The sequence below is a fragment of the Ricinus communis genome, chromosome 5 (assembly GCF_019578655.1).
Source record: "Ricinus communis isolate WT05 ecotype wild-type chromosome 5, ASM1957865v1, whole genome shotgun sequence".
Lineage (NCBI taxonomy): Eukaryota > Viridiplantae > Streptophyta > Magnoliopsida > Malpighiales > Euphorbiaceae > Ricinus > Ricinus communis.
The window spans coordinates 11,286,264-11,343,509 of NC_063260.1; the positions used below are offsets into that span (position 1 = coordinate 11,286,264).

The 57,246-nt window shown below is 31.4% G+C and overlaps 5 protein-coding genes and 1 long non-coding RNA gene across 10 annotated transcripts; 2 read left to right on the plus strand and 4 right to left on the minus strand.

Annotated features, from left to right (window-relative positions):
• Positions 1-1,914: 1,914 nt before the first annotated feature.
• Positions 1,915-6,087, minus strand: LOC8272299 (receptor protein kinase TMK1). Its single transcript, XM_002527492.4, has 2 exons — positions 3,432-6,087; positions 1,915-2,904 (listed from the first exon to the last, which is right to left on the minus strand). The coding sequence occupies exons 1-2, from the start codon at positions 5,713-5,715 to the stop codon at positions 2,381-2,383; spliced, it is 2,808 nt and encodes a 935-aa protein (XP_002527538.1). The 5' UTR covers positions 5,716-6,087; the 3' UTR covers positions 1,915-2,380.
• Positions 6,088-8,398: 2,311 nt separating this feature from the next.
• Positions 8,399-11,014, minus strand: LOC8272300 (EG45-like domain containing protein). Of its 2 annotated transcripts, none has more exons than XM_048374790.1 (3): positions 10,370-11,014; positions 9,734-10,013; positions 8,399-8,840 (listed from the first exon to the last, which is right to left on the minus strand). In XM_048374790.1, the coding sequence occupies exons 1-3, from the start codon at positions 10,494-10,496 to the stop codon at positions 8,696-8,698; spliced, it is 552 nt and encodes a 183-aa protein (XP_048230747.1). In that variant the 5' UTR covers positions 10,497-11,014; the 3' UTR covers positions 8,399-8,695. The 2 variants fall into 2 exon arrangements, with proteins under 2 accessions (XP_048230747.1, XP_002527539.2); XM_002527493.3 differs by lacking the exon at positions 8,399-8,840 and adding an exon at positions 8,862-9,578 and having other exon boundaries at positions 10,370-10,938.
• A 3,677-nt stretch (positions 11,015-14,691) lies between these two features.
• Positions 14,692-22,301, minus strand: LOC8272302 (histidine kinase 4). 2 transcript variants are annotated; one of them, XM_015724406.3, is made up of 11 exons: positions 20,903-22,301; positions 20,305-20,538; positions 20,024-20,193; positions 19,238-19,456; positions 18,958-19,144; positions 18,825-18,876; positions 18,507-18,736; positions 18,197-18,295; positions 17,288-18,000; positions 16,178-16,681; positions 14,692-15,770 (listed from the first exon to the last, which is right to left on the minus strand). In XM_015724406.3, the coding sequence occupies exons 1-11, from the start codon at positions 21,266-21,268 to the stop codon at positions 15,506-15,508; spliced, it is 3,039 nt and encodes a 1,012-aa protein (XP_015579892.1). In that variant the 5' UTR covers positions 21,269-22,301; the 3' UTR covers positions 14,692-15,505. The 2 variants fall into 2 exon arrangements, with proteins under 2 accessions (XP_015579892.1, XP_002527541.1); XM_002527495.4 differs by having other exon boundaries at positions 16,178-16,678; positions 20,903-22,296.
• Positions 22,302-33,908: 11,607 nt separating this feature from the next.
• Positions 33,909-37,530, minus strand: LOC112536202. The gene is made up of 2 exons (XR_003080254.2): positions 36,832-37,530; positions 33,909-34,344 (listed from the first exon to the last, which is right to left on the minus strand). It is a non-coding gene; the product is annotated as an uncharacterized LOC112536202 (long non-coding RNA).
• A 2,668-nt stretch (positions 37,531-40,198) lies between these two features.
• On the plus strand, positions 40,199-44,068 carry LOC8272303 (zinc finger protein 4). Of its 2 annotated transcripts, none has more exons than XM_048374735.1 (2): positions 40,199-40,474; positions 43,088-44,068. In XM_048374735.1, exon 2 carries the CDS (start codon positions 43,179-43,181, stop codon positions 43,926-43,928), a length of 750 nt encoding a protein of 249 aa, XP_048230692.1. In that variant the 5' UTR covers positions 40,199-40,474; positions 43,088-43,178; the 3' UTR covers positions 43,929-44,068. The 2 variants fall into 2 exon arrangements, with proteins under 2 accessions (XP_048230692.1, XP_002527542.1); XM_002527496.4 differs by lacking the exon at positions 40,199-40,474 and adding an exon at positions 40,481-40,819.
• Positions 44,069-45,400: 1,332 nt separating this feature from the next.
• Positions 45,401-47,654, plus strand: LOC8272304 (54S ribosomal protein L24, mitochondrial). Of its 2 annotated transcripts, none has more exons than XM_048374789.1 (3): positions 45,401-45,572; positions 45,657-45,954; positions 46,878-47,654. In XM_048374789.1, exons 2-3 carry the CDS (start codon positions 45,758-45,760, stop codon positions 47,314-47,316), a joined length of 636 nt encoding a protein of 211 aa, XP_048230746.1. In that variant the 5' UTR covers positions 45,401-45,572; positions 45,657-45,757; the 3' UTR covers positions 47,317-47,654. The 2 variants fall into 2 exon arrangements, with proteins under 2 accessions (XP_048230746.1, XP_002527543.1); XM_002527497.3 differs by having other exon boundaries at positions 45,403-45,572; positions 45,678-45,954.
• Positions 47,655-57,246: the final 9,592 nt, after the last annotated feature.

A 57,246-nucleotide genomic window follows, 5' to 3' on the forward strand; every position in this document is an offset into this window, starting at 1 on the left:
TAAATTGTTCACAGATAATGACTTCAAGGCTTCAGGATATCATGCCATCTATATTCTTCATAGGCCTTACTTTAAGCTCTCAAAAGACACTTATGCCACCCAAAACATCTGTCATTATTGGAGAACAATTGAAATGCCCTTACATCTTGCTCCTCCACCAATAACAAGAGATTTAAAGCTCACTCTATGACTAAGAAATGATTTAGAAAGGACCGATGTTTCTACACCACTTGTCTGCACTTACAATGGACATCTATGGACTGAACACTCCATTAAAGATGTCATTATGCAAGATTCTCAACCTATGGATAATGATAGTGGTTTATGAGCTGGCGATGACAGTGGTTTGTGAGCTGGCCATAAAGACTATCTTTCTCCTCAATAATTCACAATGTAATAAAAAGATGAGATTTCAATTTCATCTTTTTCGTCTTATTAGGTGTATTATTTTTACTTTTTTGCATGTGATATGTATTATTAGAAAATAGGTCTTATCCTTTTGTCAGTGGGAAATCTCATCTTTTCTTCTCAGGAAGACATGTGTAAAAGATAAGATTCCCACCTTATCTTTTGTGTCTTGTTGTATTTAGACTTCTCTATATAAAGAGAAGTCGAGAGTAATGGAGGGAGGCAAGTTTTCCTTTCATCTATCAATAAAATATTCTTCTTACTTCTTATGGCTTTCTAAATTCTTTATCTCTTCTTCTCGATCCATTCCACATGAAATTTATTCATTTCACAGCACGATCGCTCTTCTATGATTCAAAAGGACTAACTTATAAGAATCCAAAGAGCACAAAGACCTCTCATGGCAAAGGTGCCTCTATACGGTCTTAGCTTAAGGATTTATCCTGCCTTTGAGTTCTATGTGAGTAATCATTAGAATGGCATTCTACTCCACTTTTATATATATATATATATATATATATATATATATATATATATATAAAAGTTACAGTTACAGAGCATATGTAACTTTGGCTAATGGGCACCCCACATTAATTCCCTTAGTGTTTTCTTTTTTCCAATATAAATAAATAAAATATATCAACATCGAATGGTGGCCGTGACTTATTTAAACGAGGGACGAAAAAGAAAAATGAAAGATGCGTCTGAGCATTTCCAATTGTAGGTAATCTGTTAGAATGATTATTGTAAAAACTTGATTGGCTAACCCACACATTTGTTTATGAAATAATTTCCAAAAGGATACCAGAGATTGAGCCGGAAAATCCGGCTTAAAAGGGCAATTAACAGAGAATACTAATTGACTTAAATGAGTCAACAAATATTACTTAATTAAGGAAAGGTGTAAACTAATGAAACCACTAAGAATAAGACATGAAAGGTGTACCCACGTAGTCCCTGCCTGTCTGAAAGTGGATAATATTCAATGTGGTAGGCAACAAAAGACTAGCAGCTGGCAACCATATAATATAAAAGAATAGCCACTCCCTGTCCTACATGTGGCATCTCAATGTGTCATTCTGGAAACAAAGAAAAATTAAAAAAAGAAGGGGACATCCCTTGTCATCCATTCGTGGGGTAAGGATGAGTTGTTTTATATTTGTCATTTAAGTCTCAATCTGTTTACATCAGCCGCTCCGCCTAAACCACTGTTAAAAGATATTTCTTTAATATGAGAATTGATGATACCATTCTGATGGAGCATGGACCAGAGAGTGGTTGACTTGCTTAATCCACATCATTAATGTGGGACCCTGATATTATCTGCTAAGACCAGTCATAATGCAAGTAATCATGAAATGGCAAATAAGTTGGACTTCACATGCATAGGCCGAGCCACCTGCACTTTCATCATTAGGCATTATTAGCAATACAGGCACATGCAAGTAAAGCAAACCATACAAAAAAAAAAAAAAAAATCAGATCAACGTATAATGATCTCTGGGATTAAGGGATAATGAGAGAACTTGATTAAATTAAATAGAGTATAGAATAAATGTTCATATGTCATACATAGGTTTTTAGAATGAAATAAAATTCTGACCAACCATTGGTTCCAATGCCAAAGCTTTATGCTAGGTATCTTGTAGAGCAATAGGGAAGCTGAACTAAAATGCAAATCAGATATCAAGGAGACATGTAAAGAAAAAGGAAAAAAGAAGATGAAAATGGAAAAGAGGACATATAAAGATAATCTCATTCTTAAAGAGTATCTACCTATTTGCAACTTCTAGCCACTTGACGACAGAAGAAAAATAAAAGAACTTTTTTCACCTACAAGGGAGGAAGAGAGCAAGGGCAAAACATCCATAGAGAGCCCAAACCTTACAAGAACAACCAGCAGCAGAAGGAATAAACAAAACAAACCGATTGGAAGCATGATCATCATATCTCCAACTTTTCTTGTCTTCGTTTATCGTCCATCTGCTGATGTGAATGAGTCTGCAAAGCCCGATGGCCGAGTAGGTATACTGGTCTGGGTATTATCTGTACTAGTAGCAAATGACGAAGACCCATCAACATTGCCTCCCTCAAATGCTTGCCACTTCTTGAGTGCCTGAGGCAAGGTCATTTCAAGGTCGATCCCATATATGTCATCAGAATCAGGTTCTGCCGGTCTCCAAAGCTCAACAAGAGATGAAAGAACATTGACCACGTGACCCATGTCAGGCCTCTGGTAGGGTTCTCTTGCTGTACAATGGCCGGCTAGCTCAGCAACTGTGCTAATGCTGGCAAGAGTTTCCTCGTCAAGATCAATTGTTGGGTCAATACTCTTACGGAATGTATCCTTGTTGATGTGCATCCTTCGAAACCAAGTAACGAGGTGCATGCTATCCTCAGGCTGGCTATCATCAAGCGCTCTTCTGCCGGTGATCATCTCCATTAGTATAACACCAAAGCTAAACACATCAACTTTAGTAGTAACTCGTCCAGTTACTGCAAATAAATAAGAATGTTCCAGTTAAGCACGTTAAAGCTCATCTTAAGCTGGGAGACAAAAAAAATTTCACGGTTACCAGTGTTTTGTACTCAAAATAACAATAAGTTATAGAACATATTGAATAAAGAATGCAGGGGAGAAAACTGAAATATGCATGTGGACTATGACTCATGAGCACTGCCAATGTTGGGTTTTCATAATTCGCTTTCTCAATGATAATTTCTAATACATTCCTAAATCTAGAAATTTTCAGGCTTAAAAAAGTGAACAGTTATCTCCTAATAAAGAGACAACTTGTTTTTTGATACTGCTAGTAGAATCAGTTATGCCATGCATTAACAGTAAAAAACCTGCATGAAAAAAGAACACTATCATTTCAAGTTTCAATAAGTAGTTGTGTCCTTTCCCTCTCCTTTTTGTATTACTACGCAAAACGTGAAGTTTGTCTATTGATATGGGTTATGTCACAAACCTTACTCAGTTTCTCTTCTCTTTTAAACATTCTGTATACAATGATGTTTACCTGCATATTCTGGTGCGAGATATCCAAAGGTTCCAGCTAATCTTGTTTCAATTGATGCTTTCCCTTCTGGAGCAAGACGAACCAGTCCAAAATCTGCAACTTTAGCCCGCAAATCATCTCCAAGAAGAATGTTGGATGGCTTCAGATCTCTGTGAATAAAACTTTGATGGGCCAGTCCATGTAGATATTCAACACCTCTTGCAACATCCAAGGCAATGGTCAATCTTCTAGTCCAATCAAGTGGTTTCACCCCCTCTTCCTTCCAGTTGAAGAGAAATTTGCTCAGAGTCCCCTGAGGCATATACTCATAAACTAGAAGCCTCTCATTTCCATCCAAGCAATATCCAAGAAGTGCAACCAAGTGGCGATGTCGGACCTTATTGAGCACTGCAATCTCAGACGTGAACTCTGCTAGACCCTTTTCACTCAATACTCCTGATTCCATTCTCTTCACTGCAATCTTTGTCCCATCATGCAATTCTCCCTTGTAAACAGTTCCAAAACCCCCTCTTCCTAGTATATTGTCCTCGCTGAAATCATTAGTCACATTTCTCAAAACTTGGATTGAGATCACCATATTTCCAGCCTCAACCACGTGAATGTCACTAGGTCCACTACTATCAGTGCAGCTCTCAGCCCTACCAACGGTACTTGATTCAGCAACTGTGATCTTCACTGCATCCTGATTCCCAGAGTGGCGAGGATGAATAACCATCATATTTGGACTCTGCACTTTACTATATCGTTTTTGTTTCCTACTATAGAAAAACACACCCAACCCGACCACACATAAACCACAAACAGCACCAACTACAGAGCCAATAATCTTTCCTGTACTAGAATTCTTATTGCCAGTTGCATCTGAATTACTACCACCTCCAGGTTTACCAGAAGGGGTGCTCCCAGGAGTTGAACCAGGGGGAATAGAGCTACTAGTATCCTTTCCAATATCAGGGTTTCCATCAGTAATCACTTGCACTTGTTTGAAACTAGGTAACTTACCGTAAAGCTGATTATTCGCAACATTTAACAAAGAAAGACTAGGCATGGTTGTAAGCTCAGATGGTATTGTACCATTAAGAGAATTATTTGCCAAAATCAATTTTTGCAATGAAGGAATCAAAGAAAAATTTGGAGAAATTGTACCAGTAAGGCCCATACCCTGAAAGTTGATAACTGTAATATTTCCACCGGGTGAACATGTAATCCCCTTCCATTGTGCACAAGGGTCATTTCCTTCCCAATTGTCAGCTAAATTAGCAGGGTAACCAAAATCTTTCACAATGGATAAAAGAACCTCAACACGATGATCACAAGCAACACCTGGATTAGGTGTGCAAAATCTATTTGATTCAGAAGTCATATCCACTCTAACTGAATCAGGAAACTCTGGTGTTGGTCCCTGAAGCAGATTGTTGGTCAAATTGACAACAGAAAGAGTTGGTAGCTTTACTAGTGATTCTGGAACGATACCAGTGAATCTATTATCTCTCAAACTCAATTTCTGCAATCCATTAAAATCATTAAACTCCGGTAAAGGACCAGTGAACTGATTCATATGTAACCAAATCTCAGTCAAACCAGTCATGTTTTGCAACACAGAAATAGTACCATTGAGTCTTTGCCCATTGAGCCAAAGTGAAGTAATCGTAGGAGACCTTGAAAAACTCCCTGGTAATTCCCCCTCTAAAGAATTCATAGCCAAATGCAAACTTTCCAATCCAGGAAACACATCATTATTAAAAAAGTCAGGAATTTTGCCAGTTATACTAGCCTTATTAGCAGAAAACTCCTTCAAAGTCGAAGCATTTGTAAGACTAACAGGGATTTCCCAAGGTGTAAAAGGATTATAATCAAGACTCACAGTAGTAATAGAATTTAACCCATTGAAGAAATCAGAAGGAAATGAAGAAAACTCATTATTATGCAAAAGAACAACTTGCAATGAACTTAACCCAGAAAGACTGGGCACAGGACCAGATAAATTATTAAACATCACCTCGAGTCTTTTTAAAGCTGTAAGCTTTGAAAGCTCCGGAGGTAAAGTACCCACTAAATTTTGCCTTCCGATTTGGATATCGGTAACCCGGTTACTGGAATCACATGTAACATGATCCCATTTATCATTACACGGATCCGAACCAGACCAAAATGATGGGTTGCCTAGACTTTCTTTGAGTTTTAACATCACTGAAGCGTCACCATTTTGTTGAGAATTTGCAAGAGAGAGAAAACCCATAAAGAAAAAGGGAATTAAAGAAACACCCGGATGGCGTTTCTTCATTTTGTGAAAACTCTCTCAGGAAAACGAGAGACAGTGAGGTAAAGTTTGAAACTTTTGGAGTAGAGAGTAAAGTTTGGAACTTCTAAGTAGAGGGGAGAGAGAAGAAAACAAGTCGTCCTGTTTTTTCTTTTCCCTTCTCTTTCCTAAGGTTTTGCGCGAGGAAGAAGCGAGCGTAATAACAGAGACAAAATCAGTGGAAGATTTGTAGAAGGAGCGGCGGATATAGAGGTAGAGAGACAGAAAAGTGTGTAATAAGGTGGCTTTATCAAAATCGCCGTGGATTGGAGAGAGAGAGAGAGAGAGAGAGGATTAGTGTTTTTATTTTATTTTTTTAATCGGAAATTTTATTTTTGTGTTTTATAATGTCTTTTGAAATTTATTTGGTCCGTGTAATGAAGAAAGAGGGAAACTTGGTAATAAAAAAGAAAAAGAAAAAAAAGAGGGAAACAGTTGGCACTTACGTGTGGGGTCCTCCAGCGTGGCAGGCGGGTCCAGTTTAAGAAAATGAAATAAATATATAAATAAGTTGGCTAGCTTTGCTTTGGTGTTGGAAATGGAAACTACTATTATTTCTCTATCTGCTCCTCCTGGCTTGGCCATTACGATAACTGTACTGCCATTGACGTCCCTAAGCCATGGATTTTGAGTTTTCTATTTCTCTTTTAATTAATAAATTCAGGGGGAAAATCCACTTAAAATGGAAATATTTTAATTTCTTTATTTTAAATATTTAAAAATTATTATATAGTTTACATTTTGTAACAATTAAAAAATATCAATTAAGAATAAGAGTTATATACCCACAATGAAGAAAATTTCATTCAAAATATATGATAAAAGTAAGAATTGTGGCGTATGGAAATTCATGCATTAGTTTCGTGCCACTGTAAGTCATTTGAAAAGATATGCATGTACTTAAAATTTAGTCCACATGCAAATACCAAATATAAACAAATACTATATAAAGTACAAATTTGGTTGTTAAGTTGATGTATTTGAATGGACTGTAATTAATTATCAAATTTCAAATCCTAATTAAAGTCTAAATTGCTTGATAAATCAAGCGCTATGTTGTCCAAAAAAAAAAATATTGATTCTAGGATTATTGCATTCCTCAATCTATTCTTATGACTGCAATCACGTTCTTCTATGTTTTGTAGGTTTCACATGAACAAATCAAATAAAGAGCTGCTAATAATAATTCATTAGATTGTAATGCATAATACAACTTGTTTTATAGTTATACTTTATATAAGAATAGTTTCTATATAATTATAAAAGGGGTTTTAATCTTAATTTAAATAAAAACAAATTTCACTTTTATTAAGTTATAATCTTCTAATCATAATAAAGTGAAAACTATAAAATTTGATATTGTTATTTAATTTGTTGGCATATTTTTTTTATAATATTTTAGTATTTCAAGAATTATATTATTAGTAATTTATATTTAAATTCATTAATACTGTTAATAAATTTATATTTAAACCAAATAATTGAGGTTAGAGTAAATAATAAAATTTTATTTTAAAAAATAAACTAAATTAATGAGATACACCTAAAACTAAGTCCAATAATAACCGCCTGTTTCAAATAAAATAAAATGTCAATTTGGATCCCTTTTTCTGATTGGGTTTGATTAGGACTGCAAATTGGAAAAATATTTTGTTTCCATAAAAGGACAGGTTTTTATTTATTTTTTATTAAAATAGAAGAGAGGAGAGAATGAGTTAAGTTAAGGGATGTTTTACATTAATATCTATAAGGTAATTTTGGCATAATTGTTCAGAAAATATCTGACACTATTAATTGGGGACTGAACCATCTGATATTCACAGCTTTATTTTTGGTCTCTCTGTAACCCTTTTATTATTTGTTAATCATTTCTAACTCTTATTTCTATGTCCATCCGCTAGAATTTTTGGAAATACTATGGGTCATGGAGTACAGGAATATCTGTCCTATGAGATTTATCTTTTTTATTATTTTAATATTTTTATGATTGGCTTTTTTATATTATTTTTCTATGATTGGTAATGAAAATGAAAAATACTAATACTTTTTCAAAATTTTCATATTGCATTAGTTATTTTTTTTTTCTTTTAAATATATTGCCCTTTTTAACTAATAATATACTAGTTTCTCATTTGTTAGTCTCCTATATGAGTGTTTATAGTTCAATATGGTCAATTCATAAAAAGAATTCTAATCAAACTAATTTGCTCAATTTATGAATAATTTAAATTAAATACAAACTAAATTATTAAAAACTTATTTAAACAATATCTATTTAACTTCAAATTGAATAATTAGTTTGATCTGTTTTTATTAATTAATTATATATGTATTTTTATATCTCATAAAAACTAAATTATTTATAATTACATGTGAAAAGAATCCATAAAAATTTAGATTTATTAAATTAAAAATTACGTTTTATTATGTAAAAAATATTATAGTAAACTAAAAACTCTAAAAAATAATAGAAAGTAGGTTTCATCTTATGTATTGAATTTTATACTTCATAGTAATTTATCGAAGTAATATTTTTTATATTAATTCTATATACTATAATAAAAATAATAAAAATTAAGTTTTTAATATTCAGTTCAATTTAATTTTTTATAATTTTTTATACTTTCAAATCATAACCAAAACCAAATAGTGAAACTAGAATTTTTGATTTGGATTGAATTATATCGAATTAGTTGGTCTATTGATTAAAATATAGACTGGAGTCATCTTATGTTTAGGATACAAGGTCACAAGTTTAATTTTCAGATCCTAATTTAACAAAAATAATTAAATAAATAAAACTTATAGAACACTTGGAAAGCATGCCTCTTTCGACTGCAAGCACCTACCATGTCTCCACAATTTCCTTCTTCATACACATTGTGACACGTGCAATCCCAGCTTGTCGACCATCATCATCATCTGGCAGTTCCCCAACATCTATCATCACCTGCCATTGCTTATACTACAGAGATCTTGGATCCTGAAGGGCTTTAATTAGGAGACAGATTGCATCCAAAAGGGCTTTTTGTTGAATGGTTTGGAGACTAAAGTCAGATTCAAAGCCCATGACCAAACCCAATTGACTGTCCCAAATAGGTTTCTCCTCCCTAATACGAAGAAATATATATAATTTGATTGTATTGGCAGATATTAATTAAGTTTGGTACATAATTGTGTCTCAAACCCAATAATCATGCTCCTGCGTTGAAAGTAGTATTATACATAACTAAGCATTTGGAGACAATATATGATACATATCTACCTCTCAATTACCTAAGAATTAGTAACCCTCGAAATGATAATCTAAGTGAAGAAATACAATTACTAATGAGAAAAATGAAAGAAAAAAAATACTATTGATGCTCCACTTGGGTGGAACCTTGTCGATTTATTAACAGTGTTTCTTTTCTTTTTTTCCTTTTCTATATTCCACTTGGGTAAAATATTGATCCAGATAGTGTTTATTATATGATAGTGTTTCTTTCTTTTTCTTTTTTCTCCTTTCTATGTTCCCACTTGGATAAAATATTGATTGAGATATTATATGATGATGTTTGTTTGTTTATTTTTTTCTTTTCCTTTTTCAGAGTTGTATATTATATATATATGATGGTTACTTGCCTTGTAACACTCTTATCCAAGCAAAGGCAAAAGAAGAAATCAAGTGAGGTTTTTTTTCATAAAGAGGAGCAAATGATTAAGAGTTACCCATCTTTATTCATAATATTTAAATATGAAAACATCTTATTCAATTTATACTTCATTTGCACCAAGTTGGCAAATTACAACATCAACAAGTTTTATTTCCACCCAATGTTAGATCCTTCTGCATGTCACTTCACACACTTCATAAAAACAACACAAATTTGAGCTTAATTAGAGACTACAATAAATATTAATATAGTTATATTAAATTGGCGACATCTCAGAATACAAAAAAATTCATAGATAGATATGTAAATATAACTTATCATGAAGCTATAGAGAAAATGTTGCTTACAGTTTGTAGGCTATTTTAATTTTTCCAGCATCAGGATTGGCGATGGATGCAAAAGCTTCTTGAGATAAATCAATAGTACCCTGACAACCTGGTGAGGGGCAATAGTCCACAATTTTTACAGCAACAGAGTTACCATTGCAGGGATGAGGATCACCGTTGTTGGTTGCACCCAAGCATGTGACCCTATATTTTCTACCACAAGCAGCTCTGTTGTCCCAAATTGCATCACTTGCTGCTGCTATCATCACACCTTCATTTGAATTCCCATAACAAGAAGAGGCTGCATCCACCACTCGATCAAAAAGAAAAAAGAATGAATAATTAAACCACTACTTTTAGAAGAAGGAAATTGAAGAGAACTGTAATAAATTCTAATAAGTGAGGGTTTTTTCTTTTTGGTTTTATCCGGAGCGTCGGAACCCAGTAAAATAAATGCGACTCCAAAGAATCCAACTAACTGGGATTTTTTTATTATGTAAAGAAATATAAGAAAGATTGTATACGCACTGATTTAACCTGACTATATAATTATTTAGTCCAATATTCGCTCGGTTTATAAGCAAAAGATAAGCAGTTTCACTAAATAAATAAGAAACCCTAATCGGGGTGAACTCTGAGGGATCATGGAGGGCTTACGGGTATATGGAGGAGTGTAGAAAGTAGCAGTTCCTTCGTCTGCCACAGCTTCTTTTGGAAAGAAGCAGAAGAGTACTAACACTGGAATCATTATGGAGAAAATACGAATATGGTTGAGTGTTGCCATCACTAGAGTTTATTTAGTTAATTAAGAAGGGATAGGAATTGTTTGGTTAACTACATAAAATGGCTGCTATTTATAGATGTATGAAGCCACTATGCATGCTTGCTTAATTTTCTGTAATTAATTCTTTTCTTTTAATTCACATTGGAACATCATCACATATTCCATATAAAAGAACTATAATCTTATTTTATTCAAAGACACAAAGATTTCATTTTCATTCATATTGAAAACCCGAAAAGCATATTAGTATCAGATTAAAAGAAAAAACACGAGCAGATTATTTCTAAGATAGTCATAAAGTAATCCAATCAAAACTGACAAAAAAAATGCTATTCTACATGTACCGCTTCATCATTTCCTAATTTTACCAAAAAAAAAAAAAAAAACAAAGAAAAAGATTTCAAATAAACTCATATTCCCGCTAAGGTAAGTCTCATTTTCCATTTTATCTAAGCTCGAATTATATTAGAATAATTACAAATTTAGTGTTTTAATTTTTTAATTTTAGTATTTGAATATTTTTTTTAATCAAGTATCTAAATTTGTTAATTTATAAATATTATGATGTCTCTTATAGGTTTTATAAGTTAAATAATAATTTATTTTATTTTATACATAAAATAATCTAAATATCCTTATTTATCTTTACTTACAATTTTTTTTGTCTTTTTCCTATTTTCTATCAAATTCCCTTTTAGCACTAAAAAAAATATTGAATTAATTTTTTTTTTATTTTTTTTATTTTATTCATTGTTATTTTATTTCTAAAAGAACACTTGATATCTTTCTCCTTTTCCTCTTATTGTTTTAAGGTGAAAAAATATATTTTATTTTTATTTTTTAAAATGAATGCACGGAAGTAAAAAATAAATAAATGATATTTAATTATTTTTAATTTTGAATGAATGATAATTTTATTTTTCTCTTTAATCTTTTGAAAAATAATGAAATTTATAAAAATGGATAAAAGTAAGAAAAATAAAAAAAGAATTCAAATAAACACTTTAATCTGTAAAAGCGGCTAAAAAAACCATTTTAAATATTTTTAATATATTTAAATATTTGATCAAATAAAAAATAATTAAAAAAATAAAAAGTAAAACACCCATTTGTGATTTTTTCAATTATATTCCCAATGAACTCATAGTCTCACAAAGCCAACTCCAACAGTTTCCAATTTTCCATTTTCATATAGGCTCGGCTTAAATAATATTTTCTAACATAAGGAATTAGGAATTATTAATGAACTGTATCAGTAGTTGGGAGATTTTACTGGCCAATTGAGTCATAGGTATTAACTAAAAACATTTCTTTATTTTAGGATGACTCCTTAATTTATCCTTTTCCAATCATGCAAGTTCTGCTGTGAGAAACGAGCGTATGCGTCTATTTGGATGGACGTGAATTAGGGCATGTCTGGTACTTTTTCTTATAAGAAGTAAAACCTAATAAGACGACTATTCTTGCTCTATAGTTCTCTATCATTTGGCCTCCAAAAACATTAATAAAAAGAGAAAAGAAAAGACCCTCTTTTTTTTTAATCAGGGAAATCAACGTCTTTGTACATTTGGATACATAATACAAAGGATGAGAATGCCATTTGGATTATCTGATGTTGGCATATTTACTTGGCTGCAAATTCTCTGCTTTCTTTAAGAAAATAACTTGAAATACAAATAAGGATGAATGAAGCCAAGGCTTTGGCCTTCTTCCGTTTGTATTATTAATAAGTTGTCAATTTTACTCGTTAAATTTCCTTGTGGCCTTCAAAGCTGCCAACAATAAAATGTCATATATATACTTTTAATATCATCTACTCATTTAGATTATGACCTATAGTTAGTGGCACAAAAAAATTATTTGTATTCTGTGCATAAAAATGAAAAACAGGTAAACCGCAGTTGGACTCGGGGTCGATAATAGAAAATAACATATGGGGCCATTTCTATTTCTTCTTTACATGAAGCCAAAGCATAGTAGTAGAAAGGACACTTGGGCATGGTGTTGCGTGATCATAGGGGAGTTGTGAAGCTTGCTCGCTCATGTCCTATCAACCAAGTTATGCCTGTTAATGTTGCCGAAGCCTTGGCAATTAAATGGGGACTCTCGGTTGCTTTGAATCATGGCTTGCAGCCACATATTGACTAGTCTGATTCCCTCCAGGTTGTGAATTCCATTTGCAACCAGGAAGATGATTATTCTGAAGCTGCAGCAATTGTTTCAGACATATCTGCTATGATTCCTCAGGATTCCCTTAGTGCTTTCAAGTTTATCTTTATTTAGGGAATGTAATCAGGTGGCTAATGCTCTCTACAAAACTTGCTCTGGATAGTGAGACTGAAGCAATTTTGTTTGAGGATGGCAGATGGCCCCTCTTGTATTCAACATCTTGTCCTGGCAGATTTGCAGGGGATGCTGTAGCTTTAATGGTATTATTCCTTTCAAACAAAAAAGAAAAAGAAAAAGAAAGAAAGGATACTCGGGAGTAATGATAAAGTTTGGTAATTGGAGTAGAAACATATGAAGTTTAGTCATTAAAAAGATAATAACTAAATTTATATAAACTTATAGCATTTGGACAAAATTGTAACAATTAATTGTTACGGTTGCTCGTATTTTTCCTTAGAAGAACATGAGTTAAAAAAGAAAAAAAGAAAAACCTATATTGTCTAGACCAAGATTATTGGACCTCCAATTAGGGAAAGAAAAGTTCGAAATACTGAAACTCTTTCAATCAATGAATGAATTAAAATCCTTTGCATGCCGATATCCCTTGTCACCTTACCCCTTATTGACGTTGGGAATTGGGCTATTTTGCATTCTGTGAACGAATTCTCCTTCTGTAATTTGCTATCCTTACCCTAAATATACATTTGTGTATGTTCATATCCTTACCCTAAAATTTGTTGGTAGAATGCATATTTAAATACTTAGTTTTTGATCATTTAGTCACTCTAGCATTTTAACCTTTAATTTAATCACATAAACACTTGAATTTTATTTTAATTTACCTTTAATTTTTGATTTAACGTAACAAACACATGAGTTTTATTTTTTTGATAACATTATACATTTATATGCAATACATAGAATAAAATCACTTATCAAAAAATGTTTAAATATTACAAAAAATAAATACAAATATCTATCAAAAGTTAAAGTATTAAAATGATCAAATTGATAAAATTTGATATCTAAATATGCATTTAGGCAAATTTCTCTCATTCGTGCATTCTACATTGAAACTGCCACGCGCGGGTTTAAATTAGGGCCAGCTTCTTAAGCAAGCATCTAATATTCTTGTTTATTTTTTCACCTACACCCCGTCGTCCTTTTTAGATCTTTGTGAATTTTGAGGTTCAATTTTATTTGGTGGCCACATTTTAAGTACGGCTAAAAACATATTTATATGTCTGAATTTGAATTAATCTGTAAATTTAATATTTTAATTTTTTTATTTAATCTAATAAACACTTGAATTTTTTTTTAAAATATCTAAATACCTTTAATTTTCAATTCAACCTAACATATGCATGAATTTTATTTTTTTGAGCAATATTTAAATACCTTCGGGCATTAGACATAAATGTGATGAATAAAGGCATATATCAAAATTTAAAATAATATAATAAAATAAATTCAAGCAGTATAAAGTTCAAAAGTTAAAGTGTGAGAATGAATTGACTAAACGACCAAAATTTAGAAGCAAAAATATATATTTATGCTATGTTTGATTGAAATTCATAAAAAATTCATTTTCTCTAATAAAAAAGATGTGATAGAGAAAATAAAATACAAATGATAAAGTTGAAAGAAATATTTTAGTGTTATGGAATGTATTGACTTACTAATGTGAAATTTATTTGAGAATTCTATCTATTTTTGGTAGAATTTAATTTAGCTATAATAAATTCTGCATAAATTTGATTATGTAAAATACTAAATTAATTTTTACTCTATTTAAAACATATAAATTTTAAATTCATAAATAAATTTTATAAATTTCAACCAAACACTATATTAGCGTTTTTAAGATATTCTTCCTTTTCAAAAAAACTGTCAAAAGTCTTAAGCAATTTTTAAATTCCAGTCTCTTAAGTGTACTAAAAAAAATTTCCTTTTCCTAAAATTCTTATCAGAAAACATTATCTAGCTTTTAAATTGACATACTGATTACATTGTTGATAGAAAAATATAGTACGTATATAAGCACTCAATTGCCCCTTTTGCAATTACATTAATCAACAAGTTACAAGTTTGTTTTTTATTCCTAATATTGTTTGTGCAACAGAGAGTAGCGTACAAGAAATTAACGGGTATAGCCGCAAATCAAGCCTCCAGCTGCAATATAATTGAAATCTAAGCAGGACCAAAATTCACAGGTACATCCAACATTCACTAGATTCTTGATTTGAAGTGCGTTGCTGAATACAAGATTTGATTGACAATAAATTGCCATAACATGCATTCTAAAATGATAATCGCAGAGCCCTTTTTGGAGAAGGTTTTTACATCCTCTACTCTTGAGTGAAGCAAAACAATCAGTCATATCATCTACGAGAGACTCCAGTGGGAAATGTGCGCGTGTATTTCGCTCGGGATTAGGTTCTGGTATCAAAATCCTCATTGATAAAGTCTTGTAGAACAGATAATAATACAGATCAAGGTGTGCAGACCCTTTCTTCAAGAAGTAACAAAAAAGAATTATGAGATTTACATCTTTGCTTCCTCCCTCTTCTAGGATCTATACAGGAGTGGGGATGGAGGCTCCTTCAGTAGTAGTAGTAGTATACACATACTCTGATTCTAGTCAAAGTTAATATAAAGTTGGTTAGTAATACTCGCCCAAACCTGTGATCACCATTGATCAAGAATCATGAAAATGCCAAGGAAACCATTGTCCATCACCATACTGCACCAGCAGATGATTGAAAATTGCCGGTACCACCTCAACCCAATAAAACTCTAATTTAGATTTGCTTGGTTTGCAGGAGGCAAGGGAAATCAGGTTATGAGTCTGATATGGGCTTGGCTTTGAAGAACTTGGCTACTGCCTGATAGAGATTTTCTTCCTCAAAGGGCTTTGATACGTATCCATCCATTCCAGACTTCAGGCACTCATCATATGTGGCATGTATCACATCAGCTGTCATGGCTAGTATCGGCACATGCCACTCTCCCTTTCTAGCAGCTCCTCCTTCTGCCATGGATTGACCATTTATTTGTTCATTTGCTTGGCTCTCCATCTGCCGGATTCGACGGGTTGCCTCAAACCTGGAAGTAGGAAAAAAAAATTAAATAAATAAATGAAGTTATATAAACTGTATCGTAATCGCACAGTATAATGCTTCTAAATGCCATGCAATCAATCTTTTTAGGCATGCATAAGATAATGCGAGAATAAGACTGAGTGGTGATTCAAGATTCTCCGAGCTCATTTTGATCAGAGTCATTCAATCAAAAACTTGCAGGAGATATAGTTCACCAACAAAACAAAAACTAAAAATGCACATGCATGCATGAACTTTATGTGACAAAATTACGGGGTCCTAAGAATATTCATCAACACAAACAAAAACTTGATCAAGGGAAACAACAAAGTTTAGCTTTCAAGGAATAGGATATGATAACTATTGAAGAATAGGCATTTAAGAATCTATAGACAAACCCCTAAATCTTACCCATCCATTTCTGGCATTTGAATGTCCATAAAGCATGCATCAAAACTATGTGGTAGTTGAAGCAATTTTAGTGCTGCTTTGCCGCTGTCAGCACATTCTACATTAGCTCCAAACTTTTTTAGAGCCCCTGCCGCAACTCTGCGGTTTACCATATTGTCATCAACTACTAGAATTTTCTTTCCATAGAGTAGACTTTGAAGGAAAGAAGATCCATTAGGTACATCTTTCCCTTGAGGTCTTGTCTTCCCCATTCCCATCACCTGTTGAAGACATGCACCCACCATACTTGCCCTCAGAGGTTTCATGATCACGGTATCCGCAAAACCTGCTGCCTTTGCTTTATTAAATTCATCACTACTGATGTTTGTAGCAAGAAGTATCATCTTAGGCAATTTAAAGACATGTCCATTCTGTTTCCGTTCCAGCAGCCATACACTTGAACCACCATCTTCCCCAGAAATCCAAGAGTCCTTCTCCACTAGAATTATATCCGGCTGGGCACTGCTGTCATTTAAAACAAAGTAGTGCAACTAAATATATGGTATCATGTAATTCAAGTTCTCAAAAAAATATTTAAACGCAGGAGTTGTATGATAGAAGGATAGATTTTATTCTATTGATTTCTCAAGAAATCAATTTTCTTTTTATCTTGTAGGAAGGATAGGTGTAAGGTGGCTCACAGACTCTGCAGTCTGTTCTTAGCATAAATGTAGACAAAAAAAATACCTAAATAGATCTTAAATCTATATTTCTAACAGGATAAAGCAAAGTTGGTTATGTAGATTCCTCCCTTCCACCCGGTTTAGGAATATCAGTAACAGGATAAAAATAACAATATTTTTGTCGGGCAAAGATGTATACTCTTTAAAGTGGCTTCAAGGCTAGGGTTAATTAAGATAAAAGTTAGTTTCTCTTGGTACAGCAATTTTTGGGAGCAATGAGAGGCCACTCTCCCTAGCTTAATGAAGGAATTCTTTAGAGCTAATCCAAACATAAGTATTGGACATCCTATTTTGAAGAAGCATAAGTGAAAATTACCAGGAAGCAGAAAAAAGCTTTTGATAACTTTCCAATTATATGAACATGGATAAATCAATTGGAAGAACTTACCTAGATTTCAGAGAACCGTTTTTCGCACAGGTAAAAGCAGCCACCTTGAGACTACTTGCAACTTCAGCCAAGATACCAAGCCTCTTCAAATGGTATGTAGTTACAGCAGCTCTAACTGGTTTGCCATCAACTACTATTGCTTTCAATCCTCTAAAGCTAGAAGGAAGATCTTCAGAATTACGCTTTTCCATTTTGTTAAATTTATTTTTCTTGCATCTCCCAAAAGCAGCAGTGAATGAAAATGTACTTCCAACCTGAGGCCGGCTAACAAAGCTTATATGGCCACCCATAAGCTCAACCAGACATTTACTGATGCTCAAACCAATACCAGTTCCTCCATAATTTCTCGAAGTTGAACTGTCAGCCTGCATGAAGGGCATGAAAACACGATCCTGCGCATGCAAGGGGATACCAATACCTGTATCCTCCACAGATACCACCAAAGTAACATTCTCACAGGCATCATTAGTGGTCAGCACATTCAATGAGCCATTAGATTGAAAATCTTCATCAGCAACTAAATGTTTAAAAGCTTCCCAACCGTTTCGATCATCAGCAGCTTCAAAACCACTTAAAGTCTTGAACTGACAAGAATCAGATACAATCACATCGCTGGATCCTCCATTCAAACAACTGTCAGCTTTTGCAAATGCTGTTGCCTTAGCATTTTCATCTAGATGAACTTTGACAAATATGTGCCCTCGTTCAGTGAACTGTCAAACAATTAGAAAAACAACATTAATCTTTTTAAGTACGATTTTGTAGACAACTATGTACCTAGAGTAAGGCAATTGAATTTCAAAAAGCAGCTGGTTGAAACTGTAAATCTTACTGATTCATTGCACAGTATACTAATAAGTAAATGGATAACAAGTTGTGACTTCGTGAGCAATTCAGTGATGCACTGACCTTAACAGAGTTCCCAACGAGATTTGTAATGATCTGTCTAAATCTCCCTGGATCCCCCAGAACAATTTCTGGAACTTTGTCAGAAACAAAAACAGCCAGCTGTGCTTCCAGAATTTTTGGCACAGACAATTTGGGATCACACAATCAGACAACATATCACGAATTCCACATCCATTGACATCAAGTCCCCAGGAAAGAGAAACAAATGTCAGTTTTGATAGAGCAGCAACTTGAGCAAATTCATGTCCAATAAAGGGCAATAGTTTCAGCCAGTAAGAGAAAATACAACTCATTTGGCTTCATTACTTACCTCAATACCTTTGTGTCTAGACTTCTCAGAGAACAAAGAAAGAACATCATCTAATATGGAACGTAGGTCAAAAGGGACGGCTTCAAGCTCTAATTTGCCAGCTTCAATCTTTGCCCGGTCAAGCACCTCATTGATCAATGCTATCAATGCCTTTCCACAGGCTTGAGCAGTTTGAGCATAATCCCTCTGTGTTGAACTTAAATCAGTATCCAGGAGCAAAGCAAGCATTCCTGCAATCATAGATACATAGCTAATTTTGAAGGTACAACCATCTAGAACAGGCTTAACTCCAAAAGAGAAGATAGATCCTACACTTACCAAGGATTCCATTCATAGGAGTTCTGATTTCATGAGATACAGTAGCTAGAAACTGTCGGCAAGAAATGTAGGTAAAAGATGTTATAACTCCAAAATGAGGTATGAAATTATTAGAACAGGTTTAAACAAGTACCTGGGATTTGGCAACATCAGCAGCTTCTGCTCGGACTTTCAGCTCCTGCATTTCGTGAAAATCATCCTCAACCTTTACAATATGATTTGCTGCTCCATATAAGATGTAACCCACTAACAAACCAATCACAGAAAATAAGAAAGCAGTAGTGAGTGCTGTCCATGATGTTGGTGCCTTCTCATGGTACCTGCCATAGATCCATAATATGAATGCCTGCATGCTGAAAATCTGAACTATTTCATCTTGTGAAAAATTTGATAAAATAATTGGATATACTTACCTACATATCATCTGATGCTTCCTAAAGGGGTCCCCAAAATCAAGCTTGCTTTCATGAACAAGAGACATGTCACCATCTTGATTTTGGACACCATACATGATTAATGGATCAGAGGCATTAGTTACATCATAAACATTCACCAATATTGCCTGATTCCCAGCAAGTTGTCCAAGTAAATTCTCCACAAGGGATTCAACATCAAAGGCTCCACCAAGATATCTGCTTTCAAGTAGAAATCCATTAATAAACTAACACATCAAAAAATTCCCCTTAGAGAAATGAATGACTGTCTTTATTCATAAAATCCACCACAGGATGTTTGTACTCTCAATTCTCAAGCAATTTGTTAAGAGGCAATTGAACATTCGAGTTAATGGATAGGTTTGCCTCAAGCCCATGACATTGAAATAAAATAAGAAGGCATGCTAATGACAACATGGAACAATAAAGAATTATCTTTGACCGGTGTTCTTAAATAGATTTATGAAAATGGAACAGCTGAAATATCTTAAGATGATGAAGTTGGTCTTGTGGAATCAGAATACGATGATTTCTCCTTCTTAGAAACTTAGGGTCCCAGCATTATAGCGGGAAGATAGAATAGTTTAAAGAAAACAACTAAAATTAGTATACTATGATATTTTATTACATCCTAACTGATCAAATAAGGCATTGAAAAGCTATATTCAAGAGCAGAGACCCAATGATAAAATAACAAACTCTTCATGCATCTAAATTTTTAAAAAAAATCATGCACTTATAAAATGCAAAGATCCTGTTCTTTACCCTGCACTTGCTTCTATGCGCTGTGACACTGTGGGGTTTGGAGGAAGTTTGGATTTGTAAACAGGGAATGTCAACACCACGCCAAGATGATGGGAATTTAGCAACCTGAAGGGGCTAGTCAAAACAGCTTTCCCTGTAGCTCTAGCATTCAGTATGTTTTCTCTGTCCTCCTACATCCAGAGGCGATATTACTGGTTCAATCCCAATTAAAAAAACAGATTATGTAATAATTTAAACAAGAAAACTAGATTGAATTCATGAGTTATGTAATTTTGGTTTACCTCCCCTGACATCATGTCAAGAGATTCAATGTAGGATACAGTTTCTTGAGAAAATATCACCGGAGCATACTCATCTCGTAGAGGTGAAGGCTCCTTCTCCATTGTCTTTATTGTCCATCCATGCTGGCTCTCAAATTCCTCCCTCTCTGAATTAACCACTCTCTGTGCATATGCTACACCACTCAACAATGGCCGCTCAAATGATGTTCTAGCAGTGTATTCAGCAAATGTTTCCTACATATTTTTCAAGAATCACAATTGCAACATTCACATCAGAAATAAAGAACAAAAAAGACATGGATCATCAAATAAAACTAGTCCTTTGCGAATATTTGACCAAGTCAACCACCAAATTACATCTTGAAAACAAATTAGCAGCACCTAAAAACTTCCGAATTCATTTTTCATTTATTTTCCTCTTCATTTTGTTTGGAAGAAGAAAAAAAACAAGCATAAATACTCAAATAGCGTTTAGAAATTACTTTCCCTTTTTTTATTCTTCCACCATTTCTCAGCAATTAGTCAGAACCTTAACAACAACAAGAATTCAAAGAAAATAAGAGATAAAGGTTTCAAGGACCAAGAAAGGGGCGCAAACCTGGTCAATTGCAGATGGGTTCTTGTTGTAATGAAAAGTGGAGACAAGAATGGCAAGAGCATGAACGTGATTGACACTAACACTAAATTGATCTTGCAACATTCTTGCCCTTTGATCACACATACTACTCAACGTTTCTTTTCTCCTAACTTTATTTTGAGCATCCATGTTATTGAATATTGAATAGGAAACAAATGCTACAAACATGACCCAAAGCAACAACAGTTTCGGAAGCCAAGCTCTGTGAGCTTGTATAAATGTGTGACTCCCTTTAGTCCCCATCTGCTGCTCACTCACCTTCACAGAAACTGAGTGATGGTGGTGATGGTGGTGGTGGTGATGGATCTGATGCAACTTCACAGCCATAGCAATTGACACAAAAACGAGAACAAGAACTAGAACAATAACAACATCGCTTCACTTTCTATAAAGTTGTTGCCTTTTTCCTTCCCCTTTGTTACCCAGTTCATATCTGAGCGAGAAAGTCTCCAAGAACACATGCAAGCTCCAAAGACATGTGTATACTTATACAAGGGAAGCTCCCTTAAAAGACTGGCAAATTTTCAGGTACCCTTTTTTTCTGATATAGAAAGAAAAGGGTGCTACTGCTGCTGTAAGCTCAAGTAGAAGTAAATTATCATCTATAGCGTTGTTTTACGTGATTCAAAGCAAAAACCATAAAATATATATAAAAACAGAAAGAGAAAAGCATAAAACTTTTGGAAAATAATAGAATCTACACTCCCCTTCACTAGAAACCCATTTCAAGAACTGAAAAGGAAGGACCAAGAATTGAATTGAATTAAAAAAAGAAGTTACTCAACTGTTAAGAGAGACAAGCATGGCTCTCAAAAGATGGAAAACAGCCCAAATTCCAAAAACATAGTGTATCTTTATTATTATCACTATGAACAAGGATTGTTTTGTTCTATAATAAAAGAGACCCCAAAGGAGAAAAAGAAAACTAAAAACTGCAGATAACAGTAATCATTTTAATCACCAAGCGTGAAAATGTTGTTATGTTATTGTTTAAAGACTAAAAAAGTGTAAAGGAGAGAGAGAGAGAGAGAGGGAGGGAGGGAGGAAGAAGACAAAAGAAAAAAAGAGCACGTTCCCTGGCTATTTCTTTAATGACAAAAAAACAGATGTGTTTTTAATTTATGATAATGAAATCAATACTAATATACTAATGAAGAACTCTTATTAACAAGAAAAGAACAGATTGACTCAAGAAGATGAACAGCGAAGCATAGGCAGGCAAAACAAAAGCTAAGTGCTTTTTAGAGAGAGAAAGGAAACATGGGTTAGCTGTAAGAAAGCTTTGAGAAACTTGTTTGCTTGAATTGAACTTTTCCTAATAATAATACAATTAAGCAAGCAGCAAGTGAAGAAGAAAGAGAGTTCCTTTGTGATTTATGCTTAATAAGAAGAGGAGATGAACCTAATAATAAAAACATTTTAAAGTTTTGTGTGAATTAGAGTTCTAATAAATTAAACGTAAATAAATAAACAAGAGTAAGGGTTACATTAACAATCAATCTGTACTTTTACTTTATAAAGCAAACTGAATCGAATTTTTAGGATTTTTGTAGATACGGTGGTGTCCCCTCTCCCTCCCAATATCCATTAAACTATAACTTTCTCTTTCTCTATCCCACCACACACCACTTTCTCTCTCCCTTTCTTTATTATTATTACTATTTATAAATTAATTATTATACATCTTTCACCATCCATCTTTCTTTTTCTTTCCCTCTTTGACAGTTCAGGTGAATTATATTTCTACATACACTCTCTCTTTCCCTTTCCTTTTCGCAACCATGTTTTTATATTATGTTTCATTGTGAAAGTGATGATCTAATTAGTGTAGCTCAGTTGAATTAATACTGAAGTCAGTCTTTAATTAAGAATTCTAAGTACATATTAGTTCATACTTTATGTTAAATTGCATCTGTACACATAATTTTTGTAGTTTAATGGATTATTGCTTTCAAAGAGAGAAATGTGGGAATCAATGTCTCAGTTCAGTTGACATATTACCAAATTTTTTTTTTTTATTTGGGCAGTTAGGCAGAATTATTGAATTAAATTAGGTGTTTGGATCCTGTAACATAAGCATGTGCTCCACTTTAATTAAGAAATTTTCGTATTTAATTCTATCTAACATTTAATGATTGCCACACTTTTTGATCTAATTCCAGTCATATAAGAAGTATATTAATTAATATTAGTTCATATATTCTTTTTAACAGAAAATAAAAGATAAAAGATTAACGATGAAAGTTCAAATTATTGACAATTCTTACCCAAAAAAAAAACAATGATTATATACTAAATGGAAAATAAATATTATAACAATTTATACTAATTTATTAAATAAATAAATTTTAAAATTTAAATGGAACCAATTTATTACTAAGTATACAATTTTAGTGAATAATTCATTACTCTAAAATTTGAGAGTTAGTATACATTTTGAGAATATTCCTTGTCCAATGCCAGGTCATCCACACGGGCTTGAGAAACTAATCAGTGTTAATTAAAATAAAACTTAATAACTAAATAATTAAGAATTTAATACCGAAATATTTCAAAATATAAAAGTAAATGAGCTCCTATATAATATTGTAACATCCCTCGCTCAAATGTGTGTACATAATTTATTTATTTTGAATTAATGGGTGGTAAAATAGCTTTCATGTCACATTAGTTATGCATTTTCTGGAATTTTTGTTTATTCCCATTTCTTGAGTAAAGATTAGTGATGATGACAGATGAGGACTTTGTTAGAGTCCAAATGGAAGATGTTGATATAATATTTCAATTTTCAAGATCTGCCTTGATTGTTGTTTGAACAAGTTTCCTTTTCTTTTTCTTCTCTAATTGCATTAACTATAATAACCCTATAATAATATAACTTTTAAGTGAAAGTGGTTCTTTTGGATTCATGTCTAAAAAATAAATTAAAAGAAATATTAAATAAAGTTACATATTAATAAAAATATTAAATTAATTTAAAAGTTGAAGGAAGTCTGTAATTTGTTATTGCATCATTCACTAATATAGAGATGTTATAATAACTGTAAAAATAGAACAAATAAATTGGGAGGGAGAAAGAGAGTGCAAAATAGTGAAAGAAATCAGTATCAAATATCTTTGGGAAAATGACACAAGGAGAAGGGATGGATCTCATTCCCACCTAATGAACCTCTATGTATCTCCCACCTTTCTCCAACTATATTTCCACATTTTACACTCTCTCTCGTCTTTAAAACCAAAAAAGAAACAATTGGACCGCAGTTACATTTTATTTTCCTCTACTGTCGAACTAGTTACTACAAAATTAGCATTTCTATGTTTCATTTATATATATTTACTTGAATTAAAAATATAAAAAATAATTTAAGACCCTTATATTATTCCTTTCTATCATCATTTTAGGAAAGTCCAAACTAGATTTAATACAACTCTATGGTGTCAAACGTCCAAACGTATAACATTTACACTTCAAATTAAACAAAAATAATAATCTTTTATATTAATATTTAACATTTAACCAATTAAGGTAATTTCAAGTCTTGAATTTAATTTTTTTAAAAAAAAATTAGATGATTATGCCTAGCTAGGATTACTGTCATTGGTCACCCTCTCTCCTCTTTTCTTTTTACCAAAAAAAATTTGAACATCTTCACATGATACAATGTTACTTTATGTGTTTTTAAAACTCTGCAATTAAATGGTTAAGTTGATACTTTTTTCTTAAGAAACAGGTACCCTCCTGTTTAATTTGTATACTTATAAATTATTTCCTAAATGCTGAACATGATAAAAGCCTTTATGTTTAACAAGATCGACTCATATTTGTCCATTTCCAGTATTTTTCTTGTTTATTTAAGATTCTTTTATAATAAGATATTCAAAATTATATATATATATATTTGTCTTTCTTTTTTTTTCTCTCTCTTTTAATTGTTTTTAACTCTACCTATTATCTTTTTTGCTGGATACAATGTAAAATAGCGAAAGATTCTTTTCTTTAATAGCATAAAAATGAAAGTCAAGTTTTGTATATGAACCCTAAAAGCAGAATGCGTTTATTTTAATAGCTCCAAAAATGACAGCCACATTTTTAATCTTAGATTGGCTAATGCTTTCGTACTTATATATATATTTTTTTTAAAAGAGACTGCCTAAAGCTTTTGACATTTAAATAAATAAAACGCAGCATCTCAAAAGAAATACATTTAAAATGTTAGATACCAGTTAAGTCAACAGAAAATTCTTACCTAGTTTAATTATGTTTTTTTATAAATAAATTACTGACATATATTTATTGTTTTTAAATAATTGATAATATATTAAAATATAAAATATTCATTTAAATTAACATGCAATTAAGTTGTTAATTTTTACAATATTAGGAGTATTTTATTTATTCATTTCTTCAATAATATTTTCTAAAATTCACTGGGACGAAGTATTAGAATGGGCGGAATTTCAAAAATATGCTGTTAACTTTCCCTTGATGCACAAGCCACCAATTTCAGGAACAAGGTTCCTTAGAGATTGTGAGAATAATACGATCAGTCAAATTCAAAACTACAACTAGTTACTTGTTTGGCTTTCATAATATTCCAGAAAAATAATAACTTAGAGGGTCGAGGATTAATTAAACTTGTTCTGAAGAGGGGCTAGAACAATAATAAGATCGGCCATCTAATTCAAATTATTCAGAGATTTTAAATTTTACCAGTTAAGTAATCTCCCTTACGATTTTATTACTCTTTTTTTTTTCTTTCTCGCAAATGCATTCATAATTTTCAGTTTATGCATTGAAAATTGACCTATCGAGTGTCAATCATAAAAATCGAAATTTGAGGGGGAAATTCATTTATTGGTTGAATTAACACTCGTAATTATTGATACTTTGTTAAAATTGTAATACAATATAATTGGACCTTTTTGGTTGATCTATTATTAATTGTGTTTTTTGGTAATATTCTATTTTTTTCCTGCCATGGTCAATTAAAATTTCCGTTTTCCTTTTCTTTTTGTGAAGTCTTTACTGTAACTTGATTAACGATCTTACGGAACTTTTTGCTAAAATGAGAAAAAGAAAATCTAGCACACATTTTTTCACGTGCAAAATTAACGATAGAATGTTGCACGAACATTAATTAAATAGTGAAGTCTACCAAATATTTGCTGTATTTTCACAGGAATGATTAAGTTGCCATTCATATATAATTTCAAACAGTAAAATATATATCTCAATGAAAAGCCTTTTGTTGCTAAATTTTGATTACGTTAAAGTAGAGAAACTCTTAAATAGATTCAGTTTACCACATAATCTGTGGATTAAATTAATTAATTAATGATATATGATTTTATTTATTAATTGTTGTATTTTTATTAGTTGAATTTTAATAATAAATTCCTAATGGTAATAAATAAATCAATCAATAAAAATGTAATAATTAATAAATAAAATCATATATTATCATATAATTAATTTAATCTACGGATGACATAATAAACTAAATCTATTTAAAAAAAATCTGGTTAAAATAATATAACTAGGAAGATAAGCGGGCAAAGGAAATGGAAAAGGAAAGACAACTCAAATGCATGCACCCGCACCAGCATCGGCATTTGGCACATGCGATGCATGTGCAGAGTAGTTATCGAGGAATTTTAGGATATAAAAGAACAAGTAGAAAGCATTAATGTAGAATTAGAATAATGTTTAAAACTGGATCTGTGCGTTGAGCTGGATTAAGCAAGGGAAACTAGAGAACTGTGGGGAGCAAAATAATGTATATTTATATTTGATTCATAATTGTTTTTTCTTTCTTTTGTTATGTAATGGAGAAAGTCACTTAGGGAAGCTTGGTCATTTTCTGGAATAGAGCCAAACCATTAAACAAGAATTGTTGTTACGAGATTGGTTCAGTAATCTAATATCTCCCACTTGAATACTAGCAATAATCACAGAAGTCAGTTATGTTCGGCATCTTATTTGACATCAATTTCAACTGTCTAAAGCGGATGATATATAATTATTTAGATACGAAGAGAGTGAAAAAAAAAAAACCTAAAATGCAAAACCAATTAACTAAATTTTATACGAATTAATAAATCTTAATGATATATATTAAAATCTAAATACGTAGTTAATCCGCAATGAGAAGTTTTCAAATTTTATTATGTTTTATAAGAATATACAATTAAACCTTTTATGGAAATTGTGCTGTTTTTTCCCTTGATTAGAAGCTTTCTTGTAGTTCTAGAAAATATGGATGCCATTATTCCAACAATTTTAACAGATTAATGTGATTATCTTAAATCTCTATTTTCATGTCATACTTAGTATTATTTCATTAATACAAGCAACATGGCTTCCAAGAATCTGCCTCCCATTGTAGAACAAGTCATGTTCCTTAGGCTTATTTTCCAGACCAATTGACTACACTCTCAACTCACTTATATGGCTATCTGTTATTTAATTAATTTTATCACGATGTGCCTCAAATAAACAAATGAAAAAACATAAAAATGCCAAATGTCAAATGGGTAACTGTATATGCTGAGGAAGCTATATATACATATTTAAGGGTAAGAGACAACTCTGCAGACCAATACCCTTTTTTAACCCAATTTGTCAATATTTGCGAAAGAGGGAAGCAAGCTTGCTTAGAGAAAGGAGATCGCCAGATTTGTAACACCCGACGTTTCTTAAAATTTCTACCACTTTTGACAAAGTCAGTTGGTATGATTTAATGGTTATATCCTTGCAATGAGATTTTAAATAGTAAATGATGGTGGGTGTTCTTTTTAAAGGGATATCTTTTGATGGAATAAGTAAGAGATTGCATGGGGACCATTGTTTTAACACATATTGGCAAAGGAGGCAAAGATAGACAAAGAAAATAAGAAAAGAAAAAAAAAGAAGAGGGAAAAGAGAACAGGGAGAGGAGTCTTTTATATGGATCGTGACTAATTAAAAATTTCCTTGATTATCATTGTTAGATTCAATGCATATATTAGAACTTGTTTTTCATAATTTGTTAGTTCATTTTAATTAATACCTAAATTTAAGATTAGAGTTGAATTCTTATTATGATAAGTTTTTTTCTTTCGTGCTACTAGTTCTTTTTGTCTGATATTTATTTACTTATTTTTATGTTTTAATATTTAAATTCTATTTACGAGTTATGCTAATATGATTTTAAGTTAATTAGTTGTATTTAATTTCATATCAAATTTATTGACTAGAATTAGTATCTTTTTATCAGTAGATATGATTAATATGTCAATATATTAGGTTAGAGAAAAAGAAAATATTTTTTTATAAAATAGATAACAAACCGCTATATTTTTAAAAAATAAGTGTCCGTAGGTGGACATAGAAGATTAAAAATGGTCTTCTATGTTGCTATTAAGAAAGTAATGGTATAAGAGTTACTAGATTTGTGCAAACTAGCCATGCAAGAATTTATAGGGTGGGGGACATGGCATATATTGGCAAAGGGTGTTGTATATGGGAGGTAAAAATTGAGTGGCATATGAAAGTAAGTGAGTGTGTGTGTGTGTGTTATATGATGGTGAAGATGTCGGCCATGTGGGATGCTAGAGAAGACCCACAGGATATATATATATATATATATATATAGCAATCGCTTTCTAAGAAACAAAAGTCTAAGTTCATGAGTTGAATAAATGATAATAATCATGTCCTGTTTGGCTTTGCAATGACCACCTTCTCTCCTCTCACATGGACAGGTTGCTTGCCTCAGCAACTGGTGATCTTCTTGGCCCTGACCTACACCTACCTATTTACTACTTAACTGCTCTGCCATGGTCCCCTTCTTTTGCGTTCTTCTTCACCCATGTGATCCTGTGATTCCTCCTCTACTCTCTTTTCTACTCCCCTTCTACCGTCTTCTGTAATTGTACTGCCACCAAAGAAATGGTCAAACTTGATCGAAAAGCTTAGATTTCTGGATATAAATATTATCTATTTGCTTTACAACGGAAACTGACATAAATTTTGCATGCAATGCCAATGTGTTACTGGCAAAAGAATTAGAATTATTTTTGCAGCAGAAAATGGTTAGTTGGTTCTTTTCTTTAATAACATTGATCAATATGTTAATATCTTCCCATAATCTTAATGAATTCTTTCTTTCACCTCTCGACTTTATTCTTTATGCAAAACTTATAGCTTTTATTTATCTGAAAGTGCAGATACTTTATCATAATTTTCAGTGAGCTTTTTAAAATTTCCCATAATTGAAGCTCTTTTGTGTAAATTAAAAAAAAAAAAAATGAATCAATATCCCTTTGTAGAAGAAGGGTATTATTTTGTATCTCCTGACCTTACACCTCGCACAAATTCTTGTCCTAATGCCTTTTCATTTAAAGGGAAATCATGGATACATTACATAGAGGATTTAACACGTGATTAATTAATTGCATCAATCCTTCTTAATAATCTCGAAGTTTGAACACAATCTTGATCAAATCTTCCTTGTAATCTCTTTCTTATCAAATATTTAACGTTTAAAATAGGTCAAGACAAACATACCAGCCATATATATATATATATATATATATATATATATATATATATATATATGTATATATTGGTGTCGACATACTCTTCTTGTATTGTCTTGTATGTATGTCAAGGAATCATGTCATGCGTTGCCCACTTGCCCTAATTACACTTCTAATCATTTACTTACTATACTACATAAAGTCTAATCCCATACCCTTTCCAAATCTAAACAGTATAAATGTCTTGAACTATAGTTTCTTGTCAATTAATATGGCCACAAATTTGGACCGAGAAAATTGTAAACATCTTAAATTTAAATCTTTTGGCCACTGAGTACTTTTTTAGCTAGAGAATGTTTGGATTGGAGGTATAATATAAGGATATAAGGTATTGTTATCTTTGTTTATTTGGAACATCTTTTTATATGCATATTGAGAATATAACCTTTCCAAACTCAAGTTAGCCATATAGCAATTCAAGGTTCATTTTTGACTAATATTGTTTTGTATTTCCTGTTGTGAAGGATAAGCAAATCTCTCAAGCCCAGTGGCAAAGATACGATACCTTTTTTTATTTTTTTTTCTTTTTCTTTTCTTTTTCCCCCCTTATTTATTGTCTTTCCCAATCATTTCCACAAAGACTACCATTGTAGGCCTTTATTGAAAGCAATAAGTGACCATAATATATAATATAGTTTTTTATTTTTTTCTTTTTTTTCCTTTGGGTTCCATGATAAACATTTTCTATGTACTATATTTACTCTTTTTTCTTTGGGTTCCATGATATTAAACATTTTTATGTACTAGCAGGACCACTGAGACAAAATTTACAGAAAGTGCGATCCGAAAATTCAGCAATAAAACTTTGAAGTGTTATGAATTTGTAAAGAGAAAAGAAGGGTCATCATTCATACAAATAAAAGAAAAGAATTTAATAGTTTATCAATAAATTATGTAAAAGGATTGCTCTAATTATTACTTGATAATATTTATTAAGTTGCCACTATTAATTAGCGAAGTCAAATACTGAGATAAACAATAATAATTAAAAAAAAAAATTGAAATAGTATCAAGCATTGAAGGTAGCTGCAGTCAAGATGGAATCCATGACTTTGTGCAAAAAGGAAAGGAGTCGAAGCCCAAAAACGTCAAAGCTTTGAACAAGAGGGACCATTCTTTTGTGGGTGACTAAAAAGGAGATGTGTGTGAAAAAATATAATAGGATCGAATGCACTGTAGATAAATCGGAAATGGGTACTTTCTTTCTTTCTCTCTTTTTTTTTTTTTTTTTTTTTTTTTTTTGTCTTTTTAATAATTCAATTCGATAAAAATGGGTTCCTGAGTCATTTAAATCACCCACTTTGAATACCTTTCTGATTTATTCACTAAATTATCCTAATTAATAACTTATTTTCAGAATAATCACATAATAATTAGCAATCAGACAGTAACCTTATTATATTTAAAAGATTCTTTCTGAAGCAGTACTCACCATAAGAATTGGTTGTATTTTGATATATGATTTAATTTATGATATATTAGTTGGTAAAAAATAATTATGTGCTAATTATTATAATATACCATTTAATAATAATATATAATTATACTATTAAATATTTTATAATTTTAGGTATTAAGTGAGATAATTTTAGAATATTTTTAAAACAATTTTATATATATATTAATTTTTTATTATAAAAAATCATCATTTAAAAGAAGACTACAATTAAATTTATATTTTTTAAATATAAAATAACTTGTTATTTTGCTTTTTGCATTTGGTTCAAACTCCTTATTTGAAGAATATAGATTATTGAAAATTTATTTGATGAAATGATTTTTGATAATAAAACATTTAATGTAGACAGAGAATATCTTAAAAATATTCTTAAACTTTTTGATTATATAAATATAGCGCTTTAAAAATAAAAGGAATAAAAAATTAGAATGGGGTCCACATGGACAATATCCATTAACGATAATGAACTTTTGTGGGTCTCAAAGTTACTTTATCAACACAAGATGCTGATCTTAACCACCTCTGGAATTGCTAAATTAACAGCAAGAGAAAGTTCATCAATGAGAAGTTTTAGATAGTTCCTTCTACAAATAGTAAGGAACCTCTTTCTTTTTCTTTTTCGTCTTTTTTTTTTTTCTTTTCTCAAGCAACTTGCATTTAGGTATCCTAGCTGCAGCATCCTAGGAGATTAATTATGTAAGAGAGCTTATTAAATTATATTAATATCAAAGAATTATTATGTTAAGAACAATAACTCTTTTTTCCTTCAAACATCATATTAGAATTTCAAATTTTGTATATTGCATTTCGTAGTAATAATTTGATTTTAATTTCTATATTTCAAATTTGTAATTTAAAAATAACGTGAAGTTAAGCATTTTTTATTTAAAAAATTATCTCATTCAATTATTTATTTAATAAAAAGAGGAAAAAGAGAGATAACCCGTATGAGAAATAGAGAAGACTTTTTGTTATTTCAAATATTATTTTTTTAACGGTCTCAAATTCATCACAAATTTAGTTAAATTCAAATCCAAATGATTGTAATTATCTAGATAAATGTTCTGATTCAAATGCAGAATGTTAGTTCTAAAGCTTTCCATCCAAAGGAGCATTATGTTAAAAGGCAATAACGTTTTGGTAGCTGAATGATCAAATAGCTATGTCCCAATCAAAGTTCTAAATGGAATAAAGTTCCTTGATTATAAAAACGAATAGACATAGGAAATTGATGAAGCTATTGCATAATTTTCAATAACTACGGGCCACCGAAATAGAATTGGGCCCTTTGGGAAATGGGGATCAGGTATATAATATGCCAATTGAGGTCCTGTGACTTGGGATATGGTAGGTCGTAAATCGCATCATTTAGATTTGCTTATAATTAAGAAAATCCAAGCATAAACACTACATACGTACAAACCTATCTTTTAAACAAAAGGCATCATCATCCACTATATTGAATATATTTATCATCAATATCAAAGTCAAACAAGTAAGCCAAATTCGATATTTAAACACCTAAGTTTTTGTTATTTTTTCATTTCAACTTTTAAAATTTTAGTTTAACTCAATAAATATTTAAATTCTATTTTTAATTCTCAATTTAATATAATAAATATATAAATCTTTTTTTCATATAATATTTGAACACTTATATGCAGTACGTATGAATGTATTAAATGATAAAAATTTAAATATCTAAATATGCATATTTTAAAATTATAAAGAATCTCTAGTTTTCCTCCATTCGTTTTCTTCTTTTTCTTAAAAAAAAGAAAAAGAAAAATCGATGAAATACCCCATAGAAGAAGAAACTAACACAACATTCTTCAATAATCTGTCCAGAAAGATTTTTGTAGGGGACCATGAGCCCAAATCAATGTTCGCCTGAAGTGGGCATAATATTGGCCCAAGTTAACGACACTTTAATGATTACATGGACCCAACTAACAAAGATTGCAAAGTTGCTCTTGCCTTATTTACCTTTGGCAATGGCGTTGTTGTTGGTTGCTTTCAAAAAAAAAATCAAAAATCCCATATTACATTATTTTCCCTAATTTTTCGATTATAGATTAATTCTAATCCACTGGTAGTATTTAATTATATTAAATAAAATATTTTAGGTGATGATGTTGCTAGAACATATATTATTGGCTTTACCGCAATCAGATTTTTAAATTATAAATTAACCAAGTTACATTTGGTTGCTTAATTGTTATAACATAGCCAAATGCCATCCCCTGCTCCAGTTATAAAGAAGGGTTATTCACATAAATACTTTTTTACAACAATAATTACATATATATATATATTAAATTTAGAAAAACAGTCAAGTTAAATATCATAAAAATTAATTAAAAAAATAAAAATCATACATTACCAAATCTTAAAAATCAATCACACATCATTTTTTTATCTCAATAAAAAATTAATAAAATCATCCTGTTTTATTAAAAGTTATTAAATAAAAAAGTAAAAAAGTAAAAAAAAAAAAAAACTATACACGTCTTAACATCAACCAATCAATAAAAAAAAAAAAAATTCAAAGTAACTATATAATATTCTAAACTTTTATGACTTGTAATCATAAGATCTTATTTTAAAAATAAATAATAATAATAAATTTGAAATAGAATAATTTATCAATGACATTATTGTCAATTGTGTATCTTTTTGTATGTAATGATAAAATAATAATAAAAAAATTATTAGTCTTGTAAGTATTGAATCCAGTGCTATGAAACTCAAGCTTGGGTCGTTAAATTCTTAGCTTAATTAAAACCGAATCAGTCTTAAATATTTTTTAGAATATTTTTTAATTAGGTTGCAATACTCTAAATTTTTGAATTTATTTGATTATAAAATCCTCAAGGGCAATTTAGTAGTTAATATTTTCAGAATTTATAATTAAAAAAAGGGAGAAAATGAACAAAATGTTAAAATTGAATTTCATTGTCGCATTATTTTTCATTTAGGGACCTAAGGGATTTTTCCATTACAGTAAATTCCTTTCCAGGTCCCTCCTTCTCTCTCTCTTCCTCTCCCAGCACATATCAGCGCCGCCACCACTTGTAGTCACCATTCACCGCTGTTTCCACCACCAATCACCATTAAACGGCAGCTAGATCTTTCCCTCGTCCTCTACAGCTATCCAACGGCCCGTTTCTTATCTTTGATCGTCGAAAAATGTAGAAACAGGGAGAGAGAAGTCAGACCTTTTTAGATCAGATGGTGACACTCACGGTGGTGGTGGCAACAACAGAAGAAAAAGAGAGCAATATTAAAAGAAAGAGAAAGGCAACTGAGAAGAGGAAGTCGACATTGATCCTGATGTTGTTGCCATAATGGGATTTGGTAGTTTCTGTTCATCCAAAAAGCAACAGAAAAAGAAAAAAAAAAAGACAAAATAGCGTAAAAATGTAAAAAGAAAAAAACGGAGGTAAAAAATGAAGAAAGTTAAAAAAAAAAGGTCCTATGTAATTTCCTCTATAAAGAAACTTGGTGGGCCCTTCCTTCATCAGAAAACTGGCTTTATAATAAGTTTCGTACTTGTATATCCATTTCCTAATTGCTTTATTAATTGCCAAATAAATTGTAAAATTTGTATATATGTTCTTTTAGTAATATATTCTAATATTAATTTTGAATTTTAAGAAATTTTATCAGCCAAAATTTTGACTACAAGTTTAGAAAGGGACAGAAATAATACTAGAGTTACAAACTCATCCCTAAAACTTCAACATAACTCTTTTTACCAATTATATTTGCAATCTTAAAAGTTTAAGATGTAAAATGGTTTTGATCATTGTGACAAACAATAAGGAAAAGAAAAAAAAAAGATTTAGAGATGAATAAAAATTAAAATATCCTATTTGAGACATTTATTATTATCGCTAAAATTGTAATTACATAAATAAATTCTTACTAATAATTTTATTAGAGATCAAAATTAAAATAATATCAAAGTATAGTGTTAAAAATAAAAAATAATTAAAAACAAAACACTGTATTCGAAAATAAATGTAAAATATAAGATGCATTTTACAATTAAACACGTATTATTGACCCGAAGCAGGCTGCTTTTATGGCCTACTTTAACCCATCTTTCCCTACGGAAAAGAAATAGAAAAACATTGGAAGTGCATATTTCTATGTTACCTGAAGATTTTCCTTTTATTTTTTATTCGGTTTTGTAGGGTTTGAGTCCTTCCTAGATTTTGCTGCTTATGGGGGCATCTTTCTTGGGAGCTCAGTTTCAGTTGTTTCATATTTTTTTACTAATTTACGATGCTTTTATGCCTACTATGCCTAGATGGACACAATAGACAACTTTCTCCTAATACATAAATGTTAGAAATCAGTAAAAGATCGTGTCATGTTCAATTTGTAACAATTTTATGTATGTACTATTTTTTAGATAAAGAAATATAGCTATAAATTATAATAAAAATAAATATCACATAATTGTCTTTTTTCAATTTATAAGAATTCTTTCATAGTGAATTCAATTAGTCATATTATTATTATATTTTCATATCCAATAATATAAATTTAAAGCTTAATAGTTAATAATATCGTTGTTTATCCGTCAAACGATCTCGTTATATTAATTAATTTTTTACTGCAATGTAATAATTAAATAATAAAATCAATAATTATAAATTATAAATTCATATTATCAAATATAAAAAATATAAAAATGATAATTCATCAAAACAACGATGAATAATTTTTTATAAATTAAAAAATTTGAATAATAAAAAATTTTATAATCACGTGTTTTTTCATATTAAAAAAAATAGATCCTTAAAATTATCATAAAACGACATCTTAGTACTCTCTTAATATTTTGGGCATAATAAATTATTTTAATTTTGATTTATGGAATGATTAAGGGGCCATAAACTATATAATAGGAGTAGGTAAATTAGAGGAAATGACTCAAACTAGAGACTTTTTACTCTAAAAAATAAATGCTTTCACCATTTGAGTTAGACATTATGGATATGGAGAACCTTCAACTAGATGAGCTCAAATTGAATTGCTAAGGCAGGATTTTATTCTAAAAAAAGGATTTTATAATATACTTGATATATAGATAAATTTGAGAGTTTAGGATTGGTGGATCGTTATTTTTTAAAATATGACTGTTAAATAAAGTAACCGGCAATTGTTGAATTTATAATCTAAATTTTTTATGAGGTAACCACAGCTATAAAGTTGTCAAATGACAAGAAATTGTTATTGGCATAAGTATTCCCCCTTTGACCAGTTAAGTATAAAGTTTCTTCTATTCTTTTTTCTCCCTCTCTAAGAGATTGAAGATGGCATGAATGAAATTCTTTTTTCTAATTTTAAAATTTTAGTCCTCTTTTATAGTTTCAGAGGAAAATAGCTTTTCTATACAGACTGGTTAGTCACAGTTATAGGCTAAATAGCATCTGTATTTATAAACCAAGTGTACTCTAGAAAGAACTGAAAGAAAACCTTGAAACCCATAGAAGAGTGAATTTAGGTGAATAAAGTCGAGACAGAGAGGGATACGGTGGCGATGGTAGGACAGTTGATAAAATGGCGCGAGTTGACAGAAAGGTGAGGTGCAAAATGTGTTCCGTGAGGGTAATACTGCAGCTGCAGCTGATCCTCAAATTAATTTAATTAGGTATTGTGTTTTGGAGGTGCCTCCTTTCAAAGTTATGCTGCATTATTGCTGAAATTATAACTTTGTCGTTCCCCGTCCTCTCAAGAATTTAATTTAGTATGTGGTTCAACAGGCTGTTCTTTTTATTTTTATGATAAAAATGAAAATTTATCCAATACAGAAGATAAAAGTTTGAATTATGTGTACCTGAATCCTTGTGCACTCTCTCACTTCATATTGTATTTTCTATCTACGGCTGCACTTTTCGACCTTTGTCTGTTGTCGTTGCAGATGATTTTGTCGGCAACAACGACGCTCTCATCTTCTTTAGCCTTTTTTTCTTCTCTTATTTCTTTGGTGTGTGTTTTTTTACTGACCATATAAGAGCTTCATCTAGGGAATTTTTTTGTTCCTTCTAATTCCTCTGTTGGATGTGATCTCTTTTTCTAAATTGGCCTTTAGCTTTAGTAAATTCTCAGATTTTGCAAGCTCTTCTTTTGCCTCTTTCAGTTTCCAAGTTTCAACTTTTGGTAAGAGACAATAGTATAAAGTAGACAAACTGCGATGTTTTGTGCCGTTTTATTGGCGAATTTGCTTTGCCTCTTTGTTTTTTTTTTTTCACCATTAAATTGTAAGATTGAAGATATATATTAAAATTTGATATCTTTATTATTATATGAGACGATGGAGTGCTCAAATTTGATAGCTGATTTCACAACTCATTTGTTTTGGCCACTACCTTTTTCTTATTTAGCTTTTTATCCACCCCTTTGTTTTGTCTATTTAAAATATTGTCTTTTGTACTTTATGTTTTATGCAATACAATTCTACTTTGATTTTTCTTTCTTTAAAAATGACTCTTTCAGTTTGAAATAAGATAATTCTATTAAAAAAATAACAGCAATCATCATCATTTATAAATTCAGTACTTCTTTTTAAGAAAATATATCCAATATTCTATCCCCAAATGAATAAATAATGGGTTGTTGGATGAGACATGAAAAATAATATTAAATTTTGAATCAATTGTCTTTTATTATAAATAAATAATATTAGTACACTCAAAATATGCCTAACTTTTATCATAGAGTGAATATTCGAGCAGTTTGGTCCAAATCAAATTGGATGACATCTATTAGATAATAGGTTGAAAAATTATTGTCATGTCCAAAACTTAGATAATATGCCTATGAGTCTTAGACCCATAGGCAACGGGCACTAATATATCGATTTGTGCACATGTTATTGTCATGTCTTAATTGAGACGTTCGATGAATATTTAATCCTACTTTTAGATTCCCCTGAAATTTTATTTCACTATATTATCAAATTTTTAAATAAGTTTTTGAAAAAGAAAAAGATTCAAAATTAGAGGCTTTTCGCGGTTGTTGTTCTCCTTTTTTCCCTCATAATTTTCTAAGCATGCATTTGATATTGAATTATTAATAATGAAATATTCTATGTCTAATGATATTAACTTGATTGGCCTCTAGATTGAAAAAAAAAAAGAAAGAAAAGATGATTGGCCAGATGCCATAATTAGCTATACAATAAGAAATAACAGTAATATAGCATAGTTAATTATTAATATTATATTTTTTATTAAAGCTATAGGTGACATGATTTTACAAAAATTACTAAGTGGAGTTTCATACAACATATAGATATTTTGGACATGTACTGAGGTGTTTAACAAAAAAAGCTTAAGTGATTTATGAAAATAGTCAGATGGCTACGGATAATTAGGTCCAGTTAGGATTAGACAGTTAGCTTACCATCTAATATATTACAAAGTAGTCATTCTAATACATTATCTAATGATATCTTATGAACTAATAATAAATGATCTTATCTTAATTACATATAGTCAGTTGGTTATTCACAAGAAAAAATATTACTTTTCTATTGTTCTATGTTTTTATATATTTATATTATTTAGTTGTATTTGATAATTATAAAATTCACTTAAATATTTGTAATTTATATAAATTAATTCTTTATTCGGACATTGAAAGTTCATTATTAATATGTTTAATTCATAAAATTTAAATATAATTTTTTATTTTAAAAGAATATTTATATTGATAAAATCTAACTAATCCTAGATTGAATATATATAGCAATTTTATAAATTTATTAATTATTTTATATAATTAATATTAAAAGTAAAATTAGTATAGTTTAAGATTAAAATGTATTATTTAATTAGAAAAATAATTTATTAAATACTGAAAACAAAATTTAAGATTATTATCTAAGTAGAAAAATAACATTTCTAAAACTGTAGGTACAAAGTTGACTAAAGAGAAAAATATAGAGAAATTCAAAAGCTTGCTGTGTAAAAGCTTCTAACAACTGATAAATAAAAAGAAAAAGCTCAAAGACCTCTCTGAACATAGAACATGTTGAAATTAATACATTTGTAGGGTAGATGACCAGTTAGGTATCACCTCACAGAATTTCTTTTGCTCATTTTAAATGTACAGAATTAACTAAACCGATAAATGAATAATTTATTAAAAATTTTGACCTATAAAATGCTTAATTAGCCATTAATTACACTGTATAAAATAGCTAAAGTGTCTAAATGAGTGTTTATGTCATATTTATATTGAACATAATCTATTATTATATTCGTAATTTATATTCTTAAATTCTAAAAAAAAAGATTAAAATTTTACTAAACGTAAAATTTAAATTTGATATAATAATAATAAAAATTTCAAGACGGTGAAGATATATTATAACTAATATCACCTATCATGGTAAATCACAGTACATACAAAGTCAATTACAGTAGCAAGTTTAACAAAAGAAGATTAGTTATCAAAGACAAGGAGCGTTTACGAGTACTGGATTCAAGAGACTCAAATTGAATGCTGTGCCTATTTACAAAAATTATTAAACATGTCTATCAGGAGTACATGCTTTGTCTTACTTACTACAGATGTTACAATTATTTGCAGGTTTTACCTAATTATACAATTTTACAGTAAGTCTAACAAGAATATATAAGTAAAGCTATTTTTTACTTATAAATTTATCATGGCCATATTTAGACTTAAAATAAAATTCCAAATTTAATTTTCTCCGTCTCTTGTTTGAATTAAAATTGTTTCTATAGGACAAATAATTTGGTTGGGCTTTTTAACTTTTATGAGAGGGTGAAAGTTATAACAAATAATTGATGAGGATTAAACACAAAATGATATGGGTAGGGTTGCAAGGCAAGATTGGGTCCATATTCTTTGTCGCATAGCTAAGGGACATGAACAAGCCATATTATCTTGCAGAGATGAAGATGACTAATGAGATATGCATGTCTCAAAAACTATAGAACTCCCCTTAATAATTTTCTTCTTTGCTGTAAAAAGGCAAAACTGTATTTTCAATTATATATATATACATAAAGAAAGCATAACTGTATGGGCAATATAGAGTGTTCATGTGTGCATGTTAAATTGCTGCAAGAAAGGTAGAGATGGGAGGTGTTATGGGAGTCCATCTGACAAGAGGAAAAAGAAGGCTTTTCTTGTTTGTTCTTTTTTTTTTTTTTTTTGGTTGGGGAACAATTACAAATAAGAAAAAGAAAATATAAAAAGAAAAATGACCAGTAGAAAAGAAAAGAATCTGGCCACATAGTAATAGTATAGTGTCAACTTTTTAAAGTGGAAAAAGAATGAAAATTTTTTGGAGATATGAATCACAAATGCTTGTGTCTCTTCGTAGTTGTGGGGCTTACGCACACTAGTCTTTTCTTCTTTCTTTGCCTTTTTTTTTTTTTGGGTGTCTCTTTGTACGCTTCTCTCTCTCTCTCTCTCATTCATTGATATGTAGCTGTTGGAAGACTGTAAGTGCTCAAAATCCAACACTAAAGTGGTTACTGCATTATCTGCTTTTCTTTTGTTTTTTGTTCTTTTTAAATTTTTTTTTTTCTTGAGCTCTTTCTGACTTTCTTACTTTGCTCCATCATCTCCATTTCTTCTTCTTCTGCTTTCCCATAATTGTCTTTCCCTTTCTTGATGAGCTTATCTTTCTCCATTTATTCTCTTTTCTATCTACTTTCACCTAATCCATAAATGGTAAAAACTAGAATACACAAGATTGTTATTATTACTAGCTAACTCTGTTTTTGCTTTCTGATACTATGCTTATTACTCTCTTCACACACTCTCTCCGGAGCAAATTCCACCATGTAAGCAACTTTTAACTACCTGCCTTATCATCATCTATCTTTAGATTTGATTTTTATGCTCGTATCTTTTGCTTTCTGATGCTTATCTTCTTTCTTTCTTCTTATGCTGGTGTAACCTCTAATCTTTCTCTCTTTGGGGGGTGCATAATAATACTTGTTCTTCAGTATTATATTTCATATTCTTGAAATGGATTTTAGGTTTTGTTGAGGGCCTGAAAGTTTAGTTATTCTGTGCTTGTCTTGTGTTGTTTCATATATTTGATCCTTTAGTCCAACTTTTGTACTTTTATTGCATACTGAATGTTTGCTTATGCTGCTGGCACGAGTGGGGAGTTCTTGTTCCTATGAGGATTCACATATTCTCTATTTGAACTAATTCGTTTGCATTTCTCCCTATCCTAATAGAAAAGGAGTAAAGTACTACCTTTTGATGATATACCCCATATTTGCGTCTTAGTTTCTTGTAATGGAGTCCCCAAGGTTAAGGATTGATTATAATTATATGTTCAGTTACAAATGAAGGATTGGTTTTATTTCCAGTTAGGCGTGCCTTAATTTATCCTATTTATTTGATGTTTGGATGTGTGCCATAACAGTTATTTTGATTTGATAAGAGTGGGTGGGATAAGCTGCTGGTTTCATTTATATGAGCAGTAGTCCCAAATCCGGAGAGCGATTTGCTACTGTTGGGCTGGTGTTCTTGAACTTTCTTGTTTCTAGAAAGAAAGTTAAAGCCTTCAGGTTCTTGAACCATCATTTCGTGTCAATTGCTGATAGAGCAATGCCTCTGTTGTTTCAGAACACGAAATTCTAGAGATTTTCCGCCATATACCTTTATCATATGAGATCAAGAAAGTAGACCTCCCCCTGGTTTATCCATTTTTCGATGTGTCAGATTGAAAGAAAAAGGGGGAACAAATCATTTTAAGTTCTTGAACTCTAGCATTTCAAGTATGCCATGCCGGCATATCCTATTTTAGATGTGATCCATAGATCATAATGTTTATTCTTGGATGCTAGGTTCTCTGCTATTTTGAAGCTTTTGTTGCTCAACAATTGTTGATTGTCACTTTTACTTTATTTTCCATTCAAGGCAGCTTTTGGTGAATCCTCTAGCTTGCAGATACAAACTATGTTGCTTCTGAAAACCGATGTTAATAGCTCATTTTGTGATTCATGCTAAATTTGAAATAATTAGACTCAGTTGCTATGTTGATCTGCAGAATAGGTTCTAAATGTGCATCAATACATTCTATAGAGTAAAATCACATATGCTGAAGCAGTTGAATGTAACAAATATATGCTGTGCCTGTGAGGAAATTCCTAAAGATATTGAAGGATTAAATATTGGTGGTATGCTGTGTCTAGTTCTATAATGTGTTAAAGTTCCAAGTCTTCGGAAATTACACGAGAAGGTTCATAGTTGATCAATAAATTAAATGGTCAAGTTGAAATTTTGGGGATGGTTATTGGGAGTAAAAGGAAAGAAAATGTAACTTAATCCAAAAGGATCTGTCCTTGATAGAACTTACCCGATATGATTTTAGGCGTTGTATCTATGAGAGGATGCAGTATGCTTCGAAATGCCTTGGTATTTAGAACTCTAAAGACTCAAAGAGTAGCTAAGGATGTTCACAAGGTGATTGCATATCTCATCTCATATAAAAAGATCTCCGAATAGCCTCCTTGTTAGTGCTTGAATTACCAAAATACCAACTTCTTAAACCTCTTTGGCCACGTTGACAGGCTTCTCATCCTCAAGAGTCCAGTACTTGATCCTGAGACTTCAAACCCAGCTTAGGATGAGAAATTCTCTCCTGAAATGTGTCCACTTCTGAAGATTTAGGTCGGTCAGGACAAAAAAATTATGAGAGTGCATATATATCGGTAAATAAAACATGGATTCTTCAAATTCGTATGGGATACTTACATAATCACTGAGTTCAATTTCTTTCAGACTCAATTCTGGTTTTCTTTATATAATTTCTGTTTTTGCTTTGACATTGCACTCTCGCATTCATTATTGGTAGCATCAACAAGGAACATCATTTCTTTTGTCTTTTTTATCGACTGGATTCAATTAACTATTTGAGAACGATGAGTGTGATCAAATACTTTTTTAACTGGTTTCTGTTGGCAGAAATTGGTGCATACTTTTCTTTACAGAAGCTCAGGGTGCTGAAATATATGCTATCCTTCTTGCATGTTTTTGAATTCTCAGTTGTTCAGAGTCATGCTAAATTTAATTCATATCTCTTACGCATACAGGTGAAGCATTAGTTAACCAGCATCAGCAAGCTTGTTTCTTTTTATCTCTGATTTAGATAGGCAAAAGTGCTTCTTCTTTCTTTACTCAGTCATGACACCACCAAACTCCATATTGGAATCTGAAAATGAATCAGAAATCAGTGGCCAGGTAGCATCAAACGTATCTTTGCAAGAACCATCCTCGGATCCTTCCAAGGACGGCAACACCCCATGTTCTTCTCTCACTGATCTTAATAGACTTCAACAGAGTCCAATGCCCGTCTCCCTCAATTTATCACTTACCTTTAATGCTAGTGACATTGAGTTGAAAGGCACAGGGGAGACTAGCAGTGAAGCAGCTGCCCCATCTCCAGCTGCTCCAACCATGCCCCGAGTTTTCTCTTGCAACTACTGCCGACGCAAGTTCTATAGCTCACAGGCACTTGGCGGTCATCAAAACGCTCATAAACGGGAGCGAACAATGGCAAAGCGTGCAATGCGCATGGGAATATTTTCAGATAGGTATACTAGCTTGGCATCTCTTCCACTTCATGGCTCTGCATATCGGAACCTTGGGATCAAAGCTCATTCAGCTATGCATCAGAATATCATACCATCACAAAAGCCTCCTGATCATACAAGAGGCGGAGCAAAATTTGAGCAAGGTTATTATGGGATGCCAGTGTTCATGGAAGACGATGATGTGGGCTTACATTGGCCTGGAAGTTTTAGGCAGGTGGCTGGATCAGTCGGTGGTAACATTGATTTACAGTATGCTCAAAGTCCTAATACAAATATTGTAGAAATGACACCACAGCTAAGGACTGACTCCTCTTCACCAGATCTTACACTGAAGCTATAATTTTTATATGTTTTTTTCTATTGAATATCTTTATCATGTAGACATGCTATTCATAATAGGCTTTGCTTGTACAGTGAGATATGCATCGGCAATGGCTGCAAGCCTTAATTTTCCAGTACAACATTCTTCTTCTTCTTCTACCTTATCATTTCTTATTTGTATTTTGATTTACTGACAAATGTTTCTGTGCTACTTAGGTGCTAAAAACTTGCAGTTTCAAAACTCCAAATTAATGCTCGAGATGGTTGCAATAAGTTGATGCTTATACTATTGTTTTCTGATAAGGCTGTTATGCTGTTCACGTTTGAGGCTTGAACTTAAAAATTTGATGCATTGAGAAGTGGCTATCTCAGAAAGCCATCTTAAATAACAGACAGGCAAAATTTGGTTTATTAGACAATCTATGATGTTTTGTTTTTTCTTCTAGGGTTTTGTTCATAGGTTGTTCTGAAATATTGAACCAGACTTGAGAGTGGATTCCGAGCAGCACCTACGTTTGTTCTGCTCACTTTCTTGGAAATGCCTCTCATCAGTACGGTGCCACAGCTTACACCCGCTTAATTTTTCTATCCATACGTTTTTCTAATGAAAATTTATAAATTTTAGATCAAATTTATATAATTTTTGTTTTAACAATTCATGTCAAAAAATTTAATATACAAGAATTTATAGAATTTACCTAAAAGTTACATATTAAAATTATTTATATAAATTTAATTTAAATTTTATAAACTTTTATTAAATAAATACATTAAAAAAGAATTGCTGGAATCTAAAATTTACCTTCATTAAATCTTATCAATTTATTTTTTAATATTCCTTAACTATTACTTTGATATGTAACACTCCTCAATTTCTATTTTCTTTTACCTCTTTTTATCTATATTTATATTTCATTTTTGTTTAATATATAGTAAGAAACTAAATAATAATGATCTAATGAATTAGACACAAATATACTTTCTTTTTTGAAAAATGAAATAAATATACTTTAGATCAAAGAAACTTTTATTTGAAAATTTCAAACTTTTTTTCTCTTAAAATTCTTTTTTTTTTTTCTTTTTTAGAAAGAATACAATATATGTATTTTAAAATTAAAGTTTGGTGTACACTTGTTGATATCCTCACTTTACTGCTGGACTAGTGGTCCAATTAATTATGAAATCACATCAAAACATACACAAGTGGGTACTCTCTCATTAAAAATTACATTTTCCAAAAAAGAGTAATAATTTGCTTTGGAGTAATATACATGGGATATAATTTAACCACCATAATTGTTTAAATGAGTAATGGCTAACACTAAGATTATATGAGAAAAGTAATTCAATAAAATCAAAATAGACTTGGGACGTCAATATAAAGAGCTGAGTGCAAGTATCTCCACCTTAAAAAATATATTTGCTTTTTTTTCTTCTTCTTTTTTATTCATGCCCTCAATAAATTATTTAAAGAAATAAAGAAAACAACAAAATAAGATAGTTTTCCCAATATCAAATGTGGGCTTGGTTACCACCAATAGTGACCCAAATCAAAGCCTAATTGTTAAGAGATTAGGGTTTTACTCTGTTCAACAGCTGGACTCCCCTTCTCTTGATCCCTGGAAAGAGGGTTTTACTTAAAAATCAATCGATCCTTCTAAAGGTACTCGCTTTCTCCAATTTTCGCTTTCCCATTTCTGATTTTGGTGTTATAATGAGTTTTCCATCATTTTTTTTATTTATTTAGCTGCTTGATTTTGTTTATTAGATTCAAAAATAAAGAGTGAAAAGGGCAATAGATTTGGGTTAAAAGAGTAAGTCAGTGAGAAGGCGAGGGGCGGTTAAAAGATGGCATTTAGAGGGAGGGAGATGATGAAGAATGTGCTGAAGAAGGTAGGAGATAACAATTTATCACCTGAAGTTAAAGAATCTCTCAAGAAATGCATGCCTGATAGCAAGGTTGTCATGGGCAGAGCCAAGCGTGGTATCTTTGCCGGCCGCCACATTCAGTTTGGCAACCGCGTTAGTGAAGATGGTGGTAACAAGTTCGTTCTTTTCTCTGTGCTGGGTTTCCTCGAAATTTGACCGTGTTATATTTTCTTTTTTAAAAAAATTGACCTTGCTATATTTTTGTAGGTGATTCAGAGTTCTGATCATGTTTGTTACTTGCGTGAATACTGTTGTTTATGATAATGTTATTGACATTGAAGATTCTGATCATTAGGCATGTGAGCTTGTATATGCTCGAGTTATAAGTAGGATTTGGGAAGATATGCATTGTTTTTTGGTTTGATGTAGATGAACAATAAAGAATATGTGTATAACAAAACATTTGGAAAGCAATACTGCTGTATCCACGAGCAGATCAATTTAATAAAATCCTATATGATTCAAAATGGTAATATGCTCAGAGCGAAGCAACATAACTTGTTGAAACTTAACACTGAATCTGTCCAACTGAAGAATGTTAATTAAAGTCTAGTTCAAATGGCACCTTGCAGTTTTCTTTTATGAATATGCTGCCTAGAATTATTTTTACATGCCAAAATTGATGTTCTACTTCTCGGCCATTTGATCTTGAACGGAGCTGGTTTTCTTTTTTGTGAGTATTGCTGTACTTTCTTTGATTGCCATACGGTAAACAATCATATGCAACATGGAAAGATTACTAGCAGATATTATATATACCTGTCAATTTTATGATTTTTGGTTGTGGCGAGATTAAATTACTGCCTAGTTTCATTCTACATGAAGCAGTAAATGAAAATGTTGAATGCTGCGTGGAATATGTTTATGGAGTCTTAAGGGCTGAATTATATGCCTACCATGCATGCTTGGCTAAGTAATAAGTATTCTTGCTTGGACTGTTTCAGTGTTACAAATTTTTATTTTCTGCTACAAATTTAGAGGGAAGAGTAGTTTATGAAGCTTAAGTGCATCTTATGTGTTGGTGAATGGTTGATGATAGGACTAGGAGGACTTGGAAGCCAAATGTTCAGGAGAAGAGACTCTTTAGTTACATCCTAGACCGCCACATTCAAGTGAAAGTCACCACACATGCCCTTCGTTGCATAGACAAGGCAGGAGGGATTGATGAGTACCTGCTGAAGACTCCTTACCAGAAAATGGATACAGATATGGGCCTCTTCTGGAAAGCTAAGATTGAAAAGCTGTATGAAGATCTTGGCAAGAGGGAGATAGTCTTCTTTCCACCTGAAGATGAAGCCAAGTTCGAACAGGGCTTGAAAGATTTGAAACTAGCTGAACGAGAAGCTCGTAGAGAATTCAGACAACAGATGTATGCTAGGCTTGCCAAAGAGAAGCAAACTGACGAAGAAAGAAGCTATGTTAGTTTCGTCTTGGCAAGTGCTGATGATTATCCTGATAAGATGGTGGCAAACTATTGACGCCTTATTGTTAGGCTTACCATGTTGGGCACATATTTTGTTGGTGCTGCCTCATTTGGAAGTTGCAGTCTTCGTCTCTATTGATTCAATTTTTGTGATTGGATAAAGCTGCCATGACTATTTCGTCGACGGAAATCCTTGTACTAGTTTCTTTGTTTACGCAGTCAACTTGGCCTCCAACAAGTTTCCGGTGTTCTGTTTCCAATAAGCACATGAAATTTTAATTGTAAGTTTGAAGTCTACAGAATTAGGTATAAATTTTATTGTTCTCTTTGGCCACTCCCTCGTTCAATTTTCTGTTTCAACAATAAAGGGATTACAAGCTTTGTTTGATGAAACAATTCTTATCCTCCACCATCAATCTCATGGGATGTTAATGAAGCAGGAGGAAGGCTTGCTTGCCAAAAGGAAAAAAGAAAAAGAAACAATATTAATAAAATAGCTTTTCACTACAAACAACTTTATTACTAATATTTTTTTTCTTAATCAGACATAGAAAGCCGACAACTTTACAACAAAGCATTCTCCCGAGACATTACAGCTTTCTCTATTTAAAATGATAATGAAAAAGAGTATAAAATTAATAACAGCAAAACTACCACAAATCTACAAAAATCAAATGTAGATAAAAACTTGAACTGATTTTAGCTATCAGTTACCCTCAAAAGATATTGTAGTCATCCTCATTTGCTGTCAGTTTTATTTATCCCTGTGCAATATCTGTTTCTTTGATTGGATTATACTGCCCAATTCCTAACATTAATATATATATATAGGACAATTCCTAACCCTTATTACTTATTGAGCATTAACTATCGTGCGCCATATTTTTCAACGGGATAATTATCTTCTATTAAAATAATAAATATAAGAAATTAATAAAAATAATTATGGGCACATTTTTTTGGTGGTGGTGATCTGACCAAGTCCAGTCTTCTTCTAGCCGGCCTCCTAACTATTTTAGTTGCATGCATTATTGCCGAATTCTTATTTCAACATTATCTTCACCGGTCATCGCCAATTTTCTTTTCTTTTTCTAAAATCCAACTTGCTAGAGAATGGATTGACCAATCTAATAATTTTGGCTCAATAAAAGAATTAGTTAAGTATTCTAGAATTAAAATACCAAAGCACTATTCAAAAATTCATGAGAATTCTTGCTGTCGTATACTTTCAACATTATTGATTCTATTCTGTTATGGTCGAAATAGTCGAATATCTCATTTTATTAAGAAAAATAAAATAAAATATCTTTTGTTTCGTATTGGCCAAAATCTCGGCTATCTCAGAATAAAAAGATTGATATTGAACTGAAATGGCTATTCTGGTAGAGATTAACGAGATAGGCCGATACGATATAACTTTATGAAATATATATATATATCATTAAATTAAGTTAAGTAGTTCAATAATACTCAACCTTAATTCAATAAAAAAAAAATTATTAGTAAAAATGAATTAAATCTAAAATTTTAAAATCTAAAATCTAAGACTCTGCATAATAATTATCTTTATCTATCACCTCATCTTGTACTTTATAGTTTAACCATTTATTCTCTTTAATAATTCATCAAACTATTTTTGTGACTTAATCTATATTATTTAGTAATAATAACTCAAGACTTATATAATTTAATTTTTATAGTTTTATACCATAAAATACTATTTTATATCTTAGTCTATCGTATTATAAAAAAATATTTCATTATTATAATTCTATAATAATAAAAAGTTGAGTTTATATTTACTTCTTATTTTTTAATATATTATTTAATTAGATTATGAGTAATAATTTTACAATGTTATATTTATAATTCTGAATTATATATATATATATATATATATATATATATATATATATATATACACCAAGTAGGTGTACTAACAAGTTTCTGATGTGCAGGATCCTCAGACGAGGCAAGCACAGAGCATACACTTGTTAAAGACTATGCACAACAATGTAAGAATGAAAATAACAAATTCTTATTGATAAACAAATATACAAACTTTGAAAATGAAAGCTTTAAAATGAAAGCTTTAAACAAAGAAATATAACTTATAAGAGTAGAGGAATACAATAGGAAGGTGGAATGTGGTTTCTCTCTCTTTTTCTCTCTATCACTCTCTTTTTATTAAATTTCTAAGGACTTGAAGAATACAAGGTTTTCTTGTGATTTTTCAGTCTGCCTACTTCTTTGGTAGCTCCTCTATTTATAGAGGTCTTCAGCCTTAAGCCTCAATAATTCTTGCTTTGGATGCTTTTGATAGTGGAGTGAGAGGCTCCACGACTTTACTAAAAAGAAGTAGGAATTGTCTGCCATGCTTCATTATTGAGGAATCTTCATCATTTTCTTTAAAAAAGTAACGGTGGATAGTCTTTTATCTTTTTTCTCCTTTTGAAAATAATTTTTTTTAATATTGGGTATTTGGCCCATTACAGAATTATCATGGACTGCCATTTCTGGTTTTCAACCCAAGGACTTTACAAGGATATCATTTGATGGGCTTAAATATCCCCAAACAGTCATCTTCATTTGATTCACCATCTAAATCAATTGCTGCTGAGCTGGTGCTGGAAGAGGAAGATGAAGCTTTAGATTTTTCTTTTGAAGAGGCAGTCTCTGACAACTATTTAATCAATTGTAGGAACTCTTCTTCTGTTTAAGCCACAAGCTAGCTTTGGAATAATGAAAGACTTCTGTGCCAGAAAGGTAGTTTGTTCTTTGGGAGCTGGCAAGAAGCTATTTTTTGTAAGAAAATTTTGTACCATCTTTGGAGATAGTTTTTCTTGGTGGTTGAATTTATCCCACCATTTAACTTTGAACCTTCGGGCAAGGATGATTTCTCCATCTGCTGCTTGGTTGAAATGGAAATACCACACACATACCCATGGGAGGAAGAAGTTTGAACAAAATAAAAGTAAGGGAGGAAAACGTCTTTCTATTTTGTTGGGTTTGTAGTGGGCTTTGAATAGATTAAACAAAGGGAGAACTTTTGGTATTATGGTTTATGGAACATTGCCATAATAATTCCACCATTGCTTAAATCAATATGGAATTTTGGAAGTTTGGATTGTGCTTGTGTCGAAGTAGAAAAGCCAAAAATGGCTCTGTCCTTCATTTTGTAAAAGAAAGGTATTAAACCAAGCTTGTTGGTAATCCCAATAGTTAAAATTTATATTTAGGCTTGAAGGGTATGTATTGTAGAAGGAGGTTGGAAAAGATCTTGACGAGTATAAATCCATTCCCCAATCAGAAGGGTGAAGGATTCTTTGGATGGTGCATGTGGAATAAGCTTGGTCTTCGTGGTCTTTATGCTTTTTGAAGTATTTGAATTTTGTAGAACCAGTTACCTCAAGGATAGACTGGTAATAAGATTGGGGTTTTGTTTGATCCCAGGGTTTATAGTACCATCCTGAAGGAAAAACTTTTGAAACTAATTTTAAGGGGCTTTTTGTACAGAATCCTTCCTTAATAGTTAAAATACTTTGAAAGTTTTGCTTCTCTACGTATTCATTGGTTTTGAAAAGTTTTGTTTGAGACAAAATTATTTCTTGTGAGTTAGGCTTTGAATAATTTAGGAGTTTTGAGATAGGTTTTGTGGAAAAATTACTATCTCAGGTTTTGAAACAGGAATAGAGAGTATACCTTTACCTTTGTTTGAAGAGGAGGATGATTTTGGAGAAATTTCTAGCTGGACTTCAGCCATAGGTACTTACTTTGAATATTCTTCGACCATCTTTAAAAACTCTGGAGTTTGCTATGCAAGCCACTCCTGAATTTGGATTTGCTTTTGGGTCGGATTTTTTTTACTTTTGTCTATTTCTTCCTGGATGATCTCAGTCCGGGTTCTGATAGGCTTTAAAGAGGAGGGTAAAATCTCCTTTTTTGGGCTTTAAATAGCTTTTGTATTTGCTGATGGCTTTTCTTCTTTATCTTTTGCTCTTGTTTTTGTCGGCATTGTCACTCATATTTTTGAAGGAACTCTCTGGTTAGAAAGTCTGGTATTGAATTCGAATCTCCTCTTATGTATTCAATTTCAAAATTAAAAACGAAAAGAATGACTTGCCATTTGGCAAAAATCTGTTTTGAAGCTATATTTTTTGAACATCTTTTTGCAATACTTCTTTTGCGAATTTATAATTAATCCTTAAAAAAAATTTTGATTTAAAAGGTCACTTTAAAATTTTGAAATGCATAAATACAATTGAAAGAATTTCTTTTTTGATAGTTGAATAATTTTTTTGAGTATCATTCGAGTGTGTAGAAGTAAACTGGACAATTTGTTTGAAAATTCCACCATAACCTAAATTTGATGCATCAGTTTCAATAATTTTGAATACAGATGGATCAACTAGATGTAAACATGGAATTTCAGAAACTTGCTTTTTTATGCTTTAAACAATCTTTGCATGCTCATCGGTCCATGCAGGAGATTTTTCTTTATATCATGGAGTGGTTTAGCTAAACAATTTAAATTTGGATAAAAATTCATAACATAATTTAAGCTGCCAAGGAACCTTGCAATTGAGTTTTTTTCAAAATTTATCTAAAAAATTTGAAGTAAAAGCTAGAGATCTTTCAACTGGGGTGATAGTTCCCCGGGAGATGTAGTGTCCAAGAAATCTAATTTTTATTTGGAATAGGATATCTAATCCATTTTAGAGCTTTATTCAAAGGTTTGTAATTAATTATTAATCTAGGTGTTCCTCTTTCTATTTCACTATTTTTGTTGACATAGAAGGTTGCACACGACCAGGGGGGTCTGGATTTGATAATTAAACCCTTTTGTTCTAAATCTTTGATTTATATTCTACAATGTCTTTCTAGAGTTTCATTCATTTGGATAGGCCTGGCTTTGGTAGGAATTTGCTTCTCATTAAATTTTTTTTCATATGGTAAATCTACCATATACTGTTTTCTTTTCCAAAAAGCATTAGGAAGATAAGAATAAACTTCTTTTTCGATCTTCTGTTGCAAATCAGAAATTCTTCTTTGGACAAAATCATTTTACAATTGGCTTTGGATTCTTTTTAAACTCACATCTTGTTTTAGATGAAAAAGTTGGGTTTGTTTTCCTTTAATTAAAGCATTTATCTTAAAATTATAAATTGAGTGAGCTTTTATAAGATTGAGATTTCTTTTATTAGATTTTTCTAAAAAAGAAAAAACAATCTTTGAATCTTTAGCTTTATAAATGATACCAGCAGTAGTTACTTTGAAGGGAGTAATTAAATTGATAAAAGGGGTTTCCAAAATAACAGTTTGTTGTAAATCCTTTGTAAGAATAATAATATTTTTTAAAGCAATATTGTTGTTTAGAATTGCAGATTTAGTTTTCCCCGCAATTCTGATCTTTGAATTATTAGCAGAGGTGAGTATTTCTTTTGTTTCTTGATGATATATTTTAGGAACCAATTCATAATTGATACAGTTGAGGTATGCTCCTGTATCAAACAAAGCTATAGTTTCTATTTGAAAATCATAAGGGAAAATAAGTTTTATCTAAATCAGATATTTTCTTGAGGTTATTTCTTTTAAAACATTGATAAAGTTTTCTAGGACGTTCTTAGAAACCTTAAGATTTTGAAAATCATTTTCTTCTTCAAAATCAGAATCACTACTTTGTTTAAGAATCAAGCTTTGGAGCAAAACATAATCATTTTGTTGTTTTTCTTTTAACTCTTTGAGTTCTGTCTTTATGGTTTTAATTTCTTTTTGGGGTTCTTGGATAGTAGGGAGAGGGTTTTTTTGCCTTTTCCCTTTTTCTAAGATCATAGTAAGATCATAGGTGTTCCTACTAGAAGAAGGGATGAGGGTTTCTGTTTTTAGAATTTCTTTCAAAACTTGTTTTTGAATTTGAGGGTCATTAATATGCTTGATAGTTCAAGAAGAGCTTCTTATTGCCTAGTGAGCATATTAATATTTTTTAGAATACTATCTAAATCTGATTCAGAATACTCGGATGAGGTTTTAATTTCATCAATTTGAAATTCTTCCTCGTCATTTGAAAATTCTGATTCAGAGGAGTCGATACGAAGAGCATAAATTTTGCTCAAAATTTCTTCTTTTATTTGGAGCTCCTGAAGTTTTTTGGAAAACTTATAATACTTTGAAGTGTGTCGTCTATTTTTTCTACATTTATAGTAAGTAATTTTGCTAAAATCTTTTTTGGAATTTTGTTTTGAAAATTTTAAAAAGGATGGTATTTTGTAGAGATTTTCTCTGTTTTTTGGTGTCTTCCTACTTTTGAAAAAATATTTTTTCTTAAAAGGTTTAGAAAAGTCTTCTTTGCATTTTCCTTTGCAGGTGGGGGAAGGTTCTATGGGATTATACTCAAACTGGTTATAAAAGCTACCTAGTTATTGTCTAGTCTTCTTTATTTTCCATTTGAGCTGTCTTTGAAATTTAAGGTCATGGCAAATTTTTAATCATTCTTTCTAAGTAAGACTAACTAATTCGCCATAGGTGTAGAAATAATAAGGGATCTGTCCATTATGAGCTTCTCTGATGGTATTCCTAACCCTTTCACCTAGTATCTTAGGTAAACCAGCTAAGAATTTTTCTTTCCAGAAAGGTTGGTTTGAATCTTCCCTAAGCATGACTCTAGTCAGGAAAGTATCTTTATAAGCTTGGAAATTATAAAATTTTTTGCAGGTTAGATTGCTGAGGAGCTCAACATCTTATCTTTTAGAAGAGATGGGTCTCCTATGAAATGGAGGGAAATCGCCAGAATTAAGGTTGACACCGCATCCTCAATAAGATTTCCTAGCTCATCCAAGATGGGGGTCCCTTCTATGGTGGTTTGAATGGTATCTAGAATTTGGAGTTGCTGTGTTTGGGTGAGATGGTAATCCTACCATCCTTTAAGCTGGCCAAAAAATCCAACTATAAGGAGCTCAGCTATAGCCCTATCAGAGGTACCGCTTTGGGTTTTGTAGGCATTAGCTGCCATAGTCATCTGTTGTAAGAGACCAAGGATGTTATACTCCGACATTCCATCTATATTCCATTCATAGATGGAGGAGGCATTTAACCTATATTGAGTGAGGATATTATTTCTATTTTCTATACCTAGATCCGGGGCAGTATTCCTAGGAGTGTGCCAAGTTAATTTAGGGGTTTGCCATCCCAATCTGTTGATGTGGGAGGGTTTTTCAGTGACACTTTTAAGCTCTGAATCATTGGATTTATTGCTCTGGCCTTGATATATAGCACTGATATTTCTACTGCTTTAAGGAGTATTGGGTATTAGATTTTTGGAAGACTCGGAAGTGGCTAATTTGCTAAGTTGTTCCCTAACTGCTCTGGCAAACTCAGTTTGCTTATGAAATTGGTCTTGACTAGGCTTTGAGATTTGGTAGGATTTGAAGACTGGGTTCTTGAGCTTTTCTGTTTGGTTTGGCTATCTAGGATGACTAGTATTGGGGATCGGAGAGGTCAAGAGTGTAGGAGGTTTTTAAATTTAGCTTTCTATCCTAACAAGCTGTTTTCCTATTGTGTTAAGATAGGTGTTTGAGAAATTGTTCTGCTGAACAATATTTTTGATATTTTTCTCAAACTCTTCTCTTACTAATTTGTAAGGAGCGGCTTCGATTTCGTTCTCTCCATAAGAAATGGTTATTTTTCTAAGGGGAGGATGTTCAGACTGGATGGTTTGATTTTCTCCAATCTTCCATTCAGGAGCCTTGTTCCTTACAGTAACAAGACTAATGATTTTTTCTTTGAAAGGATAAAAGATACCATTTTCTTTACAATAAATCTGAAACCAATCAAAAAATTTGATTTGGATTCTGTTTTGTATGCAAAATTGGTAGTATCTTTCTTGGATACTATCTTTTTCTAAAACCAAAGTTTTTTAGAATGGTTCTTCTTTGAATAGAAATCTTCATGTAAAAGTTTTTTATTGATTTGAAAATCTTTTAAAATCATATTAATTTGTGCTTCTAGATTTTGGATTATTGCAGATGGTGATGGTGAAGAGGGGGTAGAGACAGTCTCTATATCATCATCCTTCTTTGGTTTATTATAAACAGGTCTAGGGACATTGCTTTGATAATCAATATTTTGTAATATGGTGTTTGAGCTTGGTATATCAGATGTTGAAAATCTTGGTTGTATTTGCGATAAAGTTGGTTCTTTGTAAGGGGCATAAATAACAGAAGGTATATTGGATACCCTTCCAATATCTATGGTCGAGATTGAAGAATTATCATCAGAAAATCTAGAAGAAGTTGATTTCCTGTTGAAAGTAAGCTTGACTTTTCCATCTAGAAACTGGGTTATGTTTCTGAGATTGGTATTTGGTTATGTCTGCTTTGGTGATTCAGGTTGGGTTGCTCCTTCAAGGATCCATTTTTCTAGAAGAGTGATGTCTTTCCATTGAATAGTTTTTGGAATAGTTGCATTGGATTTAGAAAGATCTGTTTGGAGGAGTAAGATTTCTTCTTTTGGTGAATGGAGTTTATGTTTCGAACCAAAAGCAGAAAGCATAGCTTTATAATGTATTTTAAAAATCAATGCTATCGGAATAGATCCTTCAAGCATTTTGTAATTATGTATTTTTATTTGGAGAACAATGATCTTTAAAACATTTTTGTCATTTAAAGAAATTGTAAAATTTGAAAAACAATTGAAAGAAATTGGTCCTTTATTAAGGCTTGACTCAACAATATCTACTAAAGAATCATAAAAATTTGTAAATCTAACATCTCTAAGGACTGATAAGATGGAAGTATCTAAACCTTCTCTGATAAGGGGTTTTATTCCTATCTGGACAAGGCCTATGTGGATGTATTTATAGTCTTTATCTTTATGTTTCTTGAGGTTTTTTGATTCAGAAGATAGATTTCTTCAAAAAGCTTTGAAATTTGGATATCTCTTTCTTCAGTTTTGATAGTAAAATCTGTTTTAAAGATAGAAAACTTTAAAAACTCATAGATTTGCTTCTTTTGAATCTTGGGTATTTCCCAATCATCAATATGCTTTGAAAAATTTTCAATAGTAATTTCTTCACTATTTATTAATCCTTTAGATATTGAAGATTCAAAGGTAGAAGCGTTTGAAAAGGAAGAAGATCTAAAGAAAAAAAGGTTCTAAATTCATTTTAAAATAAATCAAAATAACTTTCTAAACAAACATGAACCAAGCCACCAGTTTTACTGCCCTTAAATCAAACGAGACTTACTACTGTGCATAAATGAACAAATTTGTTTAACAATGATATGATACAGTTTAAAATGATTTTAAAATCTCTTATATAAAAATCATCCTTGCCCGAAAGTTCAAAGTTAAATGCTGGAATAAATTCAACCACCAAGAAAAACTATCTCCAAAGATTATACAAATTTTTTTTACAAAAAATAGCTTCTTGTCAGCTTCCAAAGAACAAATGTATTCTTAAAGTCCTTAGAAATATTAGTGAAAAGAGAGTGATAGAGAGAAAAAGAGAGAGAAACCACATTCCTCCTTCTTATTGTATTCCTCTATTCTTGTAACGTATATGTGTGGTATTTCTATTTCAACTAAGCAGCAGATGAATAAATCATCTTTGCCCAAAGGTTCAAAGTTAAATACTGGGATAAATTCAATCGCACAAAAAAAACTATTTCAAAAAATAGTACAAATTTTTTTTATATATATATATATAATTAAAAACAGTTTGAAACAGAACGCTGACATATTCCAATACTAAAATATTTTATTCCTTTCATAAACCTAAATCCACGGCCCGAACGAAATTCATAAATTTGCTTTCAACTTGTCCTTTATCTTTAACACGAAAACATCAGCAGGATTAGAAAATCATTAAAATTTATTGCACTGTCAATACTCTATTAATGAGAAAGCCATTGAATTATACCAAGAATCTAACGTGTTACTCGGTCACGAATGAAAGGATAAAGTCAACTTTTCTAGTACCATACGATCT

What these genes read in the sequence shown, in the direction of transcription:
- LOC8272299 (XM_002527492.4), bottom strand. Translation starts at nt 5,715, where the DNA reads ATGAAGAAACGCCATCCGGGTGTTTCTTTAATTCCCTTTTTCTTTATG. An exon ending in TCTCGCACCAGAATATGCAG is followed by an intron (nt 2,905 to 3,431) that starts GTAAACATCATT and finishes ATTTATTTGCAG; the next exon opens with TAACTGGACGAGTTACTACT.
- LOC8272300 (XM_048374790.1), bottom strand. Translation starts at nt 10,496, where the DNA reads ATGGCAACACTCAACCATATTCGTATTTTCTCCATAATGATTCCAGTG. An exon ending in CTACACTCCTCCATATACCC is followed by an intron (nt 10,014 to 10,369) that starts GTAAGCCCTCCA and finishes TGGTGGATGCAG; the next exon opens with CCTCTTCTTGTTATGGGAAT. An exon ending in ATTAAAATAGCCTACAAACT is followed by an intron (nt 8,841 to 9,733) that starts GTAAGCAACATT and finishes TCTTCGTATTAG; the next exon opens with GGAGGAGAAACCTATTTGGG.
- LOC8272302 (XM_015724406.3), bottom strand. Translation starts at nt 21,268, where the DNA reads ATGGCTGTGAAGTTGCATCAGATCCATCACCACCACCACCATCACCAC. An exon ending in ACCCATCTGCAATTGACCAG is followed by an intron (nt 20,539 to 20,902) that starts GTTTGCGCCCCT and finishes AAAAATATGTAG; the next exon opens with GAAACATTTGCTGAATACAC. An exon ending in AAGCATCAGATGATATGTAG is followed by an intron (nt 19,145 to 19,237) that starts GTAAGTATATCC and finishes GATCTATGGCAG; the next exon opens with GTACCATGAGAAGGCACCAA.
- LOC8272303 (XM_048374735.1), top strand. Translation starts at nt 43,179, where the DNA reads ATGACACCACCAAACTCCATATTGGAATCTGAAAATGAATCAGAAATC.
- LOC8272304 (XM_048374789.1), top strand. Translation starts at nt 45,758, where the DNA reads ATGGCATTTAGAGGGAGGGAGATGATGAAGAATGTGCTGAAGAAGGTA. An exon ending in AGTGAAGATGGTGGTAACAA is followed by an intron (nt 45,955 to 46,877) that starts GTTCGTTCTTTT and finishes GGTTGATGATAG; the next exon opens with GACTAGGAGGACTTGGAAGC.